Genomic DNA, 72,089 nt, shown 5'->3' with positions numbered 1-72,089 from the left:
CACTAGCTGGTTTTAGCTCCAGAATTTCAACATTTAGAGTTATTTATTAGTCAATAGTTCCCCGCTTCCGGTCTGGTGTACTCCCTTAGTGCAAGAAAAGCCTGCTTAACTCAGCTTCATACCTCAATATATTCATTCATGGATATTCATTCATTTATTCATTCAACAAATATAAATTGAGCACCCACCATGTCCTAGGCATGTATTAGGCATAAGGAACACAGTCTTTACCATGATAGACCTTGCATTCTTAAGTGGGGTGAAACTGGCATTTAACAAATAACAAGTAAACGAATAAGGTAATGACATCTAATGTATAAAATGAGAAGCCATATTATCGCAAGGTTAATGAAAACTTTGGAGTGAGCCTATGCAGCCAGCCTGCCAGAAGTTCCAAGGGTTCAGGTGTGTGATCTGAATCTCTACCCTGATTCAAGCTGTGTTTTGGCATCTTCTAATTTCATTGTCTACTTAATAGCTCATGGGAGTAATTCTGGGTCCTGTGAATACATAGAGCAGTGGTATTTCCAAGCATTCCCCTGTTAATTGGCGCAAATTGTGTCAGCCCGACATGGAGAAATAGGACCAGAAGAATGTTAGAAACTAAGGCAGCCACCCTTCACCTCATAGTTGCCCTAGACAGGGCAGCCTGCCATTCCCCCACCAGTCCTCACTTTTCCCTTCATAACACTTTTCACCCACTCCCATTCTCAAGAGAATAAGAAATTTAGCCTCCCTTTGGGTGAAAAACAAGGGTGGGAGGAGAATGAGTGCCTGTCATTAATCAAATCTGAGTAGTTGCAGGTCTTGGTATCATGATATTTACTGTATTTTGTTCAGTAGTTCTTAGTAGCCCCATGGCTTGCCCTTCACCCATATAATCATTGTTAATCATGCCCTAAAAGGATGGTAGAGCCAACTTAGAACAAATAGTCACCATTCAACTTGAACTTTAAAATAGAAGTTCTAAACTCCTTAGCTGGGAAAATGGCCTATAAGTCAAAGTGCTTTTGAGCTTCAGCTATAGTATTCCTAGGAGTGGGCTTGCAGAAGCCCAGGTATATACTTTCACTATGGCTTTGTATTTACTTTGTCTTATTTGATGATAAAATAGAGCATTATTTTCATTGCTAAAGCAACAACAAAACTGAATTCTTTCATTTTGTCTTCAGACAGCTTGAATAATGTTAGAATTGGCTTATCTGTAGCAATTGACGTTACGTTTAAGTTGTGTATGCCGAATACAAGTAGATTTAGGAAAAGGAAGTAGAGAAAAGGAGTTTTTCTCTCATATAAGATCCTGATTTGAACAAGTATCCAGGGATGGCTCTAGACAAAATAATAAATTGGGTGAAGATTTTTCTTTGAGATAGTCCCATATCTCCTATTGAGGAGCTTCTCTTTCCCTTCCTTACTCTTTTCTCACTTTATGTTTTCCCCAAAGTCTTGTAGTCAAGCCAGGAATCTCATTTCTGAAAATCTCAGCTAAGATTTATACTAATCACCAAGAAAAAGCTGAGTCAGCCACTGTTAGAGATATTAGCACTCCAACAAGAGCATCGCAAAAGACTCAAAGTTTCACAAGAGAGAAAGTCGTGGATAATAATAGCGGCAATACTCATTAATTCAACAAGCATTTATTGTGCACCTAACATATGCCAAGCACTGGACCATGGTGAACAAAACAAAGGTATTGCTTTCATGAAACTTACATTTTAAGAAAACCAAAGCTCATAAATAAATAAGTATATAAGATAATGTTAGGTACCAATAAGTGTCATTAATAAAATAAGGGAAGGTAAGAGACTAGAGGCCAATGGATGGGAGGTAGGACCCAATTTGCATGTAGTGGCCAATGAAGGCCTCTCTGATGAGAAGATATTTGAGAGGAGACCTGAATAAAATGCAGGAATAAGCCACGTGCAATGTGAATTTCTGGGTTGGGGAGCATTCAGATGAGAGAAATCAGCATATAAAAAGTCTCTCAGCTGGAACATGCTTACGTGGTCAAAAAACAGCAAGAAAATTGTAACCAGATGAAAGTGAGGGATGGAAGATAGCAATAAGAGAGGAGATCAGCGACATCAGCTGAAACCAAATTACATAGGGTCTTTTAGATCCTGGTAAGGACTTGGGATTTGGTTCAAAGCATGATGGGAAGCCAATATAGGGTTTTGAGTTAAGGGAGTGGCAAGACCTGATTTTAGAAAAGATTCTTCAGGCTTCTGTGGGGTGAATAGACTCTAGGCAAGACTGTAAGCAGGAACACCAGTTAGGAAGCCACTGAAACAGTTCAGGGAAGAGATAATTGTGGCTTGGACTAGAAAGATTGACATTTTCAGTTTGTGATATAATCACATTTGACACTTAATGAACACTCACTTCCTACGGGTTATACAAACATTATCCTCATAACCACTCTGTGGCATAAGTACCATCATTAGCCCCTATTTACTAAGGAGAAAAAAATGATTTTTAAAAGAGGATAACTTATCTCATTTTCATCATCTAGCCCTGATTTACCAAGAAGGAATCCAAATTTAAAGAGAGTAAGTAACATATCCAAGGTCACACAAATAACAAATAATAGACCCTGAGTTCGTACAAATTTATCTGACTCAAGGACTCAGAACTGTTTTTGCTCTCAATAAACTATATGGGGCACAATTACTGATGTTGGGCTAATATTTGAGGCAAACTCATTATATTCAGGGTGAGGAAAGAGTACCATCACATATTAACCACAGGCCAGGGAGGAGTAAAGAAGGGTAGTTAGTGTTAACTTTAGGGCTAGGCAACCTTATCTTTAGGCTGGGCTGCTTAATAGAGGCCCTGGAGTGAGAGATTCTTAGATTCACACAAAATAAGATTTTTGAAGGCCTTTAGAAGCTAATATGGTCTGGGTGTTTTGTCCCCTCCAAATCTCATGTTGAAATGTGATCCCCAATGTTGGAGGAGGGCACAGTGGGAGGTGTTTGGGTCATGGAGGAAGATCCCTCATGGATGTCGTGGTGCTGTCCTTAAGATAATGAGTGAGTTCTCACCCTATGAGTTCATGCAAGAGCTGGTTGTTTAAAAGATCCTAGCATCTCTCTTGCTCTCTCTCTCTCACCATGTGACACGCTGTCTCCCCTTCACCTTCTGCTGTGACTGTAAGCTTCCAGAGGCCCTCATCATCCAGCACCATGCTTTGTGTACAGCCTGCCGAACTGTGAGCCAAATAAACCTCTTTTCTTTATAAATTACCTAGTCTCAGGTATTCTTTTATAGCAATGCAAAACTGACTAATATGGAAGCCAAGAAATATATATATATTAAAATGAACCAACTTTTAGACTATACTCTTTTACTTTTGGCCACAAAGCAGGTGTGTGCAGCTCGAGTCATTCTGATTGTGAAAGGACAGATCTGTGAAGCTTCTAAGTCTTTATGAGAAAAAGAGAAGGTGGAACACATTGGAACATACTTTCTTGATTGGTTAGCCTTAGAAGTCTGAGTGACAGTTGACTTTAAGAGAACCAGCAGCTGACAGGGCTGTTTCACACCAAGTGAGAGTTTAATAAACAAAATCACAATTGGTCCCAGCTTGACTTCAGTGTTTTTGAGAATGACATCCAAGATGGCATAATCACTGAGGAGAAAATCACAGTCTTGTTTGCACTTGGAAATTGCTAGGTTGGTGTCAGCTGTTGTTCACTCATGGTTGAACTTCTCTGTCATTAGATTTCAGAATAGGTAACACAAAGGGAGAGGATGGTGTCATTGGCTTCCCAGGCTATTGAGCAAATAAGACCTCAGGGAAATCTTATTTACAGTTGACCAAGTACTCACTACATGTGGTCAACTTCATGTTAAAAATGCTGTATAAACCATGGTGAAGGTGGGGAGGGGGGAAGGGGAGGAGAGGAAGAAGCATGACATTGTCCTTGCCCTCAAGGGGCTTACAACACTGCAAACACTCAAGGAAAATTACAAATACAAAGATGTGCCAATTATCAATGTATTGCCTTTCAGTGGCAAATCCACCCCTCTTTATCCTGCTTTGTGATACTGGAGCTGGACCCTGTAAATATTTCTCCTTTGCCAGCTGGTTCAGTGCTAGGCACTGGAAGTGCATGGCAGGGCAAAGAGACTTCTATTCCTAATGTGCTTTTCTGGTTTCCTGTCTGCCTCTGCAGCACAGGTGGCCAGGGCCATGCAGATCACTCAGAGGTACTCACCCCTCAGTGAGTTTCAGCAGCACCCATACAGGTAGCTTCTCAGCCACTTTCAGCAGCATTCTCACTGGCAGTTTCCCAGCAAGTTCCATTAGCAACCTAGAGGACTGCTTCCCAGAGTTTTAGTAGCATTCTTGGGCAACTTCTTGGTGAGTCTCATCAGCATCTCCATGGGTAGCTTCCTGGTGAGTTTAGTAAGCACCTCGGCCAGCAGTGTTTTGCTTGCCAGCCCCTGTCTGCAGCACCTCAGTGAAGTTCACTACTAATCAGTGGGCCACAGCCACACACCCTCAACTGAGGTCTGAATCTCAGCCTTGGTGGGGGCTGAGGGAAGGTCTTCCAAATGTGTTCCTCCCTAGGTACTCCACTTCAACCCTAGAGGTAGTGGCTGCTCCCTACATCTGCTATCTCTGTATTCTTCAGAATTATCCTTGACCTTATAGTAGCTAATCCCTTGTTATTAGTTAATAATTCCTTATATTAAACTCTGTGTGTTCTAATTACTGTATGGTTTCTGTTTCCTGACAGAAACCTAGCTGATACAAAAAGTAAGAGAATATAAGTGCAAAACTGGAGGATAATGAAAAGAGATGCTCTAGGAATTCAGAAAGTGCAAAGTTAAATGTGGACTGTTGAGTCAAGAGAGGGCTTCATGGAAGACCTATAACCTGAGTTGGACCCACCCTGACAGGGAAAGAGACTGTGTATATGAGACAAACAGAGAAACAGACAGACAGAAACAGAGAAAGAGAAAGAGATGGAGACACAGAGAGTGACAGAGGGAGGGAGAAAAAGAACCAGGGGCCAAATGAAAGGATTCATTTTTAACACAGTGAGAAGTAATTTTATAGTGTTGAAATAGATTCAGAATTGACTAACCAATTAGTTAATTCAACAAATTAAGTGCAGGTTTTCAGCAATGAACAAAATATATGAAAATGTTTGTCCTCATGGGGCTTACATTATAGTGGTGGGCAAAAGACAAGGCAGCAGAGAGACAATAAAAAAAATAGACATGATAAGCATGTTAACTGGTAAAATAGTGGCTGGTAAGTGAAATGAAAAAAGAAAAATCTAGGAGGGAGGATGTAGTTCTTCTTGCTACTATAACAAACTACTACAAATAGTGGCTTAAAACAACACAAACTGTGTTATAGTTAGGAAGTCAGAAGTGCTGAAATCAAGATTTGGACAGGACTGGCATTTCTTCTGGAGGCTTTAGGGCAGATTCATTTCCTTGCCTCTTTCAGTTTCTAGAGGACACCTACACTCCTTGGCTCATGACCTTTTCCTCTTTATTCAAGACTAGCAGCAAGGCAGCATCCTCCAATCTCTCTGCTCTCTGATCTGTTTCCATGTCACATCTTCTCTGGCTCTGTCCTTCCTGTCCCCCTTATAAGAACACTTGTGATTACATCTGACCTACCCAGATAATCCAGTATAATGCCCCCTGTGGGGTATAATCCGGAGGGATACTCCCCTGGGGGGACATTATTCTGCTATCACAGGAGGGTTTCAATTGGTGGTCATGGTAAACCTCACTGATTAAGGTAAGATTTGAGCAAACCCTTAAGATAAGGGAGTTACCTATAAAGCTATATTTACGGAGAATGTTCTGGTAAAAGATAGCCAGTGCAAAGGCTGTAAGTCCAAAGGATTCCCAGTGTGTTCAAGGAACAAGGATGCCAGCACAGCTGACACAGTGAATCAGAGTACTAAGAGATAAATAAAATCAGAAAGTGGGGAAACCAGGTCATTTGAGGTAAAGGATTGGGGTGGGGACATTGAACAGAGGAGGACAGTGATTTGCCTTACACATTAATGGCTCATTCTGCCTACCATATTGAGAGTAGACTGTAGGAAGGCAGAAGATTAATCAGTAACAACTACTTAGAATGCTGTGTGGAGAAGAATGCTGAGACCAAATTCAGACTCAACAGGAAAGAAAGCCACCACCTACTCACTGTGGGCATGGAAGAAATGAAAACACAGCTGGAGTCTTTTGGCCCAGTATTTTCCATCCCTGTAATGGATATGGGTTTCCTGGAATGTTAGACTAAGGGAGTGTGTTTCATGTATTTTATGAAGAATCATAAAAAAGGTTTTGAGCAGAACAGATATGTTAATATGTGTCTAAAAATTGCTTTTATTGAGGCAGCAGTAAGAAAAGCATCTCACTGAACTAAAATTCAAATGTGTACATTTCTCATATTCTTGATACCTCTTGCAATGTATTAATACTTAGTAAAACCTGAAATGTCTAACACATGCAGGACTCGTGGTAATGGTTTCTTGGCTGTTGCAATTTTATTTTTCATTGCAAACACCTAACAGTTCAGATGGTTCCCTTTCCTCAATCAATCTGATGCTATTTAAATATAGAGATATGACGCTTGTGGTTAAGACAGAGAGGCTGTTCATGTGGTTTCAAGCTGATCCTCACAAGATACCTGCCCGTATGGTGGTCATTAAGGTCACCATCTCCTGTGCAGCTTTACAAACCTAGGAAACTGACTTTATCAAATATTCAAGAAAATCAGTCCTTGGGAAGCAAGATATGGCTACTACACTCAAGTGTTAATTAATTGACTTGAAGTGTGAGGTTGATGACAGTTTTCTACAGAGAAAACTTACTTCTGACAATAACCACTTGAAAGGCTAGACTATTCACTCAACACATAATGAATGAGCACCTACTCTATACCAGACATTGTCATAGGCACTTGAAAAAATCAGTTTTTTTAAAGGTTTCTCCTTTGCATATTTTGAAAGTAGAGCCAACAAGATTTCCTGATAAATTGTATATGAAGAGAAAGAGAAATGAGGGATGAAGTCAAATCTTGGGGAAGGAAAGATGGTCAGTAAGTAAATCTCCATGAAGAGGGTGCTCCTGTTTTGGGCAATGCCATGGGCTCCCTTGGTTGTCTCCAAACCGTCCATCGAAGTCTATTACACGGAACAGCCCTGTGTTAGTTACACATGGAGAGAAGGAAGGTGAAATGGAAGTACCTGTGCAGGGGCCAAGTGGCAGGAGGCCAGATCATGGCCTCGTGAGTAGGGATCAAGAATTTAGATATAGTAGGAATTCAGAAAAAGAGATTCCCAGGAAACAAAGTCTCCCCACCTCATCAATCCTTATAAATATTGTGACAGACCCTGGCCATCGTACAATACAGATGTGAGGGCTTGATAAAGTTCACATGGCTTACAAATAAAAGAGGAACTGAAGAAGCCTAGAAGACTTGGAACTATTTAGGCATTCAGAATGCATTGCTTTTTATTAAATAATTATAGATAGAATCATTATAAGTTAGAAACTAAGATAAGCATGTTAATCCTCATCACAACCTTAGCATATAGGTACTCAAATCTCATAAATGAGAAAATTGGGACCTTGAGAAAGTAAAGCAAATTGCTCACATTCACCTAGCAAGAAAGAGGGAGAAGTCTTAAACCTTAACCCCAGGGTGTTTTCACCCTATAAAATGTACCTTCCTTGGGCTTGGAGTTAACAAAGAACATGCCTATGTGTAATATCTTTTTTATGTGTCTATGTGCCTAGGTTACCTATTGGACACACTTCTTTATATTTTAACCATCATGGTTTTTGATGATTCTCAACAGACTTTTTTCTTTGCTTATAAAACTCTGCATAAGGCCTTCAGCTCTGGTACATTAAACATAAGCAATATGGTGTAAGCTTCAAGGGGCAGGGATTTTTCTCTGCTTATTCATTGCCTCTCCAACACCTAGAACAGCTTCTGGCACATAGTAGGTGCTCAACAACTATGTGTTGAATGAACAATTCATAGATCTATTCAACCACCTGGCTTGCTATGTATGGCCACAAAATCTAATCCTTGACTGGGATGGTGAATCAAACAGGACTCAAAAGGGACTCTTCCTCATTTGGAAGACTGAACCTCAGAGGACATACTATCTAGGGAACCAATGTTTTCTGTGTAATTGATAATTCCACTTTCTAAATGAGTATTGGGTTTCATCCAAAAGCCTGTCTAGGATCTCTGCCACTTTATGCATTGGGGAGGAGAGTCCCACCCCCACTTCCTCTGCTGCCCAGATCTATGTTAATTCCTGCTGAACTCCTTTTAGCAATATTCTGTGATCTATACACACTTAGCTCCTGTGTCAGCTTTCTGTTTCAATTCTCTTTGAATTCTAGCATCCTGATTCACTATCCTTTTTCTTACCATTAGCTGCCATCACCATCTTCCATCCAGCCCTCTTAAACTTTCCTCCAGACACTGGCTACTGGTTGGGCCAGGTCCCTTTAATGTATCCTCTCTCTCTTTCAAGTGACATTATCCCACTGTGACCCTCACCATGTCTTCTGGATACCTGGTTCTACCTGGACCACTTTCACAAACTATATGTTTGGGTTTTTGTTTGTTTGTTCACTTGTTTGTTTCAGCTTTTTGTTGAAACATACATGGAGAAACGTGTACTGATAATACGTGCACAGGATGATAAATTTTCATAAACTGAACACATCTACATTACCAGCACACAGATCAAGAAAGATAACATTACCAGTATCTCAAAAGCTGCTGTCTTGCTCTTTCCTGTCACTACCCCCACCAAAGGTCACCATCATCCCCACTGCTTTTCCTTCACTCTGTTCCCTTTAATCTCCTATTGATTAATATGTTCAGACATAAGAATTGTTTTGGGGAGGGGAGCTTTTTACACTCTCCTATGAAGTTTCTACTTTAGATACCCTGATTGAAAAGGGGGTTTTCTCATCTCTTGTATCCTGTGAAATAGGTTCAAAAGCCAATAGAAATAACCACTGTTGTTTGTTATTTTTATTATATTGCTTATTATTGCTCATTATTGCTCAGTTTTGCTAAAAACCTCATATGCAAATAACAGTTCAGTCTGTGACAATGTCAAATGGACAAACCAGGAAAAGAACTCATTGCAAAGAGATGATGAAAATTCCACGAATATTGACATACCACAACTTCAGCATATTCAGCCCAAATTTCTGTCATTTCAGAAGTGTTTCCATAAGCTTTACTTGATGCCATCAATCCAGTCTAAGGGTGAACATGCATGTTGCTTACAACCACTGAACAGCAATAAGATTAATTTCTCTCTAAGCCAGATTTCATACTGGCTATAAGTCAGATATCTATAGATATCTCTGTCTCTGCAACTACACCTGAGCTCGCATATTGAAAACTAAATGACATTTAAATATTTGTATACCTATATGTATATATAATATATGTATATATATATATTTGTAATTTTATATATGTATATCAAGGGATTTGTGAGATTACCTCTGAGAGTATTTTATTTGGTCACCAGTGCTTAGAGCTTCGTAGAAGTTTTATGCCAGGAAGAGTTAATTAAATACAATGCATCTTGGGGCTCAAGAGCTGAAAGCCTAATGAGATCCAATGTTTCATAAGAGACTACTTAAATTGAAACAGTGGCAGAATTATCAAGAAGCTTCTGATAAACCTTGAGCTTGATATGTCCCTCATTTCATTTTTGGTCTGATACAACACACAGCCCATTGCAGTGTACATTTCTGCATTTATAGGTGCCAGAATCTCCTCAGCTCACTTAAGGAAGGCAATTTGAGATAAGATTTATTTTGATGGTGTTTTAGATGCTGTTGTGTCTAATAATGATAATGACAGTGTGTGGAATCTGGCACAATAGAAGTGCATAAGCTGCTGGGGAGAGAGAGGCCCCAAATTTCATAAGAAAATGCTCATTATCCTTCGCCAGCAGCAGATAAAGTTGAAATTTATTCCTACTGGTGGCTTGCGGCCCAAAACACCTGACCATTTCGAAGGCGCACAGATTATAGTACTTTGGAAATCACCCAATATGGAAGGGCATGGGAATGTTTTTGTTTTCCAGAGAAAGCCACAGTTCTATGTCTGCTTTAAGTTTTCCAATTGTATCAAGCTCTCCAGGATCAACTGGAGTTTTAGTAGGTAGCAAGAGAAAAGACTCAGGAGGGTTCACAGGAACTTTAGGGGAGACAGCAGGAATTGTGAATATGCAGCTGGTAAAGCTCTACATCAGTTGCTCACCTACCCTTTGGCTCCTTTAACAGAGAATAGGATACTTCTTTCTCTGGGATGCAGACAGGATAAAAATTGAGGGCGAGGCCAGACACAGGCACGCCAGGATTGCTCAAATGCCCCTGAGACACTGTATGGGTGGTGCCTCCCTCACACACCTTTCTCTGCTCCCACTTGGGTTTCTGCTAGAAACACAGTTTTCAGTGTCCTGGCCTACCAGTCTAATTTATTTAATATGGAAGTGCACTTAATTGAAGTAATGTGTCCTTTACTTCTAACACCACTCAATTTTACTGTAATTGCCTTTTTGGTCTCAGCCTGTGACAGTCAGCTAAGTGTGTAGGAGATTAGAGTTACCGTATTTAGACTTATGCAAATAAATATACACTACAGAGATCAAAAATATAGAATGCCATTGCTGGATAGCAAGTGTGGTTCTTCCTGTTTGCAAATTACAAAGATAGCAGAACACACCTTGTTACCTTTCAAAGCTTTGATACTCTTCGTTCTTAACTTTTAAATTGTATATATAAAACAAATCATTAACCATAACGTCTGTTTAATGAAAAGGTCGTATCTTATAAAATCAGATCATCTGAAAATCTATAAATAAACTCAGTGGCATGTAAATTGCTTAATGGAAGGGAGAAATAGCTTTCTCATTGATTAAAAATGTTTTCTCCTGTCACCTTTAGCCTATTAATAGGCCCATTTCTGAATTAAAAGCTAAGCTGCACACCATGAGTACTAGGGATAGAGAGCGCATTTCAGTGTTTCTCAAATGTTAACGTGCATGTAAACCACCTAGAAATTTTGTGAAAATGCAGATTCTGATTCATCAGGAAGAGGTTGGGGCCTGAGATTCCACCTTTCTAACAAACTCTGGGTGATTCTACTGGTCTGTGGACCCCACTTTGAGTATTGAAGACATAGACAATCCACAACCCCATAAGGAAGCTTCATTCAAGAGCAAGGTTCCCACTAGAAATTTGCCCAAACTTTTGATTCACATACAATTTTTTGGTGGTTGTTGCAATTCATTCTCATGATTTTTTTTTTACAATTGCATGAAACAGTTACTATATTTGAAATAACAACTGCCAGAGTTTTTGTCTACTAGTTTACTTTTTCCTCTGCTACATCCCCCCATTCAAACAATAACTGATGCTGTGCCCTCTGACACATAAGAAAGAGGGGACAGGAAAGAAAGTAAGTGGTCTCTTTCTAGATTTGATGGTTTCAAGGACCTAAAGCCAGTTTGCTACCTCCCTATCACCCCATCACTCTCTATTTTCTCCCTGTCACTGAAGCCAATGGTTGGCTCTCAACTGTTACTGTTGCACTTGTAATAGAGTAAAGAGGATCAGGAAATATTTCTTGTACCCCCTACCTCTATAATAATCTACTTCAAGGTAAATGGGAAAGTGTATATTTCCTGTAGAAACTAAGACTGTAACTTGTTTATTTTGCAAAGAAAGTGTACCTATGTCAAAAGTATACACTTGAAGACACCATTGTGAAACAGACCACAGTAAGAACTGTCAATAGTATATAACAAGGATTTCTCAACCTTGGCACTGCTGACATTCATGGCCGGATGATGTTTTTGTTGTGGAGGCTTTCCTGTGTATTATATAATGTTTAGCAGCATTCCAGCCTCTACCGACTAGATGCCAGTAGCATTCCCCACACCCTCCTCCACCACATGTTGGAACAACCAAACTATCTCCAGATGTTGCCAAATGTCCATGAAGGACAAACTTACTTCTGTTGAGAACCGCTGGCATACAATAATAATAGCACACACTTAAAGAGTCCTTATCATGCAGCTGACAGGGTTCTAGGTACTTACATGTATTCACACATTTAGTCCTCAGTACAATTCTATGAGGTAGGTACTATTATTTTCCCTTTTGTATAGATGAAGAAGCTGGAACACAAAGAGGTTAAGTAACTTGCCCAAAGTCACAGAACCAGTAGGTAGGAGAACTGGGATTTGTATCCCAGCCTTCTACTTTCAGGACTTATGCTCTTGACCAATTTGCTGTGTGAGAAAATATTTAGAGAACTGGAAAAGGAGTGCAATTGCAATAGAATTGATTTTGAATATGAATAAAATCAACAATGCTGCTATGAAATACATTTACATATTAATTTAATTACCTGACACCAACCATTTACATTTAGGAACTATTTATTATTTATTTATTTATTTATTTGAGATGAAGTGTTGCTCTGTTGCCCAGGCTGGAGTGCAATGGCGCAATCTTGGCTCACTGCAACCTCCACCTCCCTGGTTCAAGCGATTCTCCTGCCTCAGCCTACTAGTAGCTGAGATTACCGGTGCCGGCCACCATACCTGGCTAATTGTTATATTTGTAGTAGAGACAGGGTTTCACCATGTTGGCCAGGCTGGTCTTGAACTCCTGACCTCAGGTGATGCACCTGCCTCGCCCTCCCAAAATGCTAGGATTACAGGCGTAAGCCGCCACCACTCCTGGCCTTACATTTACAAACTTTATAAGGCATATGTATTCAATATAAGAGGACCTGGCCTCAGAGCTACCTTCCTGGAAATTTTCTAATTTCCCCTCAGGCATCAGTACTGGCCCAGCCAGCAGTGCTGCCCAGGTGGTACGCACTTACTTTGCCCAGACTGGAACTTGTATGTGTGACCTGGTCACCAGTTGCCATTTCCCCTTTCCAGGTGCTCTTTGAGCTGCTACCTCACCTATGCTCCCCTTGCACAGGGGCACCCAGATGCCCCGAAGAGCTCCAGGAATCATATCTATAGACTGGTCTTAAGGTCCCAGTTCTAGGAAGACAGTCTGGCAAGCATTTTTCTCCCAAGAGCCTTCATGGTATTTCTCTCATGAAATTGCACAAGATTGGTGCTAACTTGCTGGTTTAGGGTGGCTCTCACTCATATCAGACACAGGACAAGTAGCTCTGAGCTACCAATTATCCACCACTGGACTGTGCCACTTCCAGTCTACAGCACCTTAGGGTGGTAGGACTGGCAGCAGATATTTGTTACTCTGTGTGTCACTCTGCTGGTATCCAGTGTGATCCCCTGTCAAAGTCTCCAAAGGCCTATGTGTCAATGGTACTCAAAGAGAAGCCTTGCCTGTGTCCTTGAGGGCTTTTGAAACCATTACTCCACACCATCCAGGTCCACTCTTGCCTTTGATTGATGTGGTGACATTGTGCTCTTCCAGGTCAATCTAAAGCTGTGTGGAATGAGAGGCAGCCATTCCTTGTGTAAATTGGACTGCTCTTGTGGCTCAGCCCATGGGCCCTTCATCTACCTTCCACTCTCCTCCCTGCTGGCATCAGAGCGTGCACAGCACGGGCTTAGTCAACATTGAAAGATACCACATTCTAGGGATGCAGCAATGATGGCCTAAAGAATTCAAGAAAAGACATAGCTGTTTGATATGCTGTTCTACCTTTGCACTATAAAATTATGGGTAGTAAATTTAACATGATCAGAAAATGGCTTATTCAGATTTTCCCATATACTCTAAGTAGGACTTGCATTTCTGATCATCACGAAAAAAGCACAATTACAACATCAGAAAGAGCCAGGGCAGCAGGATGGATGATGCAGTGTTAATATGTAACAATGTCAACAGCATTATGTAAATGATGTTAAGGAACTGCAGGGACAAGAAGATCTGTATTGCTTCAGTACAGTTTCCTGGTTTACTGAAAGTCTGTTTTTTTAAAATGATGAATGGATATTGAATTCTTAATTCATGATAGATGCTGGTACATGTTACCCATGGAAAAATGCCCATCTCAATTTAGCACTTGACATTATTACCTTCTAAATATTTTTAATATCTCTCATCAAGGGCATTAGCAAACAGAGGAATTAGTTTTATTCACTAATTACACAAAAATGAATCTCTGGGAATTTCATTTGTCAGAGAATAATCTCATCTACTTTCCTTTATTAAAAGAAGTAGAAGTCATAGCTGGATTTATATTCCCAAAAGTGTGAAATTGAATCCCAAATTCCAAATATGTTTTTTAATCTGAAATTTTATGAGAATAAACTAGACTTTTTCAGTTAATCTTCCTCAAACACTATTGATAGTGTGAATTGAGAGCTCTAAATAGAAGTTATTGGAGTGCAATATAATACTAAAAGTGAAATAATATCTTCTATTTATAAAAACACTGTGCAACAATCCTCTTCAAAGGGAACTATCAATTTTTAAAGAGCTTCATTCTGTTATGAACCTGAAATCAAATCAAATTAAATTAAATATGAAAACCAATTAGAGGATTTAATGCTGAATTAAGGTGCCCTGTACCTCACGATGTGAAATATAAAACCTGACACTTAATGTTTTTGCAGAAGTTAAGGCACCCGTTTTCTAATTCCAAATTAAAAAGAAACATGAAAGAAAATAATTAATAATTTATTAACTATGTCTATTTTCAATTTACATTTCCTCATGTACATGGTAAAATATAATCCCCATTCACATAACTGTGTTTATTATGTTATCTGTTTACACCATATTTCAGTAGAAACAAAGAAAGCTTGATTGCTTTTCTGGAAATTGATTTTCTGTACACCTGCCCTGCTTCACTAATTTATCTGCTTGGTCTGTAGATGTGCTTGAGTTCAAAACTCATACAGTTAGTATCCAACAAATGGTGGTTGAATTGAATGCATTGCAAACACTCTTGATGCTATGGTTTGTTCGTTGAATTTTCTTTTGACGTCTATGATACCTCAATCCACAAATAGAGCAATAGCAAAAAAAAAAAGATGCACAAAGGAAACAATAAAGACTCATACAACAGAAATGCAAATGTTGGTGCAGAACAATAAAATAATATTGGATCCAGAGATAGCACTCAAAATATTCAGAATGCTAATTCTCAGAAAGCTAATAAAAATGTTATCAATTGATCCACAAAGAATAAGCAAATAAAAATGCCCAAAAATTTATTGAAAGGCCCAGTATTTCTCAAGTATTTTTTTAATTAGTCTACTCTAATCATGGCCTAATGTAGAAGAGCACAGATAAATTCATTTTCACCATTGTCCTTCTCCTGTGATTAAAACACCCAAATGGCACTTTTGCAATTAAAAAAAAAATCCTATTGGAAGCTTCTCATTTTTCACATTTTAATGTAAGAGCTGGCATATTTCTATGGGAGGAAATCTTCACTTCTTAAAAACTTATTGTTGCCTTGCCACAATTTACTAATTTTCTCCTATTGTGTATATACTCTGCCTCAAGTCCTCTTCTGAAAAAAGTAGGATATAAACGTACACATTCTTTCCTAAGATTCTTCAGGTAAGAGAAAGCACATGCTATACCAGGCCACTTAAGCAACACAGTCTTATGTAATCAATTCTTGTAAGGTTTTATTTTTGTAAATATATGTCTAATGGAAAATTTTAAATCATCTCCTGATTTTTACTTTGGCACATAGAAAACATAAAGCTATTATCTAGCCTGGGCTTAATAAAGAAGCACAAGCTAAAAATCCAATTTAAAAGACCATAGAAATAAAGTCTGCTGCTCAAATCTAGTATTTGTCCAGAAGTTAAATGGATGCATCAAATGTTTTTCAAAACCAAATCCCCAACAAACAGCTAATAAAGAGCCACAAGTGGCAGAAAACATCCCCCAGAGAGAAAGGAATGGAAAATGCATTTTCTCCTCAGAGTGGAATGAAAAAAAAAGGATTATATGATAGAATGGAAAACATGCACATGAATTCAATCATTCATTTAGCAAATATGATAGAGTAACTATGTATGTCAGTCTCTGTTCAAGGTGTACAAGTGAGCACATCAGTCCAAGTCTTTTTCCTCACAGAGTCCGTATGCTGGTGAATGAGACACTAATAGACAACCAAAAAAATAAGTAAGTATAATACAAGGCTGCATATGTCTGTAAAGAAAATGATGGAGGGTAAGGAGATAAAGTCATTGAGAGGAGGGTGCTATTTCAGGCAGGGTAGTCCAGGAAGGCTCTATATAAGAAGGGAATATTGGAGCAGAGACCTGAAAGAAGTGAAAAAGGTATAGTATGCACGGATCTGAAGGAAAATCATTCCCAGCACAGAGAGCAGCAAGAGCAAAGGCTCTGAGGCATGAGAGAGCCTGGAGTGTCCCAGTGTGAGTCCAGCAGAATGAACAAGGCAGAGAGAAGCTGGAGAGGAGGGCAGGGACATCATAGGAGTTAGAGCATGCAAGGCTATGGCAGTTTTTTTTGTTTTGTTTTGTTTCGTTTTTTTAATGGCCACAAATTCTTTGACACTCCTGCCATTGAGAAGTGAGGACTAAGTTCCCTCCCCTTGGATCTGGCAGGCTTTTGACTGCCACCATAAATAAAGTACTGTGGAAGTGACACTAGATTCCTTCCGAGGCAAGGTCATAAAAAGCCCATGAAGCTTCCTCCTGATTTCTCAGCTGAACCCAACCTTCCAGCCACCCTGCCAAGAAGCCAGATGTGAATAGAATTATCTTGGACCTGGCCAGGCGTGGTGGCTCACACCTGTAATCCCAGCACTTTGGGAGAACGAGGTGGGGATCACTTGCGGTCAGGAGATCGAGACCAACCTGGCCAACATAGTGAAATCCTGTCTCTACTAAAAAATATAAAAATTAGCCAGGCATGGTGGCATGTGCCTGTAGTCCCAGCTACTCAGGAGGTTGAGGTAGGGGAATTGCTTGAACCTGGGAGATGAAGGTTGGAGTGAGCCAAGATCATGCCATTGCACTCTAGCCTGGGTGACAGAGCAAGACTCCATCTCAAAAAAAAAAAAAAAAACACACAATTATCTTGGACCCTCCAGATTAGCCAGCTGAGTTCCCCTCAGTAACCTCAACTGACTCCATCATGAACAGAAGAACCAACTAGCCAATATCTGCCTGAGTTTCTAAAAAGTGTTATTTTAAGCCACGCAGTTTTGGAGTGATTTATTACACAGTAATAGTAACTGGAATTGACACTCTTGGGTCACACTAAGAACTTACTCATGTAACCAAATAGCACCTGTACCCCCAATAACTTATGAAAAAATAAAAATAATAAAATAAAAAGGGAAAAATTGTTAAAATGGCAAATTTTATGTTATGTCTATTTACCATGACTTTTCTAAAAGTCAAGAAATGGAAGAGAACCCACAAATGAGACTAAGAGGGAGCAGCCCGAGAGACAGGACAAAATCCAGAAGAGTGTGTGAACCCTTGAAACAATTGAGAAGGTAAAAATGACCACATTTGCAAATGCTGCTAAAACCCTGGGTGAGAGCTGAGAACTGACCACTGGGTTCAGCAATGTGGAGGGTATGGGATCCATAAGAGCAGTTTCAGTGGCATGGTGGGATGGGTTAAAGAGAGAATATGAATTGAGGACGCAGAGACAATGAGAGACTAACCTTTCAGGAAGTTTTGCTGTGAGGAGTAATAGATAAGTGGGGTAGAAGGGGGACGGTAGCTCCAGGGAGGGCTTTTGATAATGTGCCTGGTGGCCACTGCGAAGTAAATCTCAGTTGAATCAGGAGATGTGATTTTATATCTAATCAGGGCCTAATTTCCATAACAAAAGGCTGAGCAGTGCACACTAAAAATCAGACAAAACACGTAAGTAACTAGTAAGAATTGTGGACTAATCCTTCCAATTAGTGACAGGATTCAACCTCTTCCCAAGCGATTAGCCTATTCCCACATTCCATAGTTAAACAGATACATGGAAAATTTGGAAATGACTCAAGGAAAATCACAAATATGAGGGGCTTTGATGAACAGGAAAAGCAAAAGGAAAAAGAAAGAAGGGGAAATTATGGAAATATTTAATTATTCTTCTCATGCAACTATAGGGCTTTTTCACAGAGAATTTATGAATATTATTTGCCATATACTCAGAGGAATAATAAAACTTTAGTAAACTGACATAAGCAACAGGATAGGGGTTGAGAAAGGCAAAACAGAACATATTACATATTACATATCCCAGCATGAAATTTGAAACATTGGAATGAGTTTCTGGTTACAAAATTTCTTTGCTCTTGCTTAAAAAAACAGACAAGTTCTTTTTAACAATGTTATGGAATTTCTGGCCAATAAATAAGACATTAAACCAAAACAAGAAGTATGACTATTGGCAGGCAAAGGAAATAATTTGTATTATTTGCAGATATTAAGATGCACACATAGTTAAGGAAAGAAAATCAATAAGAAAACTATTAGAATTAATAAACACATTCAAAAAAGTGGCTGAGTGCAGGGTAATTATCAAGAAATCAATAGTTTAGGTAATAAGCAGCTAGAAATATAATGAAGATACAATAGCACACTCTAAAAATAGCCTAGAAATAGCTTATAATAAGAAATGTTTGGGATACATACATAAATGTGTGTGTGTGTGTGTGTGTGTGTAGTATAGATACAGATTTCTATATTAAGAGAATTAAAAGAAGACTTGAATACCATGCTCCTGGTTGGGCAGACTTAATCTTGTAAAGATATCCATTTTTCCCAAATGAGGAGTAATGCAATCCCAATCATAATCTCATGGGGATTGATTTTAATTGAATAATATGTTTCTGAAGTTCATCTGAAAGAAAAAACAGGCAAAAAACAAACCAAGAAAACTATTGAAGAAAAATGAGAGTGGGCTTGTTCTGCCAGATATTAAAATTATTTATAAATCTCAATTGAAATAATGAGACATTGATAGAAGATTCTTATAAAGACAGCAATAAGATTGAAAAAAATAATACAGGAACAAATTCTGGAATGCATAAATATTTACCAAATGATTGAACAGGCATAGAAAACAATTGAGAAAGGATGGATTTTTTTCTTAAGGAGTGTAAAATAGAAATTAACATCTATGGAGAAAATCACATTAAATTATCACAATATCACACGCCAAAATAAATTTTTAATAGATTAAAAAATTAAACACAAATAGTCAGGCCATATAAAAGCTAGTCTTCTATATATAAGCATCTGATTTTTGATTGAAGAAAGGTTTCTGAAGTTTAAAAGCAATTTTTAATTTAATTTTTATTAAGGTAAAATATACATATAAAATGTACCATCTTTATCGTTTTTAAGGATACAGTTCAGTGGTAATAATACATTTATATTCTTTTTAAAAAGTAAATCAACAAAATGACTGAGAAAAATATTTGTAATAAATATGGTAGACTGAAGTTCATATACATAATATATAATGAATTCTTAAAAATTGGTAAGATAATCTTAAGACATCATAGAAAAATAGTCAAAAGACAATCTTAAAAAGAAAAAATGCAAATAGCCAAAAAGTAACCTCATTCATAATCAAAATAAAATCAAATTAGATAAATGTGATAGAGAGTAATACTAATGACTCCCAATGAATCACACCTCTCTGGGTCCATGCTCCTTTGTAATATGACATTGATCTCTGTTCATGAAGAGGTGCAATCTATTTTCCCACCCCTTGAAGCTGGGATGGCCTTGTGACTTGCTTTGACCAAAAGAATGAGGTGGAAATTACTCTGGAGGTTAGACAGTGCATCTTTCACTCTTATCATTGGAACCTTGAAACTGTGAAGAAGCTCAGTCTCACATATATTTCAGGATGAGAGACCGTGATGGGGGGAAAAAAAGGTGACTCAGCTAGCAGTCAGAAGTAACTTCCAGACAGACATGTGAATGAGGTCATCTTGGCCCCTTCAGCCCCAGTTGAGATGTCAGAGGACTTCAGATGCATAAATGATCTGAGACCAGGAGAAAAACTACCTAGCCCCAGATTACCAGCCCATAGAATCATTAGAAATAATAAATTATCTTTGTCTTAATTTACTAAGCTTTGGAGTGGTTTGTTTTGCAACAATAGATAACTGATATAAGAAGTTTTCCCCTTCCTGTGTCCATGTGTTCTCATCGTTCAATTCCCACCTATGAGTGAGAATATGCGGTGTTTGGTTTTTTGTTCTTGCGATAGTTTACTGAGAATGATGATTTCCAATTTCATCCATGTCCCTACAAATGACATGAACTCATCATTTTTTATGGCTGCATAGTATTCCATGGTGTATATGTGCCACATTTTCTTAATCCAGTCTATCATTGTTGGACATTTGGGTTGGTTCCAAGTCTTTGCTATTGTGAATAATGTGGCAATCACACTTCGGGGACTGTTGTGGGTTGGGGGGAGGGGGGAGGGATAGCATTGGGAGATATACCTAATGCTAGATGACGAGTTGGTGGGTGCAGCGCACCAGCATGGCACACGTATACATATGTAACTTACCTGCACATTGGGCACATGTACCATAAAACCTAAAGTATAATAATAATAATAATAATAATAAAAGAAAAAAAATAAAAAAAAAAAAGAAGTTTTCATTTTACCAAAGAATTAAAGGAAAAAAGAAGAAACTAGTTGCTAATTAAGGAACAGTTAGGGAAATTCCATATTGCTGGGAGTGCAAGTGGTAAAAATTCTCTGGAAAATGATGTTGCAATATTAATCCAGATCTTAAACATATTTATATACGTTGACTAGATAATTCTCCTTCTACAGTTTTATCCCATAGAAAATATTAAAAATGTGGACAAGATTTATGTCCAAAGTTTTTTTTTTGTGTGTGTGTGTTTTCAATTTTTTTTCTTTTTATTATTATTATGATTATTATTATTATTATTATTATACTTTAGGCTCTATGGTACATGTGCGCAACGTGCAGGTAAGTTACATATGTATACATGTGCCATGTTGGTGCGCTGCACCCACCAACTCGTCATCTAGCATTAGGTATATCTCCCAATGCTATCCCTCCCCCCTCCCCTCACCCCACAACAGTCCCCGAAGTGTGATGTTCCCCTTCCTGTGTCCATGTGTTCTCACTGTTCAATTCCCACCTATGAGTGAGAATATGCAGTGTTTGGTTTTTTGTTCTTGCGATAGTTTACTGAGAATGATGATTTCCAATTTCATCCATGTCCCTACAAAGGACATGAACTCATCATTTTTTATGGCTGCATAGTATTCCATGGTGTATATGTGCCACATTTTCTTAATCCAGTCTATCATTGTTGGACATTTGGGTTGGTTCCAAGTCTTTGCTATTGTGAATAATGCTGCAATAAACATGCATGTGCATGTGTCTTTATAGCAGCATGATTTATAGTCCTTTGGGTATATACCCAGTAATGGGATGGCTGGGTCAAATGGAATTTCTAGTTCTAGATCCCTGAGGAATCGCCACACTGACTTCCACAAGGGCTGAACTAGTTTACAGTCCCACCAACAGTGTAAAAGTGTTCCTATTTCTCCACTTCCTCTCCAGCACCTGTTGTTTCCTGACTTTTTAATGATTGCCATTCTAACTGGTGTGAGATGGTATCTCATTGTGGTTTTGATTTGCATTTCTCTGATGGCCAGTGATGGTGAGCATTTTCTCATGTGTTTTTTGGCTGCATAAATGTCTTCTTTTGAGAAGTGTCTGTTCATGTCCTTTGCCCACTTTTTGATGGGGTTGTTTGTTTTTTTCTTGTAAATTTGTTGGAGTTCATTGTAGATTCTGGATATTAGCCCTTTGTCAGATGAGTAGGTTGCGAAAATTTTCTCCCATTGTGTAGGTTGCCTGTTCACTCTGATGGTAGTTTCCTTTGCTGTGCAGAAGCTCTTTAGTTTAATTAGATCCCATTTGTCAATTTTGGCTTTTGTTGCCATTGCTTTTGGTGTTTTACACATGAAGTCCTTGCCCATGCCTATGTCCTGAATGGTAATGCCTAGGTTTTCTTCTAGGGTTTTTATGGTTTTAGGTCTAACATTTAAGTCTTTAATCCATCTTGAATTGATTTTTGTATAAGGTGTAAGGAAGGGATCCAGTTTCAGCTTTCTACATATGGCTAGCCAGTTTTCCCAGCACCATTTATTAAATAGGGAATCCTTTCCCCATTTCTTGTTTCTCTCAGGTTTGTCAAAGATCAGATAGTTGTAGATATGTGGCATTATTTCTGACGGCTGTGTTCTGTTCCATTGATCTATATCTCTGTTTTGGTACCAGTACCATGCTGTTTTGGTTACTGTAGCCTTGTAGTATAGTTTGAAGTCAGGTAGCGTGATGCCTCCAGCTTTGTTCTTTTGGCTTAGGATTGACTTGGCGATGCGGGCTCTTTTTTGGTTCCATATGAATTTTAAAGTAGTTTTTTCCAATTCTGTGAAGAAAGTCATTGGTAACTTGATGGGGATGGCATTGAATCTGTAAATTACCTTGGGAAGGATGGCCATTTTCATGATATTGATTCTTCCTACCCATGAGCATGGAATGTTCTTCCATTTGTTTGTATCCTCTTTTATTTCCTTGAGCAGTGGTTTGTAGTTCTCCTTGAAGAGGTCCTTCACATCCCTTGTAAGTTGGATTCCTAGGTATTTTATTCTCTTTGAAGCAATTGTGAATGGGAGTTCACTCATGATTTGGCGCTCTGTTTGTCTGTTATTGATGTATAAGAATGCTCGTGATTTTTGTACATTGATTTTGTATCCTGAGACTTTGCTGAAGTTGCTTATCAGTTTAAGGAGATTTTGGGCTGAGACAATGGGGTTTTCTAGATATACTATCATGTCATCTGCAAACAGGGACAATTTGACTTCCTCTTTTCCTAATTGAATACCCTTGATTTCCTTCTCTTGCCTAATTGCCCTGGCCAGAACTTCCAACACTATGTTGAATAGAAGTGGTGAGAGAGGGCATCCCTGTCTTGTGCCAGTTTTCAAAGTGAATGCTTCCAGTTTTTGCCCATTCAGTATGATATTGGCTGTGGGTTTGTCATAAATAGCTCTTATTATTTTGAGATACGTCCCATCAATACCTAATTTATTGAGAGTTTTTAGCATGAAGCATTGTTGAATTTTGTCAAAGGCCTTTTCTGCATCTATTGAGATAATCATATGGTTTTTGTCTTTGGTTCTGTTTATATGCTGGATTACATTTATTGATTTGCGTATATTGAACCAGCCTTGCATCCCAGGGATGAAGCCCACTTGATCATGGTGGATAAGCTTTTTGATGTGCTGCTGGATTCTGTTTGCCAGTATTTTATTGAGGATTTTTGCATCAATGTTCATCAAGGATATTGGTCTAAAATTCTCTTTTTTTGTTGTGTCTCTGCCAGGCTTTGGTATCAGGATGATGCTGGCCTCATAAAATGAGTTAGGGAGGATTCCCTCTTTTTCTATTGATTGGAATAGTTTCAGAAGGAATGGTACCAGCTCCTCCTTGTACCTCTGGTAGAATTCGGCTGTGAACCCATCTGGTCCTGGACTTTTTTTGGTTGGTAAGCTATCGATTATTGCCACAATTTCAGCTCCTGTTATTGGTCTATTCAGAGATTCAACTTCTTCCTGGTTTAGTCTTGGGAGGGTGTATGTGTTGAGGAATTTATCCATTTCTTCTAGATTTTCTAGTTTATTTGCGTAGAGGTGTTTGTAGTATTCTCTGATGGCAGTTTGTATTTCTGTGGGATCGGTGGTGATATCCCCTTTATCATTTTTTATTGCATCTATTTGATCCTTCTCTCTTTTTTTCTTTATTAATCTTGCTAGCGGTCTATCAATTTTGTTGATCCTTTCAAAAAACCAGCTCCTGGATTCATTTATTTTTTGAAGGGTTTTTTGTGTCTCTATTTCCTTCAGTACTGCTCTGATTTTAGTTATTTCTTGCCTTCTGCTAGCTTTTGAATGTGTTTGCTCTTGCTTTTCTAGTTCTTTTAATTGTGATGTTAGGGTGTCAATTTTGGATCTTTCCTGCTTTCTCTTGTGGGCATTTAGTGCTATAAATTTCCCTCTACACACTGCTTTGAATGCATCCCAGAGATTCTGGTATGTTGTGTCTTGGTTCTCCTTGGTTTCAAAGAACATCGTTATTTCTGCCTTCATTTTGTTATGTACCCAGTAGTCATTCAGGAGCAGGTTGTTCAGTTTCCACGTAGTTGAGCGGTTTTGAGTGAGATTCTTAATCCTGAGTTCTAGCTTGATTGCACTGTGATCTGAGAGATAGTTTGTTATAATTTCTGTTCTTTTACATTTATTGAGGAGAGCTTTACTTCCAAGTATATGGTCAATTTTGGAATAGGTGTGGTGTGGTGCTGAAAAAAATGTATATTCTGTTGATTTGGGGTGGAGAGTTCTGTAGATGTCTATTAGGTCCGCTTGGTGCAGAGCTGAGTTCAATTCCTGGGTATCCTTGTTGACTTTCTGTCTCGTTGATCTGTCTAATGTTGACAGTGGGGTGTTAAAGTCTCCCATTATTAATGTGTGGGAGTCTAAGTCTCTTTGTAGGTCACTCAGGACTTGCTTTATGAATCTGGGTGCTCCTGTATTGGGTGCACATATATTTAGGATAGTTAGCTCTTCTTGTTGAATTAATCCCTTTACCATTATGTAATGGCCTTCTTTGTCTCTTTTGATCTTTGTTGGTTTAAAGTCTGTTTTATCAGAGACTAGGATTGCAACCCCTGCCTTTTTTTGTTTTCCATTTGCTTGGTAGATCTTCCTCCATCCCTTTATTCTGAGCCTATGTGTGTCTCTGCACGTGAGATGGGTTTCCTGAATACAGCACACTGATGGGTCTTGAGTCTTTATCCAATTTGCCAGTCTGTGTCTTTTAATTGGAGCATTTAGTCCATTTACATTTAAAGTTAATATTGTTATGTGTGAATCTGATCCTGTCATTATGATGTTAGCTGGTTATTTTGCTCGTTAGTTGATGCAGTCTCTTCCTAGTCTCGATGGTCTTTATATTTTGGCATGATTTTGCAGCGGCTGGTACCGGTTGTGCCTTTCCATGTTTAGCGCTTCCTTCAGGAGCTCTTTTAGGGCAGGCCTGGTGGTGACAAAATCTCTCAGCATTTGCTTGTCTGTAAAGGATTTTATTTCTCCTTCACTTATGAAGCTTAGTTTGGCAGGATATGAAATTCCGGGTTGAAAATTCTTTTCTTTAAGAATGTTGAATATTGGCCCCCACTCTCTTCTGGCTTGTAGGGTTTCTGCCGAGAGATCCGCTGTTAGTCTGATGGGCTTCCCTTTGATGGTAACCCGACCTTTCTCTCTGTCTGCCCTTAACATTTTTTCCTTCATTTCAACTTTGGTGAATCTGACAATTATGTGTCTTGGAGTTGCTCTTCTCGAGGAGTATCTTTGTGGCGTTCTCTGTATTTCCTGAATCTGAATGTTGGCCTGCCTTGCTAGATTGGGGAAGTTCTCCTGGATAATATCCTGCAGAGTGTTTTCCAACTTGTTTCCATTCTCCCCGTCACTTTCAGGTACACCAATCAGACGTAGATTTGGTCTTTTCACATAGTCCCACATTTCTTGGAGGCTTTGCTCGTTTCTTTTTATTCTTTTTTCTCTAAACTTCCCTTCTCGCTTCATCTCATTCATTTCATCTTCCAGGGCTGATACCCTTTCTTCCATTTGATCGCATCGGCTCCTGAGGCTTCTGCATTCTTCACGTAGTTCTCGAGCCTTGGTTTTCAGCTCCATCAGCTCCTTTAAGCACTTCTCTGTATTGATTATTCTAGTTATACATTCTTCTAAATTTTTTTCAAAGTTTTCAACTTCTTTGCCTTTGGTTTGAATATCCTCCCGTAGCTCGGAGTAATTTGATCGTCTGAAGCCTTCTTCTCTCAGCTCGTCAAAGTCATTCTCCGTCCAGCTTTGTTCCGTTGCTGGTGAGGAACTGCGTTCCTTTGGAGGAGGAGAGGTACTCTGCTTTTTAGAGTTTCCAGTTTTTCTGCTCTGTTTTTTCCCCATCTTTGTGGTTTTATCAACTTTTGGTCTTTGATGATGGTGATGTACAGATGGGTTTTTGGTGTGGATGTCCTTTCTGTTAGTTTTCCTTCTAACAGACAGGACCCTCAGCTGCAGGTCTGTGGAGTACCTGGCCGGCCCTGTGAGCTATCAGTCTGCCCCTGCTGGGGGGTGCCTCCCAGTTAGGCTGCTCGGGGGTCAGGGGTCAGGGACCCACTTGAGGAGGCAGTCAGCCCGTTCTCAGATCTCCAGCTGCGTGCTGGGAGAACCACTGCTCTCCTCAAAGCTATCAGACAGGGACATTTAAGTCTGCAGAGGTTACTGCTGTCTTTTTGTTTGTCTGTGCCCTGCCCCCAGAGGTGGAGCCTACAGAGGCAGGCAGGCCTCCTTGAGCTATGGTGGGCTCCACCCAGTTCAAGCTTCCAGGCTGCTTTGTTTACCTAAGCGAGCCTGGGCGATGGCGGGCGCCCCTCCCCCAGCCTCGCTGCCGACTTGCTGTTTGATCTCAGACTGCTGTGCTAGCAATCAGCGAGACTCCGTGGGCGTAGGACCCTCTGAGCCAGGTGCGGGCTATACTCTCCTGGGGCACCGTTTCCTAAGCCCGTCGGAAAAGCACAGTATTCGGGTGGGAGTGGCCCGATTTTCCAGGTGCCGTCTGTCACCCCTGGAAAGGGAACTCCCTGACCCCTTGCACTTCCCGAGTGAGGCAATGCCTCGCCCCTGCTTCGGCTGGCGCACGGTGCACTCACCCACTGACCTGCGCCCACTGTCTGGCACTCCCTAGTGAGATGAACCTGGTACCTCAGATGGAAATGCAGAAATCACCTGTCTTCTGCGTCGTTCGCTCTGGGAGCTGTAGACCGGAGCTGTTCCTATTCGGCCATCTTGGCTCCTCCCCTCCCAAAGTTTTTTATCTAAATTCTGTTTAATTCATGGCAAATGTCTGTATGTTCAACAATAGAATACTACGTTTAAAAAAATTAAAGTGTATTTATGTGATGAACTATTATTTCATGGAACTTGTTTCCTGTCGTCAGAATTCATGGGTACAGACCTAAATATACTTTATAATCTGTGAGGGTTTGTGATCAGGGGAGGATGGTAGCAAAGATTAAAATTAAATATATGCCAAAAACTTAATAGTAATTATCTCTCAGTGTGTTATATGAGTTATTGTTATTTTTTTCTTTAGGTTTCCTTTTATTTCTTAAGTTTTCAATGACAAGAATGCACTCCTTATATTAAAAAGATTGTATATTACTTTGAAACTGGGACAAGTTTGGAGTTGTCTGAGAAGATTTAAACATGGTCCTATCTTAAAGCGATAATGGTTGGGGGGCACAGTGGTTCATGCCGGTAATCCCAGTACTTTGGGAGGCCAAGGCTGGTGGATCACTTGAGGTCAGGAGTTCAAGACCAGCCTGACCAACATGGTGAAACCCCGTCTCTACTACAAATACAAAAATTAGCTGGGTGTCATGGCTCACGCCTATAATCCCAGCTACTCGGGAGGCTGAGGCAGGAGAATCACTTGAACCCATGAGGCAGAGGTTGCAGTGAGCCAAGATCATGCCACTGCACTCCAGCCTGGGTGACAGACTGAGATTCTGTCCCAAAAAATAATAATAATTTAAAAAAATAGATAATGAACTAACAAACATTTACTGATCACCTGCTATGTACAAATCACTGTGTTAAAATGTTGAGGTGGTCTTATTGAAAGGCTCTTGAAACCATGAGCCCATAACAGATAAGGCTCCAAAAAGTGACCAACTTAAAATTGTCCCTACCAGTTGTTTACAGAGTGTGGTACATTGATAAAAAATTAAAAAATAAAAAATAAATAAAAAAGAAAACAAGAAAAAACTGCAGATATACCAAGCAACTGCCATCTAATGAGGAGGCATCTCAGAGAGAAGTTTCACTCATCTGAACAGATTCAACATCTCAGAGGTTGGTTGGCTCTTTGGCCCATATGAATTCAGTTTGAGCTTTTGAGCTCTGGTTAGTGGATAAAGATATGTTTAAAAAACAAACAAACAAACAAACAAAAACCCTCTTAAACCAATGCTGGAAACTCCAGCACAGGACTAGGCAGAAAAAAACATGTGGGCCAATGGCTAACTCAGGGTTATTAAGACGTGGATCATAAACAGCTCATAGCAACCTGCCAAGCATAGTTCTTAAGGCCTTGGGGCTATACATAATCACTGGGCTTAATAATCTGTGTGGAATGAAAGTCCCTAGAAATACCAACAGTTTCTACCCACCTTAGCAAGACTAATAAATGGAGAGTGTCATGTCATCCATTTCTTTTCTCTGTGATCTCATAATAACACATATTTCAAGAGAGACCTAGGACCACACCAACCCAACCTTAGGCCTTTATATAGGTAAATTAATTGGAGAAAGTATAATAACAGGAATTTAAAGGCTCAGTGAGATGGGAAAGTTGGAGTGGATTTATCATGTGTAACTGGCTTACCCAACCATAACTATGTCCTCAAGAGGAGTAGATTGACCACCCCTGAATCTATCAAGTCTTTGTTGACAGCACTCATCTCTAGTTATCCCAGGGGTTTGATTTTGATTAAATAGTTTGTTAAAGTTAGGGTGTGTCCTCATTTCATAGGTTAAGGAAGAATTTTGAAAGTTGCTCAGTATTTCACTTGCACCTATCTGCTCAGGAACTGTGGAAATAATAGGATGGTATTATGGACCAAACTGTGTCTCCTAAAATTGAGATGACAAAGCTTTAACCCCCAATGTGACTGTATTTGGAGATAGGGACTTTAAGGAGATATTTAAAATTAAACAGGGTCATTATTCTGGGGCCCTAATTCAATAGGAATGGTGTCCTTATAAGAAGAGGGAGAGATATCGGGGCACATGCAGAGAGAGAAAAGGTATGTGTGAGAACACATAGAGAAAACAGCCATTCACAAGCCAAGAAGAGAGACCTCAAGAGAAACCAACCCTGCTGGCACCTTGATCTTGGACTTCCAGCCTCCAAAACTGTGTGAAAATAAATTTGTGTTGTTTAAACCACCCAAACTGTGATATTTTGTTGGCAGGCCTAGCAGACAGTTGGGCTTACAAAACTCCCAGAGCCACAGTGAGATGAACTTAGGCCAAAACTTCATTTATCATCTAATGACTGTTAGCCCCTGACACTGATAGGCAGACCACATTGATATTCTTGGTTTCCAAGAATTATTATGAACTCAATGCATTTTACTTTTTCGTAGTGAAGCTACCTAATTAAATAGCTCCAGACCCCTTGGAAAAAGTCAGGGATCAAGTTTACAGTCCCACAAGAGTGCCCAACATCTTTTTTATTGAAGGGGCTCTAGATCTGTTATTGACTCAAGCCAGGAATTGAAAGAGGATCTCATATTCTCTAACATTATTACTCAGTCTCTGTTCACCAGACAAAGATGTTAGATCACACATTTAGTCATTTATTTCAGCTCTAGAGAAACCATAATCAATTAGCTACTGCCAAAGATCCCTGTGGGTCAAGCCAGTATGACAAGCATTTAGGTTTGTTGCCTATTATGATAACCATACCCACTGGCTTCTAGTGACTAAGTGCTATTACTCAGCCTCTGCCTCAGCCACCCCGTTTCAATAGTTGCATTTCCCATCTTTGTCCCTTGCCTACAGAAAACATCAATACTATGCTTTTCCAGGATGCTGCTTCCACCTTCACCAATTTATTCTTTATTGCCACGGTGAGGAAAATATCTTCTAGGTTCTCTCAGAAGACATACCTGTAGGTTAGGTAAGCCAGTTGAAAGTGATAAATACACTTCAATATTTTTATCATCCTAAGCCTTTGAATTCCTTCGTTTACATCATAGATATTTCTGGCATCACAACTTTATTTCACATAGACCATCATTAAGTACAAGTTTTAGTCAAATGAAACAAATATAACTAGCTGCTTGAATTCAGAAGGCAGTTTGAATTCAAGGGCAGTCTCGTTAATTAATTCAGCCCAATCTAAAATTACTTTGAGCCCTGTTGCCCTGTTTTTGTTGTTGTTGCTACTGTTTCTTCTTTTGGTTGTTATTATTGCTATTCACCAAAAAAAATCAAGTCACACTAAAGATTTTGTGAGTTCAGTCACTTCATTAAAGATTTAAGAGATCACAAGAAGGATCTCAGGGCTACTACATGATCTTCCACTATTCTCCCATTCTTCCCTTTACACTCCAAACATTTTTCAAAAGACCATGGTTTCCAATAAGTTAGATAACTTACATAAAATAGACAAAATCCTAGAAAACACAAACCTCCAAAAATGACTCAAAAAGAAATAGAGAATCTAAATAAATATATAACAATAAAGAGATTGAATTAGTGATCAAAGCAACCTACATTCAACACAAAAACTTCTACACAAATTTTCATGGCAGAATTATTATAATTGCCAAAAAGTGCAAACAAACCAAAGGTTCATGAACTGATAAAATGTAAAATGTTCATATTATGCAATATTACTTAGCAATAAAAAGGAATGCAATATTGATACATGCTACAACACGGATGAACTTTGAAAACATTATGCTAAATGAAAGAAGCTAGTCACAAAAAGACCAAATATTTTATGGTTTCATTTACATGAAATGTCCAGAATAGACAAATCTATAGAGTAGTTGCCTAAGCTGGAAAACATGAAGGGTAATGAGGGTTGGCTGCTAAGGGTTTGGGGATTGCATTTGGAGCAATTAAAATGTTCTAAAATTGTGTGTGGTAATAATTTTACAATTCTGTGGATATACTAAAAACCATTGAATTGTATACTTGCAATAGCTGAGTAGTACAGCATGTGAATTATATCTCAATAAAGCTGTTACCAAAAAAAAAAGCCTATGGTCCCACAGATGACTCTATCTCAATCAGCCTCTGTAGAAGTATAATCCTGGCCTCTGTTCTAATTGTTTCTCTTGGTCCTTTCAGTATTATTAAAATGTCAAATATCAGAAATAAGAATATATATTTGTCATAATAATGAGATAGAGGTGAAATTGAAAGCCAAAGGAATTACTAAATTTATGTAAAATACAACATTTCCTTGACATAAATATTGTTTTAAAAATTAAATCAGTCATGCTTGAGAAAACTTTAACTTGAAAAACACCAGACACCTTTCAATATCAGATATTCAAGAACTTAGAAATTTAAATATATAACCTAAATTATAATTTTAAAAAATATTTAGTATTCAACTTGTACAACTTCATTATCAATTAAATAACTAATACAGATAAGCAAAAAGAGAACTTTTTAAAAATCACACGTAATAACACTACCCAGAGGTAACTTATCATTTTTTTACTTAATTATGCTGGTATATACATGCAAGCATATGAGATTACAGAGTACTTACTCAGAGGTTTGTAAGTGGTGTCTACTAGTCACCATGATAAGAAGAAAGAAACCTTTCATATTAATAAATATACAGCTTTATCATTAATCTAAACTGCTGTATCATATTTATTTTAGACACACCATAATTTATTTATGACATCTCTATCATGAGACATTTATACTATTCCCTCTTTTTATTTTGCATAAATGACAAAAATTAAACATTCTTGATACCCATCTTTACATATATATTGAATCACTGAATTAGGATAAATGACTAGAAGTGGAATTTTTGAGCTAAATAATATATACTTGGATATGATATATATTACAAAATTTCTCAGCAGAATAATTCATCAGAAACAACTAGTATTATAAGAAAGAGTGCCTATTTTTCCAAATCTTAGCCAAGACTTTGTGTCTGCAATCTTTTTAATCCTTACTATGAGAAAATATATCTCATTATTTTAATTTGCATTTATTTGTTTCATATTTTAATGTTCATAGGCTTAGTAAGTTTACTATTCACAGCCTTAATTGATTTTTTATTAGTTTTTCTTTTTGTATCGGTTTATAATAGCTCTTTAAATGCTAAGGCTATTAATCTTTTCTCTGTCATAAATGTTGCAAATGTATTTTTTCAGTTTTACAGATACAGTGTTTTTTACCATATAGAACTTCTAAACATCTTTGTGATCAAATATTTCAATATTTTTTAAATTTTTTGTATTTATTTATTTATTTATTTATTTGAGACAATCTGTCACCTAGGCTGGAGTGCAGTGGCATGATCATGGTTCACTGCAGCCTTGAACTCCTGGGCTCAAGCGATCCTCCTATCTCAGCCTCCCAAGTAACTGGGACTACAGGCATGCAACACCATGCCTGGCTAAAGTTTTTTATTTTTGTAGAGATGGGGTCTCACTATGTTACCTAGGCTTGTCTCAAACTCCTGGGCTCAAGCCATCCTCCCACCTCAGTCTCCCGAAGTGCTGGGATTACAGGCGTGAGCCACCATGCCTGGCCAGTCTTTTCCTTCTGATTTCTGCCAGTGAGGTAATGGTTAAAAAGCCCTTCCCAACCTAAGACAAATATTGAGTCTCCAACAACTTTTTTGATTTCAAATATTCAATCTATGAGGATTTAAATAGAGCTCCAAATTAATTTTTAGCCACATTATTAACCAAGTGTCAGCATAATCACTAATTTGAAATGTGACTTCTCTCACATATTCTAATTCCTATATACGTGGGGGTGTGTTTCTTTTTCCTTTCCCTTTTTGAGACAGCATCTGGCCCTGTCACCCAGGCTGGAGTGCACTGGTGTGATCATGGCTCACTGCAGCCTTGATATCCTGGACTCAAAGGATCCTTCTTCTTCAGCCTCCGGAGTAGCTAAGACTACAGGTGCATGCCACCAAGCCCGGTTAATTTTTTTTTCTTTTTCTTTTTTGAGAGACAGGGTCTTGCTATGTTGCTGGTCTTGAATTCATGGGCTCAAGTTATCCTCCCACCTTGGCTTCCCAAAGTACTAAGATTAGAGGTATGAGCCACCACATCCGGCCTCATGGGGTTGTATTTCTCAACTCCCTCTCTCTCCCCTGGTCTATCTGATTGATCCTATCTGCAACAAGACTTTCTCCTTTACTGTGCTGATCATCTGTCAACACTGGGCTCCATCCATACTGAGCAGTCTCAGTGATGGCTGCAGTTTTCTGCTGGCACTTCCAGTCCTTATTACATGACACCCACAAACAGGTTGCTTGGACCCCAACTAATTACATAGTTGAATGACTGTTTTTGTTTTCATTTTTGTTTTGACCAGTAATCATAATGTTTTATTCTTCCTAGCATATACTTCATTCATTCATTCAACATCAGGCCACAGAGTGCTTGGATCAGGACACTGTCAAACAGGTCACCATGCCACCTATTCCTAAAATCACTGCCCCTCATCCACCCATTAGATACTGTTGCTGAGTTTGGCTTTCCATGTCTCCCACTCCAGAAGGCAAAAAATTCTTACAATGTCCTAGAAGGCTGTACAGGACATGGGCCACCTTTACCTGTCCAATCTCATCTCCTGCAACTCCCTTGGCTGCCTTCACTTCAGCCACACTGATGTCTTTACTATTTCTTGAACACTTTGGCCAGGATAGACCAGTTTCCCTCCAGGACAGTTGTACTGGCCATTCCCTCTTCCTGGAATTCTCTTCCTTCAGATATCTACATGGATAACTTGCTTACTTCATGTTTTTGCTGAAGTGTCACCTTGTAAAGGATATCTACTCAAACCATCTGTTATGTACTAAATCGTGTCCCCTCAAAATTCACATGTTGAAGCCCTAATCCCCAATGTGACTGTATGTGGAGATAGGGCCTCTAAGGAGGTAATAATAATTAAGTGAAGTAATAAGGGTGGTACCTAAATCCAATAGGGCTAGTGCTCTTATAAGAAGAGGAGGAGCTACTCGGGGGGAGGAGCCAAGATGGCCGAATAGGAACAGCTCCGGTCTACAGCTCCCAGCGCGAGCGACGCAGAAGACAGGTGATTTCTGCATTTCCATCTGAGGTACCGTGTTCATCTCACTAGGGAGTGCCAGACAGTGGGCGCAGGTCAGTGGGTGAGTGCACCGTGCGCCAGCCGAAGCAGGGGCGAGGCATTGCCTCACTCAGGAAGTGCAAGGGGTCAGGGAGTTCCCTTTCCAGGGGTGACAGACGGCACCTGGAAAATCGGGCCACTCCCACCCGAATACTGTGCTTTTCCGACGGGCTTAGGAAACGGTGCCCCAGGAGAGTATAGCCCGCACCTGGCTCAGAGGGTCCTACGCCCACGGAGTCTCGCTGATTGCTAGCACAGCAGTCTGAGATCAAACAGCAAGTCGGCAGCGAGGCTGGGGGAGGGGCGCCCGCCATCGCCCAGGCTCACTTAGGTAAACAAAGCAGCCTGGAAGCTTGAACTGGGTGGAGCCCACCACAGCTCAAGGAGGCCTGCCTGCCTCTGTAGGCTCCACCTCTCGGGGCAGGGCACAGACAAACAAAAAGACAGCAGTAACCTCTGCAGACTTAAATGTCCCTGTCTGACAGCTTTGAGGAGAGCAGCGGTTCTCCCAGCACCAACTGGAGATCTGAGAACGGGCTGACTGCCTCCTCAAGTGGGTCCCTGACCCCTGACCCCCGAGCAGCCTAACTGGGAGGCACCCCCCAGCAGGGGCAGACTGATAGCTCACAGGGCCGGCCAGATACTCCAACAGACCTGCAGCTGAGGGTCCTGTCTGTTAGAAGGAAAACTAACAGAAAGGACATCCACACCAAAAACCCATCTGTACATCACCATCATCAAAGACCAAAAGTTGATAAAACCACAAAGATGGGGAAAAAACAGAGCAGAAAAACTGGAAACTCTAAAAAGCAGAGTACCTCTCCTCCTCCAAAGGAACGCAGTTCCTCACCAGCAACGGAACAAAGCTGGACGGAGAATGACTTTGACGAGCTGAGAGAAGAAGGCTTCAGACGATCAAATTACTCCGAGCTACGGGAGGATATTCAAACCAAAGGCAAAGAAGTTGAAAACTTTGAAAAAAATTTAGAAGAATGTATAACTAGAATAATCAATACAGAGAAGTGTTTAAAGGAGCTGATGGAGCTGAAAACCAAGGCTCGAGAACTACGTGAAGAATGCAGAAGCCTCAGCAGCTGATGCGATCAAATGGAAGAAAGGGTATCAGCCCTGGAAGATGAAATGAATGAGATGAAGCGAGAAGGGAAGTTTAGAGAAAAAAGAATAAAAAGAAACGAGCAAAGCCTCCAAGAAATGTGGGACTATGTGAAAAGACCAAATCTACGTCTGATTGGTGTACCTGAAAGTGACGGGGAGAATGGAAACAAGTTGGAAAACACTCTGCAGGATATCATCCAGGAGAACTTCCCCAATCTAGCAAGGCAGGCCAACATTCAGATTCAGGAAATACAGAGAACGCCACAAAGATACTCCTCGAGAAGAGCAACTCCAAGACACATAATTGTCAGATTCACCAAAGTTGAAATGAAGGAAAAAATGTTAAGGGCAGACAGAGAGAAAGGTCGGGTTACCATCAAAGGGAAGCCCATCAGACTAACAGCGGATCTCTCGGCAGAAACCCTACAAGCCAGAAGAGAGTGGGGGCCAATATTCAACATTCTTAAAGAAAAGAATTTTCAACCCAGAATTTCATATCCTGCCAAACTAAGCTTCATAAGTGAAGGAGAAATAAAATACTTTACAGACAAGCAAATGCTGAGAGATTTTGTCACCACCAGGCCTGCCCTAAAAGAGCTCCTGAAGGAAGCGCTAAACATGGAAAGGCACAACCGGTACCAGCCACTGCAAAATCATACCGAAATGTAAAGACCATCGAGACTAGGAAGAGACTGCATCAACTAACGAGCAAAATAACCAGTTAACATCATAATGACAGGATCAGATTCACACATAACAATATTAACTTTAAATGTAAATGGACTAAATGCTCCAATTAAAAGACACAGACTGGCAAATTGGATAAAGACTCAAGACCCATCAGTGTGCTGTATTCAGGAAACCCATCTCACGTGCAGAGACACACATAGGCTCAAAATAAAAGGATGGAGGAAGATCTACCAAGCAAATGGAAAACAAAAAAAGGCAGGGGTTGCAATCCTAGTCTCTGATAAAACAGACTTTAAACCAACAAAGATCAAAAGAGACAAAGAAGGCCATTACATAATGGTAAAAGGATTAATTCAACAAGAAGAGCTAACTATCCTAAATATATATGCACCCAATACAGGAGCACCCAGATTCATAAAGCAAGTCCTGAGTGACCTACAAAGAGACTTAGACTCCCACACATTAATAATGGGAGACTTTAACACCCCACTGTCAACATTAGACAGATCAACGAAACAGAAAATCAACAAGGATACCCAGGAATTGAACTCAGCTCTGCACCAAGCAGACCTAATAGACATCTACAGAACTCTCCACCCCAAATCAACAGAATATACATTTTTTTCAGCACCACACCACACCTATTCCAAAATTGACCATATACTTGGAAGTAAAGCTCTCCTTAATAAATGTAAAAGAACAGAAATTATAACAAACTATCTCTCAGATCACAGTGCAATCAAGCTAGAACTCAGGATTAAGAATCTCACTCAAAACCGCTCAACTACATGGAAACTGAACAACCTGCTCCTGAATGACTACTGGGTACATAACAAAATGAAGGCAGAAATAAAGATGTTCTTTGAAACCAACGAGAACCAAGCCACAACATACCAGAATCTCTGGGATGCATTCAAAGCAGTGTGTAGAGGGAAATATATAGCACTAAATGCCCACAAGAGAAAGCAGAAAAGATCCAAAATTGACACCCTAACATCACAATTAAAAGAACTAGAAAAGCAAGAGCAAACACATTCAAAAGCTAGCAGAAGGCAAGAAATAACTAAAATCAGAGCAGAACTGAAGGAAATAGAGACACAAAAAACCCTTCAAAAAATAAATGAATCCAGGAGCTGGTTTTTTGAAAGGATCAACAAAATTGATAGACCGCTAGCAAGATTAATAAAGAAAAAAAGAGAGAAGAATCAAATAGATGCAATAAAAAATGATAAAGGGGATATCACCACCGATCCCACAGAAATACAAACTGCCATCAGAGAATACTACAAACACCTCTACGCAAATAAACTAGAAAATCTAGAAGAAATGGATAAATTCCTCAACACATACACCCTCCCAAGACTAAACCAGGAAGAAGTTGAATCTCTGAATAGACCAATAACAGGAGCTGAAATTGTGGCAATAATCTATAGCTTACCAACCAAAAAAAGTCCAGGACCAGATGGGTTCACAGCCGAATTCTACCAGAGGTACAAGGAGGAGCTGGTACCATTCCTTCTGAAACTATTCCAATCAATAGAAAAAGAGGGAATCCTCCCTAACTCATTTTATGAGGCCAGCATCATCCTGATACCAAAGCCTGGCAGAGACACAACAAAAAAAGAGAATTTTAGACCAATATCCTTGATGAACATTGATGCAAAAATCCTCAATGAAATACTGGCAAACAGAATCCAGCAGCACATCAAAAAGCTTATCCACCATGATCAAGTGGGCTTCATCCCTGGGATGCAAGGCTGGTTCAATATACGCAAATCAATAAATGTAATCCAGCATATAAACAGAACCAAAGTCAAAAACCACATGATTATCTCAATAGATGCAGAAAAGGCCTTTGACAAAATTCAACAACCCTTCATGCTAAAAACTCTCAATAAATTAGGTATTGATGGGTCATATCTCAAAATAATAAGAGCTATTTATGACAAACCCACAGCCAATATCATACTGAATGGGCAAAAACTGGAAGCATTCCCTTTGAAAACTGGCACAAGACAGGGATGCCCTCTCTCACCACTTCTATTCAACATAGTGTTGGAAGTTCTGGCCAGGGCAATTAGGCAAGAGAAGGAAATCAAGGGTATTCAATTAGGAAAAGAGGAAGTCAAATTGTCCCTGTTTGCAGATGACATGATAGTATATCTAGAAAACCCCATTGTCTCAGCCCAAAATCTCCTTAAACTGATAAGCAACTTCAGCAAAGTCTCAGGATACAAAATCAATGTACAAAAATCACAAGCATTCTTATACATCAATAACAGACAAACAGAGAGCCAAATCATGAGTGAACTCCCATTCACAATTGCTTCAAAGAGAATAAAATACCTAGGAATCCAACTTACAAGGGATGTGAAGGACCTCTTCAAGGAGAACTACAAACCACTGCTCAAGGAAATAAAAGAGGATACAAACAAATGGAAGAACATTCCATGCTGATGGGTAGGAAGAATCAATATCGTGAAAATGGCCATCCTTCCCAAGGTAATTTACAGATTCAATGCCATCCCCATCAAGTTACCAATGACTTTCTTCACAGAATTGGAAAAAACTACTTTAAAGTTCATATGGAACCAAAAAAGAGCCCGCATTGCCAAGACAATCCTAAGCAAAAAGAACAAAGCTGGAGGCATCACGCTACTTGACTTCAAACTATACTACAAGGCTACAGTAACCAAAACAGCATGGTACTGGTACCAAAACAGAGATATAGATCAATGGAACAGAACAGAGCCGTCAGAAATAATGCCACATATCTACAACTATCTGATCTTTGACAAACCTGAGAGAAACAAGAAATGGGGAAAGGATTCCCTATTTAATAAATGGTGCTGGGAAAACTGGCTAGCCATATGTAGAAAGCTGAAACTGGATCCGATCCCTTCCTTACACCTTATACAAAAATCAATTCAAGATGGATTAAAGACTTAAATGTTAGACCTAAAACCATAAAAACCCTAGAAGAAAACCTAGGCAATACCATTCAGGACATAGGCATGGACGAGGACTTCATGTCTAAAACACCAAAAGCAATGGCAACAAAAGCCAAAATTGACAAATGGGATCTAATTAAACTAAAGAGCTTCTGCACAGCAAAGGAAACTACCATCAGAGTGAACAGGCAGCCTACAAAATGGGAGAAAATTTTCGCACCCTACTCATCTGACAAAGGGCTAATATCCAGAATCTACAATGAACTCCAACAAATTTACAAGAAAAAAACAAACAACCCCATCAAAAAGTGGGCGAAGGATATGAACAGACACTTCTCAAAAGAAGACATTTATGCAGCCAAAAAACACATGAAAAAATGCTCACCATCACTGGCCATCAGAGAAATGCAAATCAAAACCACAATGAGATACCATCTCACACCAGTTAGAATGGCAATCATTAAAAAGTCAGGAAACAATAGGTGCTGGAGAGGATGTGGAGAAATAGGAACACTTTTACACTGTTGGTGGGACTGTAAACTAGTTCAACCCTTGTGGAAGTCAGTGTGGCGATTCCTCAGGGATCTAGAACTAGAAATTCCATTTGACCCAGCCATCCCATTACTGGGTATATACCCAAAGGACTATAAATCATGCTGCTATAAAGACACATGCACACGTATGTTTATTGCGGCATTATTCACAATAGCAAAGACTTGGAACCAACCCAAATGTCCAACAATGATAGACTGGATTAAGAAAATGTGGCACATATACACCATGGAATACTATGCAGCCATAAAAAATGATGAGTTCACGTCCTTTGTAGGGACATGGATGAAATTGGAAATCATCATTCTCAGTAAACTATCGCAAGAACAAAAAACCAAACACCGCATATTCTCACTCATAGGTGGGAATTGAACAAGGAGAACACATGGACACAGGAAGGGGAACATCACACTTCGGGGACTGTTGTGGGGTGGGGGGAGGGGGGAGGGATAGCATTGGGAGATATACCTAATGCTAGATGATGAGTTGGTGGGTGCAGCGCACCAGTATGGCACATGTATACATATGTAACTTACCTGCACGTTGCGCACATGTACCATAGAGCCTAAAGTATAATAATAATAATAATAATAATAATAATAATAATAATAAAAAGAAAAAAAATTTAAAAAAAAAAAAAAGAAGAGGAGGAGACACCAGAGCTTTTTCACAGGGACACAGCAAGAAGGCAGCCATCTGCAAGCCAGGAAGAGAGCCCTCATCAGAAACTGAGTCTGCTGGCACTTGATCATAGATTTCTAGCCTACAGACCTGTGAGAATATAAAAGTCTGTTGTTCAAGGCACCACCTCTGTGCCATTTTGTTATGGCAGCCTGAGCAGACTAACATGCCACCTCATTCATAAGTCAACACCATCACCTTCTTTGCCTGTACTGCTAATCCCCCTTATATTATTCTATCCTGGCCCTTAACCTCTTCTTCTAAAATAATCTAAAATTTACTTTAATTTTTTATTTTTAAATTTTGTGGGTATATAGTATGTGTCTACATTTCTGAGTTACATGAGATGTTTTGATATAGGCGTGCAATGCATAATAATCACACCAGAGTAATTGGGGTATCCATGCTGTCAAGTATTTATCCTTTGTGTTACAAACAATCCAATTATACTATTTTAATTATTTTTTAAATATATAATAAATTATTGTTGACTTTAGTCACCTAGTTGTGCTATCAAATATTATATATCATTTATTCTAACTATACTTTGCAACCATTAACTATCCTCACTTCCTCCCTGCCCCTCCAACACTTCCAAGCCTCTGGTAAGCATCCTTCTATGCTCTATCATCATGAGTTCAATTGTTTTCATTTTTAGCATCCACAAATAAGTGAGAATATGCTATGTTTGTCTTTCTGTGTCTGGCTTATTTCATTCAACATAATGGCCTCCAGTTCCATCCATGTTGTTGCAAATTGCTGGATATCATTCTTTTTTATGGCTGAATGGTACTCCACTGTATATATGTACCATATTTTCTTTATCCACCCTCTGTCAATGAGCACTTAGGTTGCTTCCAAATCTTGGCTACTGTGAATGATGGCAAGAATGTGGAGAAAAGGGAACCCTTATACACTGTTGATGGGAATGTAAATTAGTACAGCAACTATGGAAAGCAATTTGGGAAGTTCCTCAAAAAACTAAAAATAGAGCTACCATACGGTCCAGCAATCTCACTGCTGGGTAAATACCCAAAAGAAAGGAAATCGGCATATCAAAGAGCTATCTTTACTCCCATGTTTATTAAAATTTACTTTTTATTATTTTAATTGCCAGTCTTCCTCCACTAGAATACAAACTCTATAGAACTGTACAAACATATAGAACTGTACTTGAAACATAGAAGATTCTGAATAAATATCCATTGAATAAATGAATGAATCACAGCAGGCCTCTTCTTCCTTTTAGGTGAAGTCTCTCTGTCTCTCTCAGAAGCCCTATTCCCTACCCCAGTCCATTCCACTTTGAGGACACTATTTGAGTCCCTTGTTCACATATGGCCTTGGCTCCTATGACAATCAGTGCAAGGCAATAGATATTAAAGTTGGAATGAGAGACCCCCTTCCTCTAGGCATATCTGAATTTCAGGTCCAACTAAGCAAGGATATTTGGTATTTTAATTTGGGGGTTCCAGGTAGCTCACTGGGGAGGTGAGCTCAGGGATCAGGAGTGAAGGAGCAGGGAGAGTAAGGCAGACAAGGAAGAAAGTTAAGGAAGGGTATGTTCTTGAAATGATTAATCCTGTGGGCAGCTGGAGACTAATCCTGCTGGGAGCACACTGAAAATGATGTAGAATGTGCCTCAGAATGATTCCTCCATAGGAGAGGAAGCCATTATGGGCCCATTCCTGTCCTCCTTTGTTTCAGAGTTGCATCCAGAGGTTTTGACTCCCATGCCCCACTCCTTGCCATATCCCAGGATGTTCTATGTGAGGGCTGAGCAAGATGCAGCAGGCACTGGGGAGAACCCCTCAGCATACACAGGAAATGGCCACCACAGCTATGGCTGAAGTCGCATAAAGGTAGAGGGAATGTGGTTTGGGACACAAAAAGAATCAGCTACATTTGGTTACAATAAATTACATTTTAAGAACTACTTTCAAATCTAATGATCACAATACTTTCATATTCTATTACTAAGCTTTCCTTTTTCACATATTTAAATGAACTTTGCTAGAAAGATATTATCCACAACATGGCATGGTGAACCCATAAAATGAGAAGAACCCAACTGCTCCATGAACAGAAAGCCAGTTTGCAGCTCTTAATCTACCTTTATTTTCACCAGCAAGATCACTTGTTGGATTGTGAGAATTCTGTTATCCACTGTAGCTCTTGCTGCCAGTAATTTTCACTGTGTACCCATGATCACTGCTCCTCATGGGGCAAGATGTGTGTAATATTTCAGCAAGAACTGCTGTCAGTCTTATTAGACTCTCCTGAAAGCCTCCTCAGAAGGCTCATCGCATCCGTCTCACTAATTAATTAAAACTGTTGCACCAAGTCAACTAAATGGCACAGTACCCAGGTACCACAATGATTTTCTCAGAAAAGAACATCTCCTAATGAGGACTTCATCTAAGGACAGAGCATTCATTCTTTTTCCAGGAAATCCAACTAAATCAATTCAATATTTAAGGATACAAGAAGTTTAATCGATGTAAGAATAGACAAATAAAATATCTGCAAAACCTGCACAGAGAAGAGCTTGAGCTTGTACAAAGAGATTTTCTAAAGCTCAGGTCTGGAAAGAATTTATGGTCAAGGAAAGGATAAGATGCTTAGATAATATTTGCACCCATAATCATCTGAAATGTCCTGTCTGGTAGTTTTGGATGCAAGTCTAACTCTTGAATTAGAACTGTTCCTGGCTTAGAACTGTCAGTATCTATTTCTACCTGACTAGGAGGACATGCCTGGCAGGTAGTAGGTCTTTACATTTGTCAAAAGCACAATACCTCTTTCAACTTAATCCTTGCTTCTGTACCTGAGAAAATAAGCCTAACTTTAGGCTTGATATTCTGCCAAACATTCTTCAGATTTAGGCTCAAGTGGTATTGAACAGTTATGTTCCAGGCAATGTGCTAGATGCTTCAGTGTAAGCTTATCTCATTTAGTTGTCATCCAAACCCCATGAAATGGGCACCTACTATTTGGTAGATGAGAAAAGTAGACAACAGAGAAGCTGAGTCTTTTGCTCAAGTTCACACAGCTAGAAAATGTACAGCCAAGGTTCCAAGTTTAGGGACTAGGAATCTGTTTGCTTGCTGGCTGGCTTGTTGGCCTAAAATTTTTTTACCATTCCTCCCATCAAGAGGCGGCTGCTTTATGACTCTGCTCCTTGAATCCAGGAAGGCTTCTAGATACTTTGACCACAAGGGAAAAGTGAAGGTGATGCTATGAGATTCCGAAGGCTTGTTCACAAGGGCTCAGCAACTTGCCTGGACTCTATTGGAGCACTCACATCTTCCAGAGACTCCTTGGCCCCTCACCCAGCCACATGGAGAGGCCACACATAGATCCTCAGGTCAACAGTCATTGAATTGTTCCAGCTCATACCCCAGACATGTGAGAAAAGAAGCCTCCAAATGGTTTCAGCCCCCAGCCATTCAAGTCACCCCCAACCATCTGAGTCCTCCCAGCTGAGAACTTACACATCATGGGTTATCACTGTACCTTGCCTGAATTCCTGACTCCCAGGATTTGTGAGCTTAATAAAATGGTTGTTGTTATTTATGTCACCAATTTTGGATGGTATATTGTATAACAATGCTAATTGGAACAAGGAGCTTTCCCTAAACTTTAAACATTCTGTATATATGTGATGACATATAATCCCACAAAGTTCCCCAGGCTCATGGAGACCCAATGAGTGCCAACTAGATCCTTTGAAGTTACAGTGGAGCAGAAAGCTGGGACTCTGGCCAACCCTGATCTGGGTTTTGTTTCAAAAACTCTGGTCTCAATAATTTTTCACTTTTTTCTATTAGGACTTTTCAGTATCTATTTCTACCTGGTACCTTGTCTAAATCACACAAAGCATCCTCAGTCCATCTGACCCTTCCTGGAACCATTGAGATTTCTGTGTTCATTCTTCTCAGTTCTAAGTTTCCTGGTGGTCTAGTGGTTAGGATTTAGCAGTCTCATTCTTCACATTCCTCCCTCTGGCCTGCAAAAGTGAAAAACAAACAAACAAACAAACAAATAGGTCTCTAGTTTCTGTTGCTCTCAATCTCCAGACCTGATCACCTACTCTATTTTAGTTGAAGTCACTATTTTTCACAGATATCTAAGCTTACCTGCCCTAAGGACCTGCCTCATAGTCTGTCAACGTTAAACATGAGATCAAGAGGGCATCTATCTTTCTTCTCCACCAGAGATGGCATAAGTGCTAGATCAAGGGCCTGTCCAGACAAGAAAAGCAGAGCATCCTCGATTAAAACATGAGGTTTTATAATAATTTGATTTTATTAAACCCTTACCTTAAATATATGTCATCACTTTAAAAAGGAAACATGTATGGATTGTATTAGAATCTCAATCAAATAAAAACAATTAACTGATTATAAAAAACACAATTCAAGATAACTATGCTAACACCTTTTTAAATAAAAGCAGGCATTTGGAAGGATGTTTCTGTTTTAGGGACTCTGATTAGCAACAACATGTCCGAAAGCAGAACAGAGCCCAGGTGGGGCAGAGGTAAGTCTCACATTGCGGAGTCTGTGGTTTCTTATCTAAATAAGGTCCAACTTAAACCCAGACAGAGTAGGCAAATATTCTGCATACTGAGAGCAGAGAGTAAATAGGAATTTCTCAACCCTAAACACAAAGACTAAGTACACAGTAACTAATGCTTGAAATTCTACTATTCAAGGTTTATTCCTTTGGCTTAAGGCTTTGTTCCCCTTTACAATGCAAAGATCTTGGGAGTTATTTACAACTTAGTGATAGTGGCAGGTCTTGCCAACTACCTACCTAATATCCATGTTCCCCTTTTATCTGGTTACAGAACCCGTTTGGGGGGTAAGGTAGCAACATGCCCAGTTTCCTTTTCAGCTGGGGTGGTCATGTGACCCTGCTCTGGCTTGTGATATATAAGTGGAAATCATTGGGAGGAGCTGCTTAGAAAGCTTGTTAAAAGAGGTAGACTTCTAAACACAATGGCCCTTTCCATTTTCCATTCTTCCTTCAAGGAAGGTGGACATACTTCATGAAGGCACAGGAGCCATCTTGCAACCCAAGGACAAGAACTCAACACCAAGGATGGAAGAGTAGATTTAAGAGCTAAAATGCGGCTGAGTTCCAACCTTTAATCTAAAATATTCATGTAAACATTGGTTCCTTGCGTAAAATCAGGGATAGGCCAAGATTCAAAATGATGGAGAGTTTCCTTTAGGTTAAAATTATTGGTATTGTTTACCCCATCTCTTTCATAAAAATGTTCTCATAGGTTGTGGGTACATTTTGTGAACTCTCACTACCAGTTAAGTACGTGGGAATCAAGTAAGTCACAATGTTTTACTTAAATGCCACAAAGAAGGATTTGCCCATTCCATAGCACTGGGGTAGAGCAGTGCTTCTGAAACATTAATTGCAATATGAATTAGCTGGGGATCTTATTAAAGTATAGGCTCTGATTTAGCAGGTCTAGGGTGATACCTGAAATCCTGCAGTTCTAATAAGCTCCCAGGTGATGATAAAGCTAGTCCATGAACCACAGTTTGAGTTGCCAGAAAGTAGAGCAGGTGCCAACTGGGATGCTCATCAGGATCATTTTTAAAAAGAAGAAAACATACACACACACACATATACAGAGAGAGAGAGAGAGTGAGTCTTGGGCCACATCCCAGCTCTACAGGTCAGAATCTCGGGGGATGAGGTGCAGGAGTTTGTTTTATTAACCACCTCCCCAGGTAATTCCTATTTAGCCATAAGATGCACCTGGTCTGCAATGAGCAGAGCAGCATGTCTCAAAGAGTAGCTGTGCACCTTCTAACTCAGAATTGCCAAAGGAGCTTGATGACCGTGCAGATACCTTCCTTCTGCTGCTTGGGAAGGAGGCGAAGAGGTGGACGAAGTACAAAAAATAAGGAGACTGTATAAAATGGGAGATTGACATCACTTCAACTCCCACCTGGCAGGAGTAGAGAAGGCCAATTCTCTTGCAAGTGACAGCATGGAACATGCCTCCTGCTGCCTGACCACCTGCACATCCTTCCTTCTCTTCCTCTCCCTGGCAACTGCCACAGCCAAGGCTGCCCCTCAGGGGATGCTAGGAGCCATGGTTAAAGAAGAGGGAGAGGAGCTCGGAGAAATTGTGGAGTTGGTGAAAAAAATAAGGAAGGGCATAAGAATTACAAACAGCCATAGGCTTCTGTTTATATTGCAATTCAGTCCAGTGGAAATAAATAAATACCTATTTTGATATTTGTACTCACTGAAACAATAATAATATATTATTCAGCCAAAAGAGTGCCTTCCAATTGCATTAAATTGTGTCTATGTGCAGATAAGGGTCCAGAAGGCTGTGAATCATATTAATCCCTAATTGGTGGAATTTAATGTTTTTCTTATTTCATTATACTAATCTGTGCTATTTGAAAGTTTTACCCCAAGCATGGATTATTTTTATAATCAGAAGTAAGTAATAAAGCCATTTTTCATTTAGAAGAAAACAAGAAGCCACAGTGCTAAAATACTACAAGGACAGATTAAGGAAGGATACAGCCCCTTTATTCAAGAAACTCACACACTCGGTAGTCAGAATCATGGATGTTTCCTGAGTTGCAGGGACATGTAGCTATGTGGCCCCACAACAGATGTCTGGGCTGGGCTTGCCTACAGAGAGTGGCATTTGGTCCAAAAGTCCAAGATGGTTTCCAAATGAATGCTTTTGAGTGCAGATCTGAAGAGGAGTTTAGTTTATTAAAGGAGGGGAACTTGTCAAGAATAATTAGTATAAATAAAGTTGATTTGGAGATAAATGTACAGGTCTGAGGGATCTAGAAACAGCAGGTGTAATGCTACAGAAAGATAGTAATCTTGCAATTATAACAATGAGATGAGTCAATAGCTTGGCTGGAAATTCAGCAAGTAAACCTGAGACCTCCTTAAAGATGGAACCACTTGTTGTTGCCCTGGGACTTGCTCCTTATGGTACTGAGATGATAGAATTGTCACATGCAAATGAATTAAATCATAACTAGGCATGAAACAACGATCTCTAGAAGTTTTGGAGGGCTTTGTACATTCGATAAAAGATGAGCTCAGGACAGGAAGAATCTGAATTAAACAGGATCTGCTTGGGAATTCCTTGAGTATTGCACACCTATGGTATCTTCTTCCATTGACTTTAGTCATGGTCATGGAAAATAATAAGCTAAATATTTGTGAGTTCATATTCTTTCAGTCTCCTCCTTAAACTTTGGGAGAAAAAAAGAAAAACAGATAAAGCAACCTGGAGGGAGGTGGGGGATTTACAATTGTAAATCACTGCTAGGATTTTGAAAGCTGGGTCAGCAAATCTACCTTAAATTCTAAGCTTCTGAACTTTCACTTATGCTGCCCACAGCCTAGAGATTGCTAGTCTTTATATTTCCTGTATCTATCACTTTCTATTAGCTCAAGCTCTGGCAGGGAACACCAGTTCATTAATGACAAATACGAACCTAAATACCAAAACACAAATGCTTAAACTGTTATGAGGCCCCTTCTTGACAGTGATGGATAAAGGCAGAAACAAGGGAGGAGTTTCTACTTGGGGGCTGCACAATACACCTTTGCCTTGGGCAATCTCAGGCGCCTTAGGCAAGGGCTTGGAGGAAAACCCTGACTTCACCATCACACTTTCACTGAGTCGGTTTTCAATGTGCTATCTGTGCTACCTGCTGGGGATCAAGAAGATAAAAAGAGAAAGGTAACTTGGAAATGGGAATGGGATGGGAAAAGAGAGAAGAGAAAAGGGGAGGCTAGGTGGAGAAAAATGTTATAATCCAATGTCATGACCAGTGGGCCCTGTGGCCAGCTTGGGGTCATATTCTGTTTCCTGGAATTTCCATTGCTTTCACCTGGTGATTCAGCAGCTAGCACATTGCCAGGGCAGTTACCATGCCTAAGGCTAATTTTACTACTAACAAAAGGTAGGATTTACTAGGTTCTCTGCGGTGACTTTGAAAATATCTGTGATAAAGCATCAATAACTGAAATCAAAAGAAGCATCTCAAGGGAGGAGATGAGAAATCAGAAATAGGAGATGAGAAACAGTCACTGACTTATTTGCCACCAATGTTAATTATACATTAATGGTTTTACAGTTTGAAAGAATGCTGCATTTAGAGAGCTTTAGCTGATACTGATTATTTTTGTATCTTAGGGTCTCAGATCTACAACACCTGAACACCTCCCCTGAGGAAGCCTCGAGTTCAGTGCTAGCTCTGCAGACAACATCAACCTAAAATATTACTACAGACAGAAATCGTTCTGGATCAAAATTCTGATCTTCTTTCCACTTTTTCAGACTCATCAGAAGAGGAGTCTAAGAAGATGCACAAAAAAAATTTGCAAGTGGACCATTATTGCCTGAGGGTCTAAAGTTTTACCAGATTCTTTTTACAATGAAGTATATATAGTGTACATGCTTGTGGAAAATGCTGGGTCTTAAACCCAACCTCTATTAACCCGATTATTGTTCATTAATCATGGCTGAAAAATCTGGCATCAAGAATCATTGAGATCCTAGCTACTCAAAGTGTAATCCCTGGATCAACAGCATCAGCAGCATCTGAGAGCTTGTTGGAGATGCAGAATCTCAGGCAGACCTACTGAACCAAAAAAAAAAATCTCATTTTAACAAGACCCACAGGTGATGGAAATTTTCCTTCCACATTTGAGAAACACTGCTCTAGATCCTCTCTCTTGAGGAGGTCATTTACGTCAGGTTCTATTCTTAATAGGAAACAGGTTGAGAAATAAAAACCTCAACAGGGCTACAAATATGAACCCAGAAAATGTGAAGTTTTTAGTGAATGTTGAAAACAAGGCAGCAAAATGGCTGTTTATTAAACCTAATATATTCTCTACTGAGATCAAAAGGCAGGTGTTACAAGGACCATAGCTCTAATTATGAAGTTGGCTATTTCAACATGACCAGCCACTGAACACTACACGCTTCCCCTTCATGCTTTTAGTCTTTCCCATAAATGCCACATGGTTCTTTTGGCAGAATTAGCTCCCAGATTTGCAGTGGGAATTAGACAAGAACATTTTCTCCTTCCTTTCCTTTGAGATGCAGGGATGGGGGCTGGAGCAGGCAGCAGGGAGCACTTCTGAGGCCAGGAGTAAGCAAAACTAAAACCAGAAAAGGGAATGCCAGAGGGAACATAAGGGCACAAAACTGCAAGAAGGGGAAGGAGGGTGACACATTGCCAGGTGCCTGGGACCAGAGACGCACCAAGTATAGGGTCTTTTTAAAATCTTATTTCTTAGAATGTATTTTTAATTAACAAATAAAACTTATATTTATGGTATCTAATATGATGTTTTGGAATAGGTAGACACTGCGCAATGGCTAAATCCAGCTAATTAACATATGCATTGCCTCACATTTTTATTTTTTTGTGCTGAGAACACTTAAAATCTACTCTTAGGGATTTTCAAGAATATAATACATTGTTATTAATTATAGTCACTGTGTTGTACAATAGATCTCTTGAATTTATTCATCCTGTCTAAGCGAAATTTTGTATCCTTTGACCACCCCCCTCCCAGTGCCCAGGCAATCAGCATTCCACTGTCTGCTTCCATGAGTTAGACTTTTTTAGCTTCCACTTACATAAGTGAGATCATGTGGTATTTGCCTTTCTGTTCTTGGCTTATTTCACTTAGTAAATGTCCTCCAGGTTCATGCATGTTGTCACAAATGACAGAACTTCTTCTCTTTTTAAGGCTGAGTAGTATTCCATTGTGTATATATACCACATTTTCTTTATCAACTCATATGTTGATAGACATTTAGGTTGATTCCATATCTTGACTGTTGTGAATAGTGCTGCAACAAACATGAGAGGGGGTGCAGATATCTCTTTGACATACCGATTTCATTTCTTTTGTATATATACTGAGCAGTGGGATTACTGGATTGTATGGTATTTCTATTTTTAATGTTTTGAGGATCCTCCATACTGTTTTCCATGTAGCTGTACTAACTTACATTTCCAGGGGTATGGTCTTAATAAGGAACTAAGGGTGGGACTAAAGAGTTATCTTGAGGTAGGGTAGGTAGCTCCTCTAGATTGAAGCCATCATTTTTCTTTTTAGTGGCCAGTGCCTGGCACAGAGGCCCAGCTAAAGAACCAGGGGAAGACTGGTTCATTCAACATGGGAGTGAAATTATGAAAAGTGTTGAGAGAAGTATGGAGATAAATTAGCCCAACATCTCCACATAGGTTGATGGGTCTGAAAAGCTAAAGAGGGATGCAGTCTTACAGAGCATCATTGAGGATGGAGGATGCTATGCATAGAATCAGACTTCATCAAAACTTGAAACATATTTTGTTACCAGCATCCTATCTCTGCATTCTACCTTTCTTTCTCTCTTCTTGCTGCCTCCTCCAACCCACATTCAAACCCCTGGTGTGATATCTGTCAATCAATTCCTTTAAGCCTATAGGTGGCAACCAATTGACTTGTTGCCCTCTTTTAAGGAAATTGAATGTGATTGTCTACTCTTTAAAGATTGAACCATCTTCCAGACCCAAATCAATGGTGCCCCTTGAAATTCCTGAAACCCATGTCAACAGACACCTGCTCCATCTATCCCAAAGACAGGTTCGTGTACATGACTTTCTGAAGGTATAAGAAAAGAGAACTTCCATAACCAGATAGAGGGGCTAAAAGAGGTGGATGACCTCAAATGTTCAACCCTGAGTTCTTGAGAAAATCATAAAGACTGAGGCAAAGGAGATGGATCTTTAGTAAATGCAGGGTTGTTATTTTATAAAACATTTTAATAATACTGTAATTTTTCTTAGGCCTTATCTCAGATTTCTCTTTTATAGTTTTTAGTCTTTTCTTGTTTAGATATGTTGAAGGTTTTCCACATAAGTATCATACCTCCTTTTGTTCCTCTTGGACTCAAATGCCCACTGATTACCCCAATTGGTTCAAATGCCCTGAATTCTAAGGGAATAGAATTGGCCAGAAACAAACTGATTGCCCACTGATTACCCCAATTGGTTCAAATGCCCTGAATTCTAAGGGAACAGAATTGGCCAGAAACAAATGTTCTAATATTCAAGAGCAGTGGGTGAATGGTTTGTTATCAATGCTAATTAGAATTCCATTTCCTCATAGATCATATAGTTTAATTACATTGAACTATTAACTTGAGAGAGGAGAAGGAGGAAGAAATACTACTCTCTCGTTGCTTTCCTAATATCTGTCATTTTCAAAAGGCTTGTTTGGCACACACAGATGATTCTGGTGTCAGTGCAAAACTGAACTCTGCAGCATATGTTGCCAAATGTTACAGCTCCCACTTAATGTTCGCCCTCTACGTTACTTGTCAAATTAGACATGCTAGTAATATCCATAATTACATGTTGCAAGCAATGGAGCTGCAGTTTGAAGTGTTCTTAGATGCTAATTAGACTTCAGGGAAATCCCTATGAACAATGCATTCAAGCCTCCTCTAACCTCTGGCTTGGAGGCCTGGCATAGGTTCTCTTGTAATGCCAACATTTTACCCATAATTTCTAAGTGTCTCTGATAATTTAGAATGCTTCTTGACAGGAAAAATAGCAAAAAGCTAATCCACAGGGGGCCTGAAGAACCATTTCCCAGTTCTAGCAAGATTATGTTGTGCTAATGCTATCTTTGCAGACCACAGCAAACAAGAAAGCTTAAGACCTGGGCTATACTCAAAAATTCATGTGCCTCAACTTCCTATCCAGTCTTTCTGAGACTCTATTCCACCTATGCCCCTTCCCTCACCCCAATTGCTCCCATTAGTTGTCACTATGGTCTCCTCCCTTATGCATTTAATCTATACACATTTATTGAACATGTATTTTATGCCTGGCACTGTACAAAGATGAATGACCCCTATTCTCAAGGTGGTCATGTAAAATGAAGGACACTGATACATGAAGAAATTATTCTAAACCATTAGGTAACTGCAATGGTGGTGAGACAGAAGTACTGTGGAGGAGAACTGTATTAGTCCATTTTCATGCTGCTGATAAAGACAGACCCCAGATTGGGCAATTTATAAAATAGGTTTAATGGACTTACAGTTCCATGTGGCTAGGGAGGCCTCACAATCATGGAAGAAGGTGAAAAACACTTCTTACATGGAGGTGGCCAGAGAGAGAATGAGCACCAAGTGAAATAGGTTTCCCCTTATCAAGCCATCAGATCTCGTGAGACTTACTCACTACCACGAGAACAGTATGGGAGAGGTCGCCCCCATGATTCAATTCTCTCCCACCAGGTTTCTCCCAAAACACGTGGGAATTATGGGAGCACAATTCAAGACGATATTTGGGTGGGGACACAGACCCAAACCATATCAGGAACCCAAACAGCCTGAGGGATATGTGTGTGTTTGTGCATGTGCCCACACACATGCATGTGTGTTTTGGAGAGTAGGGTATATTTCATGCACTGCCAGTACCCTGCCCATATCCTGTGGAACCCCTTTGCATTTTCATGCACATCAGCTTCAGGTCACTTTCAGTCCCAGCTGCCAGCACTATGTCTCTTTCTCGGAGGACAGCTCTCAGGCTGCAAGAGCTCGTTTTGTCTGTGCGCATGCACAGAGAGCTGGAAGTGCCTGGGAATTTATTTTCCTGGGGGCAGCTCTCATGACCGACAAGTATAGCAATATAAATATGCCAGCTCCTTTGCCCTTGATCAAGGCAACTTTAATGTGTAACTTATACTTTCTGCAAAAATCCCTTATGAGAAGGCACCAAAGTTACTCTCCATGGGAACACCACCACATCTTTGCTTGGCCTCCTTTCTTTGTCCGTCTCTCTTCCCCACTCTCCTATTGGTTTTTTCCTGGGAACACCTACTAATAAATCACTTACACATGAATCTTCAACTCAGGGCCTACTTCTGGGCTATGCAAATGAAGACAAAGTGAAGGAAAAAAGTCTTCCTTGAAAGTTTACCTAAGCCAGGATGGAAGAACTTAGCAAGATGAAGATAAGAGTTTTGCCCCAAGGGGGTGATGAAAAGGGGTGCTGTGGACAGACATTTCAGACAGCATGAACAAAAGCATGCTGGCAATAAGCAGCCTGGAATACATAGGGAGCTACAAGCACATCCCAGAGCATGGTTTTGAGAAAGGATTGGCTAGTGATGACAGAAGTAGTCAGGCACTGTATCTTCAAGAGTTTGATGCATTTGGTGTGCTAGAGCCAGTTAGCAGCTAATTGTTAATTATTTGGAAATTGTGTGATTTGGTTGATAAACTGTGCTTTGGAATTGGCCATGGTGGGGGTATTTACACCATGGAAATTTGCAACCAGTCAAAATCAGGGCCTTCTTGTTTTGATAGAACTGGTTTATCAGCAGACCACTTTGCCATGCAGAGAAGTTTCTTTTTAATCCCATAGGCAGCAAGAGGGGTGGGCATTGACTATTTTTAGCAGTGACAGTGGAGTGATACAGCCAGATTTGTATTTTATGTCCAAAAACTTGATAGCTATGTTATGTGGAGAAAGATAAGGGCCTAAACCAAGAAAGTGGTATCAGACATGGGGTATGAAGGATGGAAAGATTGACAAATTTGTTTATGAGGAATGATGGACAAGTTGATTGGGTAGATGGCTGGGCCAGCAACCAAGAAAGCTGGAGAATACAGAAAAGTTAATTGAGGTGACAAGTTTACTTCTGAGAATGTTGAATTTCAGAATTCTCAGGGACTGGGAAGTTGCATATAAGCATAGGAATCTCCATAGCTCCACTCACTTAAGAGAAGAAACAGGATGAGTCCTAGCCAGGCACTGCTGATCAAACTCATTCACTCCTCTTCTGTGTGGAAGTCTCTACTGCTATTCTGTCAGTTTCCACCTGCACTCATAACTCTTTAGTAGAAGGACACTTCCTCTGAAGGCAGGGCTGCTCTGGCCAGCCTTGGCAGGCCTAGACCCTAGGTAATTCCCTCTTCTGGATATATGTAGTTTTCTCTCTCAGGCATTTAAGCCAGGGGTCCCAGGATATCACCTAGAATGCTCTTCAGATGGCCACACCTTGTATTCTTAGTTAATGGCCCTCCTTCCCCAAACACGATGTTGGGCTAGAAAGTCAGAATTTATCCTTCAACTCTTCCCTCCCTCAGGTGACTTCCAACCTTTCCAGAACAGCTAGCCCAATAGGTGAAGAGCAGCCTTAGCTTTCCTTCCGTAAATGAGGGAGTGATAATCCCAATGTCTGGAGAATTGATCTCAGGTCCCCAAGTACCCATCTTATTTCTTTCCTAGGACCTAGGGAATCTGAGGAAGATGGTATTCTTGGAGGCTAATTATGACCCCCCAGTTTCCTGAAGAAGCTCTAACCTTTCATTTTACAACATAGATTATTAACTTTTGTTTGAAGATGTAGTTTTCAACCAAATTCTATAGGCATTTCTAAATAAATTTTAACTGAAGTGAGACAATAGATATGTTGTCTTCCTTGAAAGCTGAATTCTTACAGCTCTATCACTTCCAGGCCCCTATCTTGACAGAGTTAGAAATGATGAGCCAAACACAGACATTACAAGAATGAATTTTTAAGGCAGGTCTTAATGCCTGCCTACTGTAAATATGGTCACCAAAGGAATGCTGGAACCTGCCATAAATGTGTGTTGTTATATTTAAGTATGAAATAGATAAATATTCCTAAATAGAGTCCAGGCATATTATCATTTGTTAGACATAATTTTAAAATGTGAGTTTACAAAAATATGTAGGGGATGAGATAACTCTTTCAATAGCCTAATTTTAGGCCTGAATTTTATTCTTCATGTTCCTTTTCAATGTAGCACTGACATTTAGTCAGTCTAGGGAAAACATAGAGGAAAAATGCTCTAAGAAATACTTTGTAATTGAGAAAGGCTTTCGTTTAAAAGTCCAAAATCTCTGTACTAAGCATATTTATACAGAAAAATTTTCCATTCAAATTTCCACATTGTTTTTAAACATCTAAGATAAATGTTTACAGGAAAAAAATTCAACACCTAGCTAGCTTTCAAAAAGTAGACATTCTTTACTTTCATCTCTAAGCTCAAAAATAACTAGATTATTTTTGCCAATATTTCTCAATACTCTTACATGGGAGTTAAGATAAATCATGGAAGATTTAATCTCAAAAGATTCTTTTCTGATTTAGGAGTGGAGAAGAGATTTATTTATGAACCATGAGTAACATAAATGCAAATGGCTCTTCGGATATAATCATCCACTTTAAATAATAGGATATGGTTACATGGCAATAAAAACACAGGATTTGCTTACATAAACATGAAAACTTCAATATATTTGGAGTTTTTCTACTTGAATATGCATTATATTAATTTATAGACTTTTGAAATATTAGAAGGTAACTTGGATTGGAATGATTCTCAAAAATGTAACAGCTGAATTATGGAAAACATTCAGCACTTTAATTAAGGAAACTTATTGATCAACTTCAAACTGGTTTTGGCTTTAGCATAATAATTTTTATGTTAAATAAATAATAAATTGTTATTTCATAGTCATTATATATTTCATAGTCATTATATATTTCATAGTCATTATATATTATATATATTAGCCTAATGAAGATATAAACTTTCTCTTATTCAATAATAAAATGAGAAGTCAAAAACCAATCCAATACCTAAGATAAATCATTTCACACTGGGAATTGCATTTTCTCCATACGTAGAAAATGTTTGAAGAAAAGCAGTAGCTATGGCATAATGAAAACACCATTGGCCTCAGAGCAAAGACAGCTGGCTTGAGGGCTGCCACATTTACTTTTCAAATAAATGGATAAATTAATATTAGTGTTTAATGTTGAGTTTGTTTCTTAAATTTTCTTTAAAATTTTTTTCTTATACATAAAATCATAAAAATAATGCTATGAAGGTTAAGATTTATGTTAATACATTTAAAGTCCCTGGCATGATGCCTAATACATAGTAGATGCTCAATAAATAGTAGCTACCTTTCTTTAAAAACCCTGTGGTTCCCCACCATGCTCAAATTAATTAATATGGCTCTAAAGATCTTCAGTGATCTGGTACCCCTTACTTCCGATGGCTTCATCTTGTAACATGTCCCTCTCATGCTCTTCACTAGTAGTCTCCAAAATGAGGCACATGGACACCAGGGAAGAAATAGCAGACCTTTTTTGTGCCCTGCCTATATTCTTCAGGCTTTACCATTTACAAGTATGCACTTGTAAATGGCAGCATCTACATCTCTTTGTCTGGAGCCTTTCAACAAAATTGTGGAAAGTCACCCAGCCTGTTCATGCAGAAAGCTGGAAATGTTGGAGATTTAATGCCTCATGGGAGTAGCCTTCAACCAATGACCAATGGTTATTAAATACCCCAGCTTTATCATCCCTCAAAAGGAATAAGGCTGAGACATCTGTCAAGGACTGTGAAGGTTCTGAGATTTTACACTGCCCAAAAGCCAGTAGGTTAGACTGCCACAGTTTCATGCATGCTGGCAGAAGACAGTAGCCCCCAGGGTCAGAGACAAAGGACATTATTACTCATGGCATAGCAGGCAGCATGAGCTTCATGTCCTTATTTGTTCCCCCTTGACACCCAACTTTCATAGGGTGATGTTGAGGAGTCTCAGTGGATGTTGTGCACACAGTAGATCTGTGTCATAGCTGAAAGACTCCAAGCTTAGAAACCTTCAATCTTATAAGGGCTACTAGCAAACCTACCCAACCTTTGTCCCCAAGAAAGACATTATCTTTCTCGTCTTGGTCAGGAAACAAATCAGAACTTTGCCCTTGAATGGAGACACTATGTCTATATTCCAAGGCCATTTGCTATGCTAACATCCTTGAAAACATAGATGAGGACAACAGCTGTCAAAAGATGTATAAAGACATGAAGAATTGTCTCCTGGCAGCATACCCAATATCACCACACTTCCCCAACAGGCCTGAGTTCCAATAGCCCACAGTGGTAACTCACATAACATACCTTTCATTGGCTTCTTTCACTTCCCTGCCTCTTCTCTCCACTCCCTAACAGTTTTTTGCTAAGATTACCTGGTAGATAAATGACTTGCAGATACCTGGACAAAATTGGGATGCTATTGGGAAACAAAGAAAAGAGAAAATGGATGGTGGATCAGTCATAAACAGAGTCCACTACAACTTACTTGTACGTCTCCTGCAGAAGTTTGAAGCATTTGCTTTAGGCATTGTAGTTCAGCTAACCTTAGAAAGTAAGTAGAGCTATCTATCTTGCATTAACTCAAAATACACAGTTTTAACTAAAACACATCTGGCAGTGTTTCCTAAAGCCACTGATTAAATTACACCATTGATACAGCTAAACTGCTAAGAAATTAATTGGTCCCAGTGGTTACCCAATAAGATGACCCTGTCATGGAAGAAAACAGACTTCGTGACATATTCTAACATATACGCTCAGAATAGAATTTGGTGACTCTGTTATCACTCATGAGAAAACAGTATCTTCTCATTCCAAAGACTAGGATTCTCTTTAAGTCACAATGGTGAGGATTCATTTTAATTGCACATGTATAAAATCCAGAAACACCATGTTTTTAGTGGATAGCTGTAGTGCTAGCCACAAACAAAAATTAGGATGTTTTCTGTTTGTTTCCCCAGATGGCATCTAGCTTTCTTGGCTTCCAATTTTCATCCCTTTGACATCTTCAGTTTTGGTCGTGATGTTCTAAATGGCAAGGTCTGTTCTAGGAAGAGCTGTGCTACTGTGTCTATAAACCTGCTCAAGGACAACACTAGTCCATTCTTTCTCAGAGTGTGATCTCTGGTCCAGCTACATCAGCATCACCTGAGAATTTACTAAAAGGGGAGATTCTCAGGTTCTACCCCAGACCTTAATCAGAAACTTGGGGGTGGGGGATCAGCCTCTCTTTAAGAAGTCTTCCAGATGATTCTGACACATGCTTAAATGTGAGAACCACTGCTCAAGAGTCTAATCCAAAGTCTTGATTCAGGCAAAGAACTCCTGATGGCTTCTAAGTCAAAGAAACCAGCTACCAGCGGCCTGATAATACAAATTGAAATAGCTTCAAAAGCAGATTTCAATTGTGCTGAGACTGGATTACCTCAGAGATTATATTCTAAAGTCTGTGTACTAGAACATGGACCATTGAATCATCCAGTTTTTACTCCTCCCTTTAATGAGGACTTTGAGTGGTTTTGGTTTTTGGTGTTTCTGGCCTTTTTTTTTTTTCTCCCGTAGAAAGGCGACATTATCCTCATTTTATAAAATGACATTCACATCTTCAAAAGGGTCTTTCCTGATTAACCCTATCTTCCTCTGATGTGGCATTTTACTCTGTGACTTGGTGCCTTAACATTTTCATATTCATTTTGCATGACATTAATCTGCATTCAAGCCACATGCTTTGAAAATACTCTCTGAGTAGGTTACACCCATCTGTCAGACGGGAGCTCGGCACAGACCATGATTTTTCTCATTTCCTTGGAATCTATTTGGCCTCTGCACCTATGTAGGTCAGTGCTCTGCCAACCAAACAGAGATATACATATATGTGTGCATGCATGAGTGTGTGGAGGGAGGGGGTATATTGGGACCACACGTTTTTAAAAAAAACTTAAGAGAAGCCATTCAAATTGTCCTTAAGCCATGCATCCAGGATCAGGTTTATCCAAATTCTCTGCCATCTTCACAATACCTGACCCTATTCACCAACAATGAATGAAATACACTTAAGAACTCAGTGAGGCCCATTTTCTTCCAACTGACCAGCCAGAAGAACAAACCTGCTCCTCTGAGGTAGCCACACACTGAGATCTGGGTCACCACTTCAGAGGAGAGGCAAGGCTAGGATGAACAACCATCTCAGTTTAACTATGACTGAGGAGTTTCTCATAATGCTAGACTTCCAGTGCTAAAACCAAGACAGTCCTGGGTAAACTGGAGCAGTTTGTCACCTTCACTGAGGCATCTAATTCAGAGAACAATGAAAAGAGTTAGCAGGCTCGGCTTTCACATTGCACCCTGCCCACTACTCAGGCCAACCAGTCATTGAGACAGTGTCATGATCAGACCTTCCCAAATCCTCTGATGTGGACACTCTCCAGGACAGCCCTGGGCAAAGCTGCATTGTGTGCAAAATGGTCAGCTTCCCCATTTTCTCCATTTCCCAGCTTTCTTCACAGCTCTGCTCTTCCTGGGGCTCCCAGTTCTCTGAACCTTCCACTTCTTGCCTCTCCCACTCCTCCCACCAAACCTCACACAGAGGAGACTTCATCCACATGAAGTTACAAACACTGACTAGCAGAGCAGTAGTTCTTAAACCTGGCTGCATGCCAGAACCATTCAGGCTGCTTTTTTAAAAATCCAAATGCCTAAACCTTACCAACTGAGATTCAGATTTAATTGATCTTGGGTAGAGGCAGGCATTGGTGTGTTTAAAGGCTCCCTTGATTATTCTAATCAGCAGCTAGGGTCTAGAGCCACTGCTTTGGAGCACTTATCCTCAAATGTGGCCTCACAGTGGAATCACCTGGGAAGCTTCAAAAACTACTTATGTCTGGGTCCCACCCCCAGAGTCTCATGTAATTGGTCCGGGGTACAGCCTGGATTTCAGAATTGGTAAAACTCCCCAGAAGATTCTGATGTGCAGCCAAGTTTCAGAACGCTGATCTGGCCGTGCTACCCAAAATGCACTCCACCCACCAGCAACTTCAGCCGTGCCTGCAAGCTTGTCAGAACTGCAGGCTCGGGGGCCCTGCCCTGGACCCACTGAAACCAGACCTGCAGTTTCGCAAGATCCCCCAGGTAAGTCATATGCACATTAAAGTTTGGAAAGCTCTGGTTTGGAGCATTACCCCCTCCTGGAGCATTTAACAAGAACTAGAACCTTAACCACAATAAGAGTGTTCTCTTGTGAGAATTATAGGCATCAGACAGAATGTAGGAAGCATTTTGGTAAAAGGAGGGTTTTCCCAGTCCTCTGAGTCATGTCCCCAGAAGCAGTCACCTACTCCTCCTACTCATAAGAACATTCTGGTGTTATTAAATGTCAGCTGAAGATATACATCTGGCTTATGATTCAGCCAAGAGGAAAAGAGACACTGCAGAGAGTTGTTGCTGGTGTTTGTGCTTCCTGGAAATGTCTGGCAGAGGTCAAGCCCTGAAACTGGTATCAAACATACCTGGGAGCAGTGTTATTTTTTTTTTATTATACTTTAGGTTTTATGGTACGTGTGAGCAATGTGCAGGTTAGTTACATATGTATACATGTGCCATGCTGGTGCGCTGCACCCACTAACTCGTCATCTAGCATTAGGTATATCTCCCAATGCTATCCCTCCCCCAGTGTTATTTTTAAAAAGCAAGATTTGAGCAAAATGAGCCCTGTCCCACATAGAAAGCAAAGAGTATGGGAGGTGGGGGAGGATGACACAAAGGAATAGCATTATAGAGATTTAAATTAACCCAAATTAGAAATTGTTATGTATATCATTGGGTAAACTAGCAAATGCTTCTATGTCAAACATACTGAATATTCCAGAAGATACTAAAATGAAAGCCTAAGCAGAAAATAATCATTAACTTTACTTAGTTTATAATAGGTAAACATTATTGAGTTCAATTCTTATTTTATACGGAGCAGAATTGAAGGATTCCCAAATGCCTGAGCTGCACCTCCATTATAATGCAATGCCATTCACTTTTTCCTTCTCTATTTAGACATATTCAGAATTACACCCATTATGCAAATGTACTGGTGAGGTGTGAAATGAAAAGCACCACTCTGAATCACCCCTCAATAGCTTTATTCTAAAAGACACCATGGAGGAGTGAGAGGTCCCTGAAGTTCCCTATGGAACCAAGAACAGGGAAAGGACGTCTACAGAACTGAGAATGCCAACAAATTCTGTCTTTGGGAGAAGGCATCTAGGTCAAGTGATCAAATTTCGTGTCCTAGATTTCAGTCTCAGGAGAGTTAACACAATTCATTCCAGGATCTTCAGCATCTCTGTGGTATCCAGGGGAAAAGGCCAACCCTGAGATAATTAGACAAATGAGAAGCAGGAGTTCTGAATCTCAGCAATGTGTGCAATTCCACATGCCTTTCACTAGTAGCAAAAGCAGAATCGACTCTACATACACAAGAATCCAAAGAACAATAGATACGACGTTGGAACTACCAGTAACTTAAAGACAGAATGCTTTAAAAATCCAATTTAAAGGCTACAAAGGAGGGGTTTTGAACCCATCGATTTAAATATATCTGGGAAGGCAGTACCTCTGACTGGACTCAATGCCCAGGAACTCAGCAATTACTATGAATTCAGACTATATTTAAGGAACGACAATAATGCAATCATTATGGGCATCGGCATCTCTGGGGAACTTCTTAGCAATACAAACTCTAGGTCCTTCCCTAGACCTGCTGAATCAGAATCTGCATTTTAACAAAATTCCTAGGTGATTCATATGTTCATGGAAGTTTTAAAAACACTGATGTAAAATGGTAATTATTAATCCTAGCTGCACATCTGAGTTACTTGTTGAGGTTTTTAATCTTGTGATTATTTAGATCCCACCCCCAAAGTAATTAAATCAGTATTTGTGGGTGGGGCTTAATTATCCCTGTGTTGTCAAACCTCCCCAGGTGTTTCTGATGCAGTCAGTTTTGACAGCTATGACCTACGATATGTAGAAGTAGAAGGGTTGTTTCTCGGGTTATCATTTTCTCTCTCTCCATGAAATATAGGCATCATAAGTATGTTAATTAAATTCACAGTTAAAAATCGAAGTGCTAGGCTGGACACGGTGGCTCATGCCTGTAATCCCAGCACTTTGGGAGGCCCAAGTGGGCAGATCACTTGAGGCCAGAACTTCGAGACCAGCCTGGCCAGCATAGCAAAACCCCATCTCTACTAAAAATACAAAAATTAGCTGGGCCTTGGGCCACATGCCTGTAATCCCAACTACTTGGGAGGCTGAGGCAGGAGAATCGCTTGAACCCAGGAGACAGAGGTTGCAGTGAGCCGAGATCTGCTGTGAGTGAGCACCACTGCACTCCAGCCTGGGCAACACAGCAGGGCTCTGTTTCAAAAAAAAAAAATCAAAGTGCTTTTCCTTAAGCAGCCACCTGGGTGTGACATGGACCTGTATCCCTGAACGTTCTTTTCATGCCTCCTCAATAGATAGAACCAAAAAACTATGTCCTATTGTCTCTACCCAGAAAGCTCTGTGTGACCTTGCATAAGTCATCCTCTCTGAACCTTGGTTTTGTCTTCTCTCAAACATAATCTTATATATCCCTTTTGTCTTTCAAGGTAATTATATGATCAAAGGAAGAAAGGTGGCATTGGTTAAACACACCTGATAACAATAACTTAAGCATACCCTGAGAATGACCCTGTATGGCAGATGCACCTGAATGTATGTTCTGAGCTAGGGAACCCAGGAGTGGCTAATCTGGAGATTCATTCCATGTCTATGAGGAACATCTGAGCCCCCAGCCTGCCCCATGGAACACAGACTGTACAGGAGATTGAGGTCCAGAGCTTTGGGTTGAATGAAGGTTGCAGTTATCCTGCCCAGCCCACTGCCACTGGGCCATGTGGTTTTCCTGTCCAGCCTGCCACAGCTAGACTTTCTCCCTGTAAGTAAACAAAATTCCGTGTCTTATTTGCTGGCTCTGTGTCTCTTTGGCCTTTTGAAACTTCTGCCATCCCCATTGGAGTTGATAGGGGTTTAGCACAACAGGTGACTGACTGTCCAGTTTTAGCCCTCAAAGTCCCATATCCTTGAACATCTTTCAGTCATGGACAAAACAAGATGGTTGGCTGGTAACCCTAGGAGTAACCAATGTGAATCACTAAGACATACCCAGAGGGTTTTACTAATGTAAGGTCCCCAAGGCAGGCCTTGCTAAAAAAGATCCAAGTGGCCAAGCCAATCTGAAATCCAAATAATGAAGTGGAGACTCTATCAGTTGCTTCTTAACCTGGAGATTCCCTCTGAAAAAAGGAAACTGTGTTTGGGAGTCTTGTAGAAATCTGACTAGCCATGCTAGTTTTGCAGAGTCAGATCCAGCCTAGAAAGCAAATACCAGGTTTTAAAAGATATAAAATCCTGGCAGGTGGGTGGGGAGGGTGGAGCAAGATGGTAGAAGTCTGTACCGTTTGTTCCCCTGTTGGAACACCATTTTTTTTTTTTTTTTTTTTTTTTTTTTGAGATGGAGTCTCACTCTGTCTCCAGGCTGGAGTGCAGTGGTACAATCTCGGCTCACTGCAACCTCTGCCTCCTGGGTTCAAGCGATTCTCCTGCTTCAGCCTCCTGAGTAGGTGGGACTAGAGGCGTGCTCCACCACACCTGGCTAATTTTTGTATTTTTAGTAGAGACGGGGTTTCGCTATGTTGGCCAAGATGGTCTCGATCTCTTGACCTTGTGATCCACCCGCCTCAGCCTCCCAAAGTGCTTGGATTACAGGCATGAGCCACCGTGCCTGGCCTGGAACACCAGATTTTAACAACTGTCTGTACACAGAAAAGCACTGTCACAAGAACCAAAAAAAAAAAAAAAAAAAAATCAAGTGAGCAATCACAGTACCTGGGTTTAACTTTATATCACCAAAAGGTGCATTGAGGAGGACAGGAGAGACTGTCTTCAATCATTGACACCACCCCTCCCCCATTCCCTGGCTGTGGCCTTGCTACACAGAGAGAGAATCTGTGCATGCTGGGGAGGAAGAGCACAGTGACTGGAGGACTTCACATTGAACTCAGTGCTGCCCTGTCACAGTGGAGCATAAAGCCATGCTGGGCTCAGCCAGTGTTCATACACAGATGGAGCATTTGGAGAAGCCCTAGCCAAAAGAGACTCATCCATCCCAGCAGTCAAAACTTGAGTTTCTCAGCAAGCTTCGCCATGGTGGGCTGAAGTGCTCTGGGGACCTAGGTAAACTTGAAAAGCAGTGTAGGACACAAGGACTGCAATTCCTACACAACTCCTAGTGCTAGGCTAGACCAGCTAGTGGACTAGGGTGGCATACGACCTGGGGAGACACCAGCTGGTGCAGCTAAGGAAGTGCTTGTGCTATCCCTCCCTCAATTCCAGCCAGCACAGCTCACAGCAGTAAAAGTGACTCCTTTCTACTTAAGGAGAGTGAAGAGTAAAGAGAACTTTGTCTTGCATCTTGGATACCAGCTCAGCTATAGTAGAATAGGGCAATGGGCAGAGTCATGAGGCCCCCATTCCAGACCTTCACTCATGGATGACATTTCTAGACACATCCTGAGCCAAAAGGTAGCCCACTGCCTTGAAGGGAATGGCACAGTCCTGGCAAGATTCATCACCTGCTGACTAAAGAGGCCTTAGGCCCTGAATAACCAGCAGTGACACCCAGGGAGTACGCCATGGGCCTGGGGCTCTGAGAAGTGCTGGCTTCATGGATGACCCAGCACACTCCCAGCTGTGATGGTTACAGTGAAAGACTCCTTCTGTTCGAGAAAAGCGAAGGGAAAAGTAAAGGTGACTTTTTCTTCTACCTTAGGTGCCAGCTCAGCCACAGTAAGGTAGAGCACTAAGTAGGCTCTTGAAGACCCCAAATCCAGGCCTGGGCTCTTGGAGAGCATTTGTGGACCTGCCCTGGGCCAAAGAGAAGCCCACTTCCTTGAACAGGGTGAGTCCCAGACCTGGCAGCATTCATCACAAGCCCTTGGGTTTTAAGTGAAGATCGGCAGGGAGCTGGCAGAACCCTCAGTGGACCAGTGCTGGTGGTGGCCACACAGAGAAGCTCCTCTGCCAGTGGAAAGGGGAGGGAAGAGCAGGAAGGACTTTGTACTGTGGCTTGACTGCCAGCTTAGCCACAGTAGAATAGAACATCAGGTAAATTGCTAAGGTTTCTGACACTAATCCCTGACTCTTAGACAGCATATCTGGACATGCCTAGAGCCTGGGGGCAACTTGCCACCCTGAAGGGGGAAGGGCCTTGGGCAAGGCCCAGTGCTGTGCTGGCTTCGGATCTGACCCAGCAAAGTCCCAGTGGTGGTGGCAAAAGGGGTGCTTGCATCACTACACCCCCAGTTCGAGGTGGATCAGCATAGATAGAGAGACTCCATTGTTTGGGAGAAAGTAAGAGAAAAGAACAAAAGTCCCTGCCTGGTAATCCAGACAATTCCGGATCTTATCCAAGACCACAAAGGAGGTAAAACTTCAAATGAACAATCTAATGATTCATCTTAAAAAACTAGAAAAGCAAGAGCAAACCAAACCCAAAATTAGTAGAAGAAAAGAAATAATAAAGATCAGAGTAGAAATATTAATTTGAAATGAAGAAAACAATACAAAAGATCAATGAAACAAAAAGTTGGTTTTTTGAAAAGATAAACAAAACTGACAAATCATTAGCCAGACTAAGAAGACCCAAATAAATAAAATCAGAGATGTAAAAGGAGACATTGCAACTGACACTGCAGAAATTCAAAGGATAATTAATGCCACTATGAGCAACTATATGCCAATAAATTAGAAAATCTAGAATAAATGGATAAATTCCTAGACACATAGAACCTACCAAAATTGAATCATGAGGAAACCCTGAACAGCAAGTAATGAGATCAAAGCCATAAAAGTCTTCTAGTAAAAAAAAAGCCCAGTACCCAATGGCTTCACTGTTGAATTCTACCAAACATTTAAAGAAGAACTAATATCAATTCTACTCAAACTGTTGTTGTTTTTTTTTTTTTTTTTTTTGGTGAGACGGAGTCTTGCTCTGTCTCCCACGCTGGAGTGCAGTGGTGCGATCTTGGCCCACTGCAAGCTCCGCCTCGCGGGTTCACGCCATTCTCCTGCCTCAGCCTCCCAAGTAGCTGGGACTACAGGGACTCGCAACCACTCCCAGCTAATTTTTTTGTATTTTTAGTAGAGACAGGGTTTCACCGTGTTAGCCAGGATGGTCTCCATCTCCTGACCTCGTGATCTGCCTGCCTCAGCCTCCCAAAGTGCTGGGATTACAGGCGTGAGCCACTGTACCCGGCCTACTCAAACTATTCTTAAAAACAGAAGAGGAGGGAATGCTTTCAAACTCGTTCTACAAGGCCAGTATTACCCTGATATCAAAACCAGACACACCTCAAAAAAAGAAAACTGGGCCAATATTTCTGATGCATATTGATGCAAAAATCTTCAACAAAATACTAGCAAACCAAATTAAACAATACATTAAAAAGATGATTCATCATAGCCAAGTTGGATTTATCCCAGAAATGCAAAAATGGTTCAACATACGCAAATCAATCAATGGGATACGTCTTATCAACAAAATAAAGGACAAAAACCACATGGTCATTTCAATTGATACTGACAAAGAATTTGAAGAAATTCTACAACTCTTTATGATCAAAACTCTCAAAATCCTGGGTATAGAAGGAAAATACTTAAACACAATAAGCACCATATACAATAGACCCACAGCTAGTATCATACTGAATGGGGAAAAACTGAAAGCTTTTCCTCTGAGATCTGGAACACTACAAGGACACCCACTGTCACTACTGTTACTCAACATAGCACTGGAAGTCCCAGCTAGAGCAATCAGAAAAGAGAAAGATGTAAAGAACATCCAAATTGGAAAGAAAAAAGTCAAATTATCCTTGTTTTCAGATGATATCATCTTATATTTGGAAAAACCTCAAGACTGCACAAGAAAACTATTAGAACTGATAAGCAAATTCAGTCAAGTTGCAGGATAAAAAATCAACACACAAAAATCAGTAGCATTTATATATGCCAACAGTGAACAATCTGAAAAAGAAATTTAAAAAGTAATTGCATTTACAACAACCACAGATAAAGTTACAAAGCTAGGAATTAACCAAAGAAGTTGAAATATGTCTATAATGGATACCAGGAAACATTGATGAAAGAAATTGAAGAGGACACCAAATAATAGAAAGATATTCTATGTTCATGGATTGGAAGAATGACTATTGTTAAAATGTTCATACTACCCAAAGCAATCTATAGATTCAATGCAATCCCTATCAAAATACCAATGACATTCTTCACAGAAATAAAAAAAAAAGCTATCCTAAAATTTATATGGAATCACAGAAGACCCAGAATAGCCAAGGCTATCCTAAGCAAAAAGAATAAAACTGGTGGAATCACATTACCTGCCATCAAACTATACTACAGAGCTATAATAACCAAAAGAGTGTGGTACTGGAATAAAAACAGACACATAGATGGATGCAATAAAGAACCCAGAAACAAATCCACACACCTATAGTAAACTCATTTTCGACGAAGGCACCAAGATTGCTGGGAAAAAGACAGTCTCTTCAAGAAATAGAGCTGGGAAAACTGGAACTTCATTTCAGAAGAATGAAACTAGACCTCTATCTCTCACCATATATAAAAATCAAATCAACATGGAATAAAAATGTAAATCTAAGATTCCAAACTATGAATCTATGACAAGAAAATATTGGGGAAACTCTCCAGGACATCAGTCTGGGCTAAGATTTTTTGAGTAATACCTCACCAGCACAGGCAACCAAAGCAAAAATGGACAAATGAAATTACATCAAGTTAAAAAGCTTCTGCAAAACAAAGGAAACAATCAACAAAGTAAACAGACAACCTACAAAATGGGAGAAAATATTTGCAAACTTTCCATCTGACAAGGGATTAATAACCAGAATGTATAAGGAGTTCAAACAAGTCTATAGGAAAAAAATATATAATAATCCAATTTAAAAATGGGAAAAGGATTTGAATGACATTTTTCAAAAGATAACATACTAAAGGCAAACAGTTATATAAAAAGGTGCTCAACATCATTGATTATCAGAGAAATGCAAAGCAAAACTACAATGAGATAGCATCTGATGTGATTTGGCTATGCCCCCACCCAAAATCTCATCTTGAATTGTAATCCCCATAATCCCCACATCTCAAGGGAGAGAACAAGTAGAGGTAATTGGATCATGGGGGCAGTTTCCCCCATGCTGTTCTCTTGATAGTGAGTGAGTTCTCAGGATGGTTTTATAAGGGGCTCTTTCCCCTTATGCTGCCTGGCACTTCTTCCTGCCACCCTGTGAAGAAGTTGCCTTGCTCCCCTTTGCCTTCTGCCATGACTGTAAGTTTCCTAAGGCCTCCCCAGTCATGCCGAACTGTGAATCAATTAAACCTCTTTCCTTTATAAATTACCCAGTCTTGGGAAGTTCTTTATAGCAGCATGAAAATGGACTAATACAGCATCTCACCCCACTTAAAATGGCTTTTATCCATAAGAAAGCCAATGATTAATGCTGGCAAGGATACGGAGAAAAGGGAACACTTGTACACTGTTGGTGAAAATGTAAATTAGTACAACCACTATAGAAAACAATTTGGAGGTTCCTCAAAAAACTAAAAATAGAGGTGCCATGGGATCCAGCAATCCCACTGCTGGGTATATACCCAAAGAAAGGAAATCAGTATACCAAAGAAATATCTACACTCTCATGTTTGTTGCAGCTCTGTTCACAATAGCCAGGATTTGGAAGCCAACTAAGTGTCCATCAACAGATGAATGGATGAAAAAATGTGGTACATATACACAATGGAGTACTATTCAACCATTTAAAAAGAATGAGATTTAGTCATTTGCATAAACAAGGATGGAACTGGAGGTCATTGTGTTAACTGAAATAAGCCAGTCATAAAAAGACAGTCATTGCATGTTCTCACTTATCTGTGGGATCTAAAAGTCAAAACAATTAAACTCATGGAGATAGAGAGTAGAAGGATGGTTACCAGAGGCTGGGAAGGGTAATTGGGGCAGGATAGGTAGGGGAAATGGAGATGTTTAAAGGTTACAAAAATATAGTTAGATAGAATGAATAAGACCTAGTATTTGATAGCACAATGGAGTGACTATAGTCAATAATAATTTAATTGTACATTTAAAAATAACTGAAAGTATAATTGAACTGTTTGTAACACAAAGGATAAATGCTTGAGAAGATAGACACCCCATTTTCCATCCTGTGATTATTTCACATTGCATGTCTATATTAAAACATCTCATGGACCCCATAAATATATACATCTACTGTATGAGGGTTCTCTAGAGGGAAAGAACTGATGGAATAGATATATATATATATAAAATGGAATTTATTAAGTATTAACTCACATGATCACAAGATCCCACAATAGGCCATCTGCAGGCTGAGGAGCAAGGAGAGCCAGTCCAAGTTCCAAAACTGAAGAACTTGGAGTCTGACGTTCAAGGGCAGGAAGCATCCAGCATGGGAGAAAGATGTAGGCTGGGAGGCTAGGTCAGTCTCTGTTTTCACATTTTTCTGCTGGATTTCTATTCTAGCCATTCTGGCAGCTGATTAGACAGTGCCCACCCAGATTAACGGTGGGTCTGCCTTTCCCAGCCCACTGGCTCAAAAGTTAGTTTCCTTTGGCAATGCCCTCACAGACACACCCAGCATCAATATTTCGTATCCTTTAATCCAATCAAGTTGAGACTCAGTATTAACCATCACACCTACTATATACCCACAGAAATTAAATTTTTTTTAAAAGTCCTGTCAGGTAAGAATGCTAATGATTAAAAGCATCCCCTGTAGCCTGAAGCACCATCAGTAGGAAATTGTAAAGAATTAAAAACAAATAAAACCCTATATAAATGTTTTAGTCTTGCAGAAAAAGAAGTCACAGGCTTCACAGTTATTTTCAAGTATGCCTTCAAGCTGGAATAAGATCACTATCTGAAAGGCTGTGCTTACTCCCTGAGCTCTCAAGCAGGGGAGGGTTGGTAGTGGTGGTGGTGGTGGTGTGTGTACAGGAGGTAGAAGAACCTTGCAACTCAAAGGAAGAAGTCTTTAGGTGAATCATTTTTACAAAGAAAGAGCCATCTTATGGATCTCCACTAAAGACCTATAAAGGAAATCTCTCCAAGCAAAATCTACAAAGAATTCTTATGAGCCACTGGCACTGTTACAAGCATAGTTTTGCATTGCATCCTAGAAACCAAACCATGCCTTGATTTGTAAGACAAAAATCCTGGCCTTACTTGCACTATTGCAGTAGCCTCCCAACTGATCTCCTACATCTACTTCTGCCCCTTTATCTATTATCTGCTCTGTAGGTCCAAGTGACATATCATCATTCTCATTAAAAACTCTTCAGTGGCCACCTGCTGTCCTCAAGATGAAGACTGAAACCCTTAACAAGGCCCACCGATCCCTGTGTGAGCTATCTCCTACATTCTTCCCTAGCCTCATCTCTTATCTTACTCCCTCAAATACTCACCATGGCCCAGCCAGACTCAAGGGCTTTCTTTACATTCCATTTATGCTTCTTGCTCTTGATCTGCCAACAAGCCTTTGAAACACGTGCTATTCCCTCTGCCTGAAAATCTCTTCTCCCCAACTAAAGATACATCCCCTGCCATGGGCAACCACTCCTTCTTCACTTAAACCCTACATAGTAATCAGTCAGTTCCATCTTCAGTTGTTTGAGGGGAAGTTCTCCCTGCCCCAATTCCACTCCACCAAGACTGGGCCTCTCATACACATTTTTATAACACCCTATTCCTTCCCTTATGGGAACTTCGCAGCCCATTGTTATACATCTATACATGACTATTTGATGAATGATTCTCTTCTCATGACTGCAAACTGCGTTAGCACAGAGATGATGTTTTCTCTTCCTTTTCTACTGCCAAGGCTCACCATACTGGTGTACAGTAGGCACTCCATAAATGTTTGTTGAAGAAAGGAAGGGAGGGAAGAAAGAGAAGGGAAGGAAGAAAGATAAAGTTAGAAATACTAATATCTTTTGTAGGGAAAATGTGCTTCAATGGAAAACTATGCATTGTCTAGAGCTGGGATTGATAAATGTTTTCTGTAAGGGCCAAGTAGTAAATATTTTCATGTTTGCAGGCCATATGGTCTCTGAGGCAACTACTCAACTCCATGAATATAGTGCAAAAGCAACCACAGACAACATATAAACTAATGTGCTATATTCTAATAAAACTTTATGAATACTGAAATTTGAATTTCATATGATTTCCACATATCAACGAAGTGTTATTCTTTTGATATTTTTCAACCATTTAAAAATGTAAAAACCATTCTTAGCCCCTACGTAATTCCTCCTGCCCATTCTTCCCTGCCTGTTTCTTCCCAGCCTCCCCAGGTAATCATTGATCTGCCTTCTGTCACTATAGATTAGTTTGAAGTTTCCAGATATTTTATATAGATGAAATCATACAGTGAGTACTCTTTTTTTTGTAGTGCTGCTTTTATTTAGACTAATTATTTTAAGATTCATCCATGTTATGTATATCAAATAGTTATTCCTTTTTATTACTGAGTAGCATTCCATTGTATAACACAGTTTGTTTATCCATTTGCCTGTTGATAGACATCTGAGTTGTTGCCAGTTTCTGGCTGTTACAAATAAAGTTACTATGAACATTTATGGACAAGATATTTCTCTTGGGTAAATACCTAGAGGTAGAATGGCTGGATCATGTAGTAGATATATATTTACCATTTTAAGGAACTGTTAAACTGTTTTTTTGTTTGTTTGTTTGTTTGTTTTGTTTTTGAGATGGAGTCTCACTCTGTCACCCAGGCTGGAGTGCAGTGGCTGTTCTCAGCTCACTGAAATCTCTGCCTCCCAGGTTCAAGCAATTCTCCTGTCTCAGCCTCCCGAGTAGCTGGGATTACAGGCACATGCCACCATGCCTGTCTAATTTTTGTATTTTTAGTAGAGACAGGGTTTCACCATATTGGTCAGGCTGGTCTCGAACTCCTGACCTCAGGTGATCCACCCGCCACGCCCTCCCAAAGTGCTGGGATTACAGGCATGAGCCACCACGCCTGGCCTATTAAACTGTTTTCTAAAGCAGTTCTGTTTTACATTCCCACCAGCAGTGTAAGAGAGTTCTGGTTCATTTGCATCCTTGCCAACACTTGGTATGGTCA

Source organism: Pongo pygmaeus, chromosome X (genome assembly GCF_028885625.2).
Source record: "Pongo pygmaeus isolate AG05252 chromosome X, NHGRI_mPonPyg2-v2.0_pri, whole genome shotgun sequence".
Lineage (NCBI taxonomy): Eukaryota > Metazoa > Chordata > Mammalia > Primates > Hominidae > Pongo > Pongo pygmaeus.
The sequence above is the reverse complement of the archived record's forward strand: the minus strand, read 5'-3'. Positions refer to the sequence as shown.